Below are 71,161 nucleotides of genomic sequence, written 5' to 3'. Positions count from 1 at the left end.
TTCACAATCAACACACCCACATCTCTGCTACAAATGAACACTTAAAGTTTGTTTGTGGGACATATAATTACACCGAAAGTGACAGCAGTGCAAACATTTCAACTTACCCCATAGGTGGGGTTCATTGTAACAAACAGAGAGTTTGTTGTAACACCTGCTTTGTAAACAGAAATATTTCAATAAAATTCTGTCTGTATACTAAAGGTGGATATTGTTTATATATCTGCCTATAATAGATAGATATTCACACATCCATCCATCCATGATCCTTACCCTAACCATCCTTGTATTATGCATCAATGCATATAAATAGAAAGAGCTGCACAATTAAGACAAAAAATCATAATTGTCAGTTATTTCCCTTGATATTGTATTAACAGTTGTCATTTTAATGAATAGTATTTACATTGTTTTCATTTCATTATCTTGTATACTGTATTGTAATACAGTGTGACAACTAACCATGCTGTGTAAATTATGTTTTCAATCCCAGCTATCAGTTATTAAGAGTTGCTGACATGTTTTAAAAATGGTGTTATGTTTTAGGTAACAGTGATACAAATAATATAAGGTTGGATTTGGTGACTTGCACATCATACTTAGAAATAAAAAAATAAAAGATAAAGAAATTTACTTCCAAACACTCCATATCTTAACGAAAATACGTTTCACAAATTCACAGGAGATCATCTACTGACAGTAAGAGAAAAAGACCAAAAGCACAGATTGCTCAGCCCCGTATAAATATATAAGGGTGATTCTCACGAAACCATTGAAACACCACGGCACTAATGATTTTAGCTTTAAAATGTGTAATATAGTAACATTAAAAAGCATCAGAATTAACACAATACTGTGTTCTACCTTGCACAATGTGTGATTTCAACATAAGAATTTATAATTGTAAATTTTATCTCATTTTCTGCTGAAATTCTCATTACCGCAATTTGTCCGGCTGTGTTTAAACATGCGTTATGTTGTAATTTAATCAAATTAACACAAAAATATTAAGAAAAAAAATAAATGGATGTTTTGCCAGACTACTTTAGATGACAGAAAAATATTTACTGAATATTCATGTATAATAATAATGAAGAAAAATTAGGAAAATTATGTGTCCATGCCTGATGTTCTCATCCTCCGCAACACTTTTTGAGAACAGTTTAAGCACACATACAGAATTTTAATAAAGTTTGATTTTGATTGACCAAGCACATGGACCAGTTACTTCAAGATGGCTACCAGGTAAGATCATTTTTTTACAGTTAATTTGAAATATTGTCTTGTCAGAATGCTTACACGACATTTTGATTATCATTACCGCAACAGATGCTTATTAAATGTTAATTTAATTAATAGAAGCATAATACTTTGATTTTAAATGCATGTGCAGAATCTCCAAATTATGTTCTTTCAGGTTTGTCATGTCATTTTGAAAATATGTCAGTGTTGATGTTTTCTGACTGTTGCGGTAATGAGATTTTTTAGGACTAATTTTTTTAATTATGTTACAAAAAGTGTTAAATGATAAGTAAAAGTTTTTAAATTAATGTTCCCATTTACTCCAGACTTTGTTTTTCAATGTCTGGTTGGAAAAAAAGTAAATTTAAGCAATTTTTACATTTTCATGCTTGACATTTTTAAAACCAAGTTTTCGTGAGAATCACCCATAAAGTACCCGTGTTACAATTAACCCCACGTTAGCTTGTGCCCTGCTCACCCCTACTGTTTCTAAGATAATACAAATCTTCCAGTTAACTAGCATCAAGGATAAAGGCTTATCCTTTTCCCAGACTTAAATGCATATTTATGCTTTAATTAAAAAACACCAATTTTAACATATATCTGTGACAATATTTGTCTCAAGATGCACACCTGTGATGTTTTATGTAAGGTATGTTTGTAAAAACTTCTTAAATGACCTAATATAAATAAGGCCTAGTCTTGGATTAACCTAAACCCTGTGGATTAGACTAGTTCCAGGCTAAAATAAGAAAACAATTGCATTGACAAATCTTAAAATACATCACTGCCCTTTGTTTTGCCTCAAAATGCACACAGGTAATGTTTTTAGTAAGGCATGTTTGTTAAAACTAGTTATATTCCCTAATTAAACTAAAGCGTAGTCCTGTTTTAAAATAACCCCTGTCCGGGAAACCACCCCATTATGTATTAATTTAAGCAGAAATAAAAAAAACTTCTGGTCTCAAAGTTGATGCAATAAATACGTTCATTACAGTGGTCTGTTCAGATTACTATCCTATAAAAGCAACAGTAACAGTGCCGCTTGACTTTGCAAACCTCACCAGTCGAAAAACTACACACAGTATTACACACACAAACACACACACACACACACACACACACACAGTTCATTTCTACAACGACATGTTCGTTGGTCTATTTCCTCCCAGAGTGACTTCCTGTATAACACACACAGCGCTCGCTCGCGCACACACACACATACACACACTCACACAATATCTTCATGTCACTTTAGTGCACTGACTGCACAAAATTAACATAAAATTGCCAAAAAGCGTAAGCATCTTCAAACGCAAATCAAACACTACGCTAATTCTACACAATTCTACCCAAAAACAACAACTGCAGCTCTATTAAAGGTAACTTAAAAATCCTGTAGCTGTGTTTGTGTATCTCACTGGTGAAGCACTGCATTATCAGTGCAAAAGGTCATAGGTTTAAACTCGGGATAACACAAATACTTATAAAATGTAAACCTTGTAATGGAGTCACTTTGGGGCGCCTGCTAAATACATAAATGTAAAATATTTCAATAAATGTAACTCATAGTAAATATTTCTATTTGCTTTTATTGGTAAATGTCATTTTGTGATTAGATTTGATTGCTCTTTTATAGCTCAAGAGAAATTTTGGAGTTCTTATCACTTTTCTTTTCTTTATGGCTAATTGGTTTCTAATTATATTTTTGATATCCTGATGACATTGTTATACAATCCTCCTTTTTGCAGAGATACAGTAAAGATGACTGTACTATTACCCAGCATGCATTAATTGTCATTTCACTGTCCAGGCTATGAGTAACCCACTTCTAAACAAAATAAACTTGAATTTGGTTACATGTTGTTAGTGCCTAAATTGTTTTGTGAGATGTCTGATATTACATTATATAAACAAAGTAAACAGTGATTATAAGCTGTTTGCTTTCATTTATTCATTTATTTTATTTCATGTATCTTGGGCTATGTTAGATGTCTAAATTTTCACTACAGCCCAAATGTTGCCTTGTTTTAGCCTAGACATCTGGGTTGTGTTGGGACGTCTTATGAACGTCTTTTAAACACAAAATTGCTTGCTGAGTATCGTGGCATTAATCTGAATACTGCAGGTGCTCAACGCAAAACAAATCAGCACATTATTGTAAATGATAAAAGTGAAATCATGTAGGGCCCAGTGGCCGTATGATAGATCTGTCTCTGCCCACATCCTGAGATGTAGGAACCGAATCGAGCCACCAAAGGCGGGCCGCCAAGAGCATACATACAAATACACACAAACTCTTCAACAACACACACAGGTGCAACACACACAAAATGTGAAGTAACTCACCGACTCCATATCTTTCAGAGTTCGTTTTTGTCCAGGGTGACATGGTTGGACGAGGAAATGTCCTTTATGTGTGCAGCCCTATTTCTCTCTGAATATCTAAGTTCCTTTCTTTAGCTCAAGCACACTTCTTTTTAGTTTTTTTTTTTTTTTTTTTTGGGCGGGGATGTGAGAGTGAAACGCTCCTCCTCTCTGTCTATCTGTCTCTTCCTCTTCCTCTTTTTCAATCACGTTTGGCCACAACATTAATCATCAGACTACAAATTCAACATGCGCCATTCTGACTCGAGCACATTTTACTGATGAATATACAGAGGCCTTTGAGTAGCAGATCCTGCTCTGCTTTGCTCCGTTGAGTATTAGATGTGACGAATCACATAAATCATTGGGAGCTCATTTATACTTCATTTATTAATCTTTAAGACGAGAGGAAACATCTGGAGTGGGCTGAGACAGAAAAATAATTCCCCAACTGCTCCATTAATGCATGCAAAAGATTTAAAAGACGCAGGTGTATACAAACACACACCGCACACATACACACAAGCTGTTCATTAGGCATCAACAACAAATATACTACCATTTTTGAATGCAAAATCTTCAGCAGCCAATAGAGGGCAGTCACTGTACAGAGACTCTCAACAACAAGAAGTTTTGCTGGTTGTGATGGAACTAAAAAAGATAACATATGGTTACAAAGCTTAAAACCTTACCCCTTAAAGCAGTGGTTCTCAAACTTGGGGCCGTAGACCCCAGGGGGGGCGCGAGATGGTGCCACCGGCCCCAATTTTATGACATTTTATACATTAATTTATCATATAATCTGTGTAATTTAACCTAACCAACAGCACTACATTGTATAATTAATGTTTAAGAATGTTTAAAGGGACAATATGTAGTTTTTTAAGTATTTTATAAGTCAAAATCAATATAAATATGTCCTCATTGGTGTCCAAATTACCTCTGTCGATGATCTGACTTTTCTTTGTAAGCTTAGAATTTCTTCTCTTTATTTACATTGAACGGGTCCAAGTCCAATTCGGCTTCCATGTCGTTTCGCCATATTGAAAAACTACAATAGCAGAGAGGGACAAAAAGCACTAGCTTACGCAACGCGTTTTCGTTCAGAACACGTTAACCAGCTAAAACGGACAAGGCAATCAGTGATTACATAATGGCTACCGTAGTTGAGACACGCATTTGGAAAAGCGAGGCGCTAGAGAGCACTATTCGTTTGAATGCAAAATATAATTTCACCACTAGATGGGGGAAAATCCTACTTATTGTCCCTTTAAAGCAGTACTTCTCAAATTGTGGGGCGGGACCCCTAGGGGGGGCTCGAAGTGACACCAGGGGGGGCGCGCGAGACCCCGGGGGAAATACTTTTTCAGGAAGTGATTTTTTTTGCACTGTCACTTATAGACATTACACCCCAATCACGCTGATAAGCTGCTTGAGTTTTTATTATTATTTATTGATTATATTTAATTTAATTTTTCAGTATCAAATAGTCAAAAAATATTATAGGCTACTTTAAATAAGGATTGTTTTTTTCAGGCAAATTGATGCATTTTATGTATTTTTTGTTACAGACTAAAAAACAATGTTAATAAAGTTATTCTTTGTTGTAAGTTGATCGATATTTCTATTTTTTTTTTCTTTAATGTTAATAAGGATACAATGTTTTGCAGATGTGTCATTTTATAGACAAATTATACCATTTACAGTTGCGGCGGAGAGTTGGGGGGCGCGAAATGTTTACTTCTTCCTAGGGGGGGCGTGACAGAAAATAATTGAGAAGCACTGCTTTAAAGGGATAGTTCACTTTAAAATGAAATTTTTTGTCATCATTTACTCATCCTCATGTTGTTGTAAACCTGTATGAATTTCTTTTTTCTGATGAACACAAAAGAAGATATTTTGAGAAATGATGGTAAACACACAGCAGATAGTGACTATTGACTTCCATATTAGGATTTTTTTTTCAAAATTATTGTGATAAATGATGAAGAAAATATTTTGATAAATGATGGTAAGCACAAAGTTGACAGTACAGATTAATTCCATAATTTCTTATTCCTACTATGGAAGTCCATGGTCACTATCTGCTGTGTGTTTACCATAATTTCTCAAAATATCTTCTATTGTGTTGTTCATCAGAAAAAAGAAATTCATACAGGTTTAGAACAACATGAGGATGAGTAAATGATGACAGAATTTTCATTTTAAAGTGAACTATCCGTTTAATGTCATACATTTTCTTTGGGGGGGCCACAAAGGGATGTACCACAAAGGAATGTACCATACACAAGGGTGCCGCATGCAGAGAAAGTTTAAGAACCACTGCCTTAAAAAATGATGGCTTAAATATTGCACCAATAACAGCTGAGCCATAACAAGCTTTAGCCATGCAAAAAACAAAAAACATTAATCCTTGTGCAATTTACTAAACTGAAACAGGTTAATACCTGATTTTAACTTGAACTCAGATCAACTCGATTTTTAAGTTGTTTAGTCTCAACTTAATTTAAAATTTGTAAAAATTACATTTACTTAATCATTTTATGTTGGGACCACATTAATGACTTTTGTTGATATTACCAACTGGGCCGTGGATCTGTATTTTCCAGCAGGGCCTTAGACCGTCCCACTGTAGTTTACTACTATTAAAATAATATAATAAAATCCTCAGTAGTATATGTCGGCAGTAGTGCACTGTTCTCTGGAGCCTTGCAAATTCATTGTATTTTTCAAGTATATAATTTTCAATTTAGTGCAAATACAGTAGCCTAAACAATTATGATTTTTGCCATAATTGTGCAGCCCTTCCATAAGACATTTTGATATTATTCAAGTAAACTTATTCAAAAACTACTGAAAGATACAAATGTGTTTGTGTTTCCCCTATATTTCTAAAAAATGTGGGTCTTGAGATTACCTTTTGGGTTGATAAGTTTGGAAACCCCTTATATACAATAGCCTACACCAGTGGTTCTCAAACTGGGGGCCACGAAGGAATGCGCCGTACACAAGGGGGGCCACACGCTGAAAAAGTTTGAGAACCACTGAACCAAGTATGCGTTGGAAACAAATGGAAAAAATCTGTTTCTTAAGTTTTTAGTACTTAGATTATGTCTATGCCAATAACGTAGACTTAAATAATTATTTAAAGTGATGCAGATGGCATCTCCCATCAGATGTTTATAGTAACAACAAAAAAAAAATGATACTGAGCCAGGGTTATTATTATAATTTACAATAAATTAAATGTGCCTTATGAGTCTTTTTATAAATCTTGTTCTTTGTATATTTATAAATCCCACAGGCACAATATATACACAGCAGACAGCTTTAAAGTTGTTGGATGTAACGTAAAACATGGTAATAAGGCACATACCAGCAAATGACCATACTATTTTTCGTACGTTCTTACTTTCCATATTAGTGACAATATGCATAAGAAGATAAGTCCGCCCATCCACAAAATGGCACTTTTTAAGGAAAAAATGGGAAAAGATAAAAAGTAACACCCTGGCACTGTGACAGCAAATTTTACATGAGAAAAACAAGGTCATTTTTTCAGTAAATGTAATATCTAGGTCAATGTTTGTACTTTGCAAGAAAATCCATCACTATTCTGTCAGTCTTGTGGGGATTTATTGATGAATACCAACATTTAGACATATGAAACTGTCAATTGTGATATGGTCTAAAGAAACGACTGCAGTGTGATCTTTGCAGAAAACCTCACACAGGCTTTTATCAGATCTTAACATGCTCCAATGATTCAATTGGGTCTTTATTAACCAAGATCCAAGCAGCTTAACTGATTCTCTCAAGCAGATAATAATAATGATTGTTTATTATGGCACATGAACCTTTTGAACTAGATTAGTGCTAAGAATCCTTAATATGCCGATTTGATTAAAAATATATATATACATTTAAAGTAGCGTGCACTTTAAGAATCCAATACCAGAGAATTATTACTAAATGGGTAGTTTTGGTACCCCAGCTTCTGTCAAAAAGTGATTTATGACCCCCCCGTCAATCCTCTTTTGACAGGTAGTGCCCCACCCCATCAATTAAGTAAAAGTTTTTTAATTAAAATGTTGTACAGAGAGTTTTTTGATAAAAATGACAGCCGGGCAAAAACCCTCTGTACAACATTTCCGCCAAAAATTAAAAAAACTTTTGATTGACACAACAATAAATATGACAAACAATCGTGCGACAACAATCAGACACAAAAAGGAATGTAAGGTTTGACTGACAAAGTTATAAAATGATGCTAATTTGTACCACAGCCTGAAAACGCATAAAAACGTCACTCAAAACTGGACAGATCATACAGTTTTTGATTGATAGGGGTGGGGCACTACCTGTCAAAAGATGATTGACAGGGGGTCATAAATCACTTTTTAACAGAAGCTGGGTTACTATAAGTACTGATGCACCAATATATCGCTCTAATCCGTATCGGTAGATAAAAGCAATTTTTCTCTCTATCGGACATTTGCCGATTATTTAAAAAAAAACAGACGATCAGGGCAAATTATATCCTAAGAGGGCAGAAAAACTGTGCACTACAAGAATTTCATAACATAATAATTTAAAAAGAGTAAAAAGCAAAACTAATGAGTGCGTTTACATGCACAGAATAAGTGTATAACTATCAAAAATCTGTTTATAGAAACCTGAGTTTACATGCAAATCAATAAACCAGCTATGCAAAAAACTGTGTTTACACAGGATTTGGAGATTTGAAGGGTTTTTCGCATTCAGTGACGTCTAGTTTAATCTTTAAATTTCACACTTTCTCTACCAGTCGAGAGCAGACTTTTATGTGTTACTTTACGTTTACTTCCATTTGTGACATTTATCTTTTACAAAAGAAGAGATGCGCACATGAACAAAACTGCGAGAAAGCCGGTTACGGTGTTTACATGCAACATGAAATCAGGGTATTGAGCAAAAAATACATTTGCTTAAACCAATTATGGGCTTTCACTGCGAAAGAGAAGAAATGTGTTTACATGACCACACGTTATTAGTTTATGCCATAATTGGCATAAAAAAAACACACACTCAGTATCTAACTGCATGTAAACGCATACATTATCTACAGTATCAGTATCAGTAGATCATTCTAAGTCAACCCAGTCTCACCCCATGGCGTCAACACTTGACGACCCCTGGCCATGCGTCAATACGTTGACGCGGAGGGTATACCTTTCGCGTCATTTTTTGACGAACTGGGGACTTCAATACTATTAAGTCCGTTGCATTCTCTTTCCTATTTTCTTACCATTTTCTACCATTTTCGCGTCGGTTTAGGGTTAGATTTACATAATGACATCCTTACCCAAACCTTTCCCTAACCCCAATGCCAGGCGACAACTGTTTAATTTCGCGTACCTAATAGTATTGAAGTCCCCAGTTCGTCAAAAAATGACGCGAAAGGTATACCCTCCGCGTCAACATATTGACGCATGGTCAAGTGTCGTCAAATATTGACGCCATGGGTGTGAGACCGTGTTATCTAAGTAATCGAATATGGGTAAAAGCACAGAAATTTTGCTTCGGTTCATACTTAATTAATTATTAGTAATTATATATTTTTAGTCATAAGGTAATAAAGGCATGATTCTTGCATACATTTGCTTTATTGCAGTCTTGCAAAAGGCTGAACCCACATATTGATTTTTAACCTATTTAAGACTGTGAGATGTTTCTATAGTGGCAACTGTTTAATAATCCCCTGAGAATGTGCTCTGGTGGGTAAGTAATGGTTGAAGCCCTGGGCTAATTACACTAACACTGAACCCTTAAACAAACCATAGGTTTCTTAGACAACACTCACGCAATTGCAAGCAGTAAATTGTTTAAATTGTTAAGCATTAAATTAACCATTCAAATAAATAAAATAAATATAAAACCATAAAGCATAAAAAAAATTCCTTACAGTCAATGACAGTCTGGAAATAAAGCGTGAGGAGAATGTGTGAGACTCATCTGAATGTGATCACAGTAACACCTCAGCGCAGAGATTACTGACAGTCTCCAGACTTCAATCTGAAAGATATTACAATATTATAAACAACAAATTAAATAAAAAATGAAACAGAAAGCTCTTTAGATGTCCTTTATTAAACCATAATGCAAAAAAATGGTTCTTCTAGGGCAGTGGTTCTCAAACTTTTCCGGTGTGTGGCCCCCCTTGGATACGGTGCATCCCTTCGCGCCCCCCCCCCCAAAAGAAAATGTATGACATAAAACATTCTAAAACTTAAACATTTAAATTAAACAAAACATTAAGGGGCGGTTTCCCGGACCAGGATTAGCTTAATCCAGGACTAGGCCTTAGTTTAATTAGGAAATATAACTAGTTTTAAACAACATGCCTTACTAAAAACATTACCTGTGTGCATCTTGAAGTAAAACAAAGGGCCCTGATGTATTTTAAGATCTGTAAGTGAAAGTTGTTTTCAGTTTGGAGAGCTTTTAAAAGTGTTTAAGTCTAGGACTAGTCTAATCCCTGTCCGGGAAACCGCCCCTAAATTATACAACGTATTGCTGTTGGTTAGGAGCCTTATTTTTCTGAGGTTTCATTACATAGAATTTATGATAAATTAATGTATTTTATAAAATGTCATAATACTGGGGCCCCCCTGGCACCATCTCACGGCCCCCAGTTTGAGAACCACTGTTCTAGGGCATTGTAAGGCACCTTTTTTTTAAGAGTCACTTTTCTTTTCTTGAATTAAAATATTCCTTACTAGAAGAATCGCTTTTCACATTTACATGTAGACCAATAATCAGAGTCTTTATCTTTACAGAATATTAACAAGTTTTTATCTTTACAGTATAAAAGTAAAATAACTGCCTTGTTCATTCTGGGAACCAGTAATCCTCATCAACCTTTTCCTGTTTTTCCTGTAGATTTTGGTTCCCAGAATGTTTGCATGAGGCTGTTATTTAAGTTTTATTCTTTAAAGACAAGGACTTGTAAATGTTTAATGTTGATTTAACTTTGAAAAAACTGTTGCCAGTAAATAACATTCATTTAAATCTACAGTAAGTTATTGGCAAACAGCTGCATAACCACAGCTAATTTTTTACAGTGTATCTTAAAATCATGCTACTGGTTTTCTCTCAAGACCTTTAGACCTTTTTGCTCCAGAACATCTGCTGTGTCTTTTCCCCGATCTGACAGTCTATGAGTATTAGTATGAAAGCCCCTCTCAAGAACCTCCTGCTTTCAGACCAGCTTTCATCTGTATCTAAAAATATTCTCCAGACAAAAACACGCAAACATTTAATTCAATTTCATTGACATACTGTCAAAGGCAACATTAAGAAAATATGTGCACTGTAAAAAAATTCCGTAGAAATTACAATGTTATTGCAGCTGGGTTGCCGGTAATCCACCGCAGATTCAAACTGATGTTATCCACTGGCAAGAGTTTGTTCAAAGTTAAATAAACCCCAAATACCAACAAGTCTTTATCTTTACAGAATGAAACTATACAATAACAGCTTCATGCAAAGCATTCCGGGACCCAGAAATCATCATCAACCTTTTTCAGTTTTTTCCTTCAGATTTTGTTTCCCAGAATGTTTTGCTTGATGCTGTTTTTTTTTTAGTTTTACTCTGTAAAGACAAAGACTTGTAAATGTTAAATGTCCATTTAACTTGGAACAAAATGTTGCCAGTAAAAAACAAATTTAAATCTACGGTAAATTACCGGCAACCCAGCAATTTCTACGGAATTTTTTTACAGAGTGTCTTAATAGAGGTTTAAAGTCAGGATGCATTGAAAACGCAGCCGTCGAAAGAAAAAACTAAATAAAAGTTTTCTCCAGCCCTCGCGTTAGTGCTTAGCACTCATATTTCACTCTCGCTGCAGTAAAGTTATACATGAATATTTATTTCTCTCTCCCTATCTCTCTTATACTGTAGATGTCCAATCTGTAATAGCAAGTGACAATAACGTAACATAACTCAATCTAACTGTGTTTTATGTTTGATTTATGTTTAGAAAAAAAAAAACAGGGAAAACACGAATAGCAGATCTAGGCAGGTGGAGCTGGGGGAGGAGGTGGGATAAGAATAAGCATGGTGCACTGCATTGAGATGAACCAAGATAGAACAGAATTAAATAGGTCATGTTGATAGGACAGGAAGATCAATTGGCTGTGTTGCCAGGTTTATGAGAACCAATCAGCTGCATGGAAGAGTTTCATGACTAAACTTGGTATATTCTACCCAGTAAAAAATGCTGGGTAGTTTTAATCCATTACTCTTAAAAGGAATGTGTTAAAATAACACATCTTGTGTCTAGTTAAGGACAACACATCTAATGTGTTGTCCTTAACTTAACACATCTCTGTGTAATTTTTGGAACAACACAGATTGTGTTGATTTAACACATCTTGTGTTGTGCCTTTTATTTATATGAACACAAAATCAACACGAAATGACACATAATGTGTTAAATAGTTTAACACAAAACAATGTGAATATTAACACATCCATAGAGTGATGTTGTGGACGAAATCAATTGTTAGTTTTAAATGGTAAATGGACTGCATTTATATAGCGCTTTCATAAATCTATGGCCATCCAAAGCGTTTTACAATTTAACCACACATTCACTCAATCATTCATACTCTGACGCTGGTGTCAGCATCGGGAGCAGCTGGGGTTAGGTTTCTTGCTCAGGGACACCTCGACACTTGATGAGGTGGAGCCGGGGATTAAACCACCAACCTTTCGGTTTGTAGACAACCTACATGAACCACTAAGCCACTGCCGCCCTTAAATAGCCTAGAATTTCTTCCAGTGGTTGGATTTGTCCATGTCTGACCCAGTTGAAATGCAAATCAACCAGCACACCAGTGGCGGCCGGTGACTTCTCTTCCGAGGGGCACAAATTTAAAATATGCGTTCGGTGCCTCATGTAAGCCTATGTGCATCATGCGTCATATCAAAATACATGCCTGCTGCACACGCGTCGAAAGGGTTCATGATAAAAAAAATGACGCTCACTTACTGTAACACTAAACTCGGATTACACATGAGATTAAAGTATCTGGCAAACCTGAGCATCTCTTTTATCATAAACCCTTTCGAAACATCTGCAGCAGGCACATATTTTAACATGACGCATGATGCACATAGGTTCACATGACGCACCAAACACATATTTTGACATGACGAGCCACACACATGATGGGCTAATTACGTGTTTTGATGAGCTTCGCATTGTTCGACTTTGAAAAAGAAGTCACCGGCCGCCACTGCAACACACTGCTATTTTTGTTCGTGAAGTAGTTTGATAAATTCTCATACTTTCCTGCATTTACACTTACCAGACACTTGCTTTAGAGAAAATACCCGTTTATGGATAAAAAACGATTAGTATTTGATTTTAAAGGGAGAGCTTCAGCATGTTTCTGTCAAGTGATGAATGTTTGGATGTGCGCTCAATACTTTATATTCATACTAGACCCAACCATGGGCTGAAACAAGCATTTTGTTGAAGTGTATATTTTTTTAAACTACTGATATAAATCATAACCATAAACTATGATATGATATATGATAATAAAATTGAATGTTAAAATATGTTATTGTTAATATATGTTTGTTTGTTAATGCCATTCCAACATCTATGGCTATATTCATGGCAAAAAAACAGTTAATGTATACACACAAGTTCATCTACACAAAATGCATATAGTGATGAAATGAAGTTTAACAGAAGAAACTGAAAAGATACAGTATTGTGCAGGACCCTTACAAAAATTTCCGATGATTTTTGTGGTAAAAGTGTAAGTAACCATTTTTTTATGTATTGATTACTATTTAGCAAAACTTCTGGACATTCTGGTTGCACCTGATTAAATTAGGTTTTCTTAAAATGAAACTAACATTAATTAAAATAAATTTAATTTTAAAGGCGGAGTCCACGATGTTTGAAAAACGCTTTGGAAAAGGAGACGGGCCGACTACCAAAACACACTTATAGCCAATCAGCAGTAAGGAGTGTGTCTACTAACCGTCATCCTTGCCGGGTTGCGTATGTGTGGGGCGGGTCTATCAACAGAAGGTCCAGATTCTATTGGGGTAGGGGCGTGTTTGTTTAGGTGATTTCAAATATCAACATTGGCTTTCAAACATCGTGGACTCCGCCTTTAAGAAAACCTTTTTTAATCATGTGCAACCAAAATGTCCATATGTTTTTTTTAGTGCAGTAACCATGTATTTTTTACTGTAGTAAACCATGGTTAATTTTCGTAAGGGTTTAAGAGAGAAAGCGCAGGTGTATATTTGGGATAACCAGCCATACTGTGATTTAATGAGGTGTCTCCAGTCCAGACCGACGCAAGATTAAACGGTTTATGTTTGTGTGTCATTGCTCGAAGTCGAAGATAGGGGTGGTCATAATGTAATGGCTCATTTGTGTATATTACAACTAGTGACGCATTACGATTAATCGCGATTAATCTATTGCCGAATAAAAGTTTTTGTTCACATCATATATGTGTGTGTGAACTATGTATAACTTTGTATAGATAAATGCAAACACGTGCATGTATATATTTAAGAAATGTTTACATGCGTATATACATTTGTATATTTATGTATAATTTGTATATAGATACTTAATATATAAATATATATTTTTTCTTAAAATTATACATGCATGTGTGCATATTTAAGCAATATCGCTCGAGTAGGAGTGTGATATAGCTCTATATCATCACGGCTGTGATTAGGCCAGAGGCACGAGGCCGCAGGCCGAGTGCCGGAGGCAATCACAGCCGTGATGATATAGAGCTATATCACACGACTCCGAGAGCGATATTGCTTTTATACAACAGTTCGACGGCACACGTTTGAAAAACGAAAACTAGAAAACAACAACGGAGTTATTTTAAAAGCCTCTTTGTTTGAGAACTACTTCTTCCGCCACGGATTTGAGGGCGGCCAGAATGACAGGTAAAACTTTCGGCTGCTTTGAAGCTCATAACAACTCAATGGACGGAAAAGCCGTTACTTTATATTACCGTTTTTTGGTCACAAAGTGTAGTTTTAAGATTAGTTCAGTCGAGAATGTATATGTATTATATTTAAATCTGCAGTCGATTAGTAAAGATAGCGCCTGTTTGAACGTTTGCTTAGTGAGATTCGGTACGAATGAGAACCAAAGCATGAGCGGACATCAGTGTTCACTCGCCCCGCTGACCACCGCCCTCTCTGGGCTATATCTCTGAAAGATATACCCTGGCTCTCATGTTGGCCTTGTTTGTTTATGATCGTCAAAATGAGATCAAATCAGCAGTATTTGGTGTCATGATCAAACTATTACTTGTTTTTTAATTCATATTTAGTGTCTTTTGTGTTGTTATTGTTTTGGCGCGAGGTAAAAGTTAATAAAACTACTTGTATAACGTTACTATTGCTTTCTCATTTATTCTTAACGTGATACGAGCACTCGATTATTATTATTAAACTTTGTTCTGGTCAGTACTATATAAAACGGTGTTTTATAAGTGTCAGAGATATGTTTTTGCATGCTGCTTATAAATATACCAGTGGCGATATCTCATAACATGTTTTAATAGTCAGGTCACGATAAAGTAAATGATCAATGTCCACATTTAAAAGCTGCGGTGCTTACCTGCAGTTCCACAGTGTTTTCGCGTTCTGATAAGAAATATAGCTCCAGAAAAAAAACGAGTGTTTATATTCCTCTTTCCAAGTGTTAATAATCCACACGATGTGACAAGACATTTCTCCCATTAACTGTAACGTAACATCCAAGAGCGCTGATCTTTGACGGAATAACTTCCGATTGGGGATTCAGACTGATTTATGAGCTAGTAAACTAATGAGACACACGGAGAGTGATTCAAACAGCGCGTCTGTGTTTTTCCATTCAGAGATGAGCCTGCTTAGGACCTCCATTCACTAGGTGGCGGAATAATACGAAAGGTGAAGCGGTTACAGTGCTGTTATCAGCACAATATCGCACAGGTCTTAGCCAATCAGATTCGAGAACCAGAAAGAACTGTTGTATAATTATATATACATAATTATTAAACAAAGTTCACACACACATATATGATGTAAACAAACACTTTTATTCTGCTATAGATTAATCGAGATTAATCGCTATGCATCCTTTATATATTGAAACATTTTCTGGAATCAAACATGACTGAAGTAAAAAAGAGGAAGAGAAAAGAGGAAGAAGTTTTATGGTGTGTCTGGTTTCTATATTTAAGGTGGAGGCAAATAAAGCAGTACATATAATTTCTATCCATTGCAAACAAACAACGCCATCTAGAAATGAATCAATACGGAGAGTTCATTCACCATAAGAAGAGAGAGAGAGAGAGAGAGAGAGAGAGAGAGGGAGAGAGAGAGAGACTCATAGTTGGCCGTCTTCCTAACGCAATCTGATTGGCTGAGTTGAAGTAGTGTGCCAGCGAGTTTTTGAGGAAGAGAAAGAGGGAGAGGGGGAGAGATAGAGAGAGAGAGAGACACTGCGTGTGTGTTTATAGAAGGACAAGTGCAGCAAAAAGAAGAAGGTCGCTCAGGGTAAGTTACGCTATTAATAAATGTATTAAAAATCTGAATCTAATTTCAGGCACATTCTTGGCAGCATTAAAACGAAATATTACTGTGTGAAAAATATCAGAAATAGGAACAAAATTCAATTTGATCTCTACTGCTGAATGTTGTTTCAAGATCAAAGTTAAATGAATGAAGGAGGTTTAGACAGTGTGGGAATGTTTATGTTAACATGAGATGGATTGCATGTTGAGTTTAGAGCATGTTTTAAACTAACTTGAGATCTGAAATAGACTAATGTAGCACTGCCTTTCTCTTTCTGACTCTGATGTTGTGCGATGTGTGTGTGTGTGCGTGTGTGTGTGTGTGTGTGTGTGTGTGTGCGTGTGTGTGTGTATACTGGCTTAACCTATATATTCAGTAAGGACTCAATGTCCTTTAAGTGTGTATTCAGATTTCAGGTCGCTACCACTGCATTATGTGTGTGCATGCATGTGTACGTGTGTGTGTGTGTGTGTGTGTGTGTGTGTGTGTGTGTGTGTGTGTGTGTGTGTGTGTGTGTGTGTGTGTGTGTGTGTGTGTGTGTGTGTGTGTGTTTGTGTGCGTGTGTGTTAATGAATCATGCACTTTATGATCTGAGAGAGACTCTTAAGTTGAGGTTTTCTGTATGGAGAGCATTTATTTATGTGCGTCAAAAGAAGAAGCACGTGCGTTTTTGCATCATACCTCTTCCGCTTACTTCAAAAGTAATAAGCATATCAACTCGGCGTTTAAAAAGATGTGGTCTCCTAGCAACGCAACACCCATGACGACCATGCTTGTCAAAAGAAATCAAAAGATGGGCGACTTTATCCCCCACCAGACTCCCTGACAGGCACAAGAATGAAGACAAATGTCAATCAATGAACGCAACGGCCACATTAAAAAAATATGAGCACATAAATACCACCTGTCTCATCTAAACAAGATTGATCCAATAACAAAGAAACACGTCATTTTAAATATTTTAAACAACATTTGTTTACCAGGTTGGTACAAGATAAACCGTATGCTCTTACAAGCAACAGTATTAGTAGTAATGCTTTTGCTGAGGCATTAAACTTTAAATTTTGCACTTTGTAAAGAAAAGTTGTGCTGTGTGCTATTGTACTTGAGTGACTGGATATTAAATTTTCACTTGCTGAATGATAAAACAGATTAAATGTATGGGCAAGGATCAGAAAAGATGTTATAAGTAGGATGAGTAAGCAAAAACATTGAATCATTTTCTCAAGAAGGATAAATGTTTGTAATATGAAGACTGTTACAGTTGTCAAAAAACAAATCGGTTCTCACTTTGACAACCCGGTAATTGCTGGAGAGAAAGTTTTAATATTTTATAATCTGTTTAAAGTTTAAGGTCTTGTTGCAGATGGTTTCTGGTGTGGCTGATGAGAAGAGCTAATCTTATACAGACCTGCAGTGAATATACAGAGAGATAGGATGAGAGTGAGAGAGGTGCTCAACCTGAACTTAATTTTAAAGACAGACAGGCAAAGATCTAAATTGATTTTCTGGGATGTATTTATGTAAAAAATCTGATGTTTTTTTGCAGAGGTGGACAGTAGTCAAGTATTTTAACTTTCTACTTAAGTAAATTTTTTTAAGTATTCGTATTTTATCAGGTTTTTTTACATTCCAAAGTATATCATCATCATTTTTACTCAGCCACATTTTATAAATATATACGTTTTTGTTTACCATGTAGTATTTAAAGGAATAGTCTACTCATTTTCAATATTGAAGTATGTTGTTGCCTTGGCTGGGAGTTGTTGATGCATCCCTCTGTCGTCTGTGTGCGTGCGCGTGGGCGCTGGAGCGCGCTGCGACGCTTCGATGGCATTTGGCTTGGCCCCATTCATTCAATGGTGCCATTTAGAGATGGAGTTGGAAGTGACAGAACACATCAGCGTTTTTCCTGTTTGGGACGAGTGGTTGTGCGAGCAAGTTTGGTGGTACAAGGTAGAACGTAGCGCTTTTCTGGGCGGATTTAGGGGGGGAGCTATGTTTTATGGCGTAATAGCACTTTTGGGAGTACTTCGACTCGGCGCAGTAACACCCTCCCTCTCCCATTATGAGAGGGAGAAGGGGAGCGGACTTTTTAGGCGAGTCGAAGTACTCCCAAAAGTGCTATTACGCCAAACTTGCTCGTATAACTACTCGTCTTAAATAGGAAAAACCTTGATGTGTTTGGTCACTTCTAACTTTATCTCTAAATGGTACCATTGAATGAATGGGGCTAAGCTAAATGCTATCGAAGCGTCGCAGCGCGCTCCAGCGCTTACGTGCACGCACACAGATGTCAGAGGGATGTATCAACAATTCTTAGTTAAGGTAATAACATAGTTTAATATTGAAAATGAGTAGACTATTCCTTTAAGTACACTGTAAAAAATACTTTGCTGCCTTTAAAATTTTTTGTTAAATCAACCCAGATTTACAAGTCATGTCAACAGAGATGAGTTGTCACAACTCATAGGGGTTGTGTACACCAAAACTTTTAAACGCGGCTGAAAACGCCTGGACAACGCCAAATGCCAGCTGTTTTTCAGCTGAGTGCCAGCTTTCTTCAGCTAAGCGCTTTGGTTGCTCTGATACGTCAGCTGTGAGATGGTTGGTTGCTGTGATACTTGTCCCGCCCCACCTCCACTGTGATTGGACGGCCGCGTGAGAACTGACATTGACGAGCTGAGCTTTTCTTCCAAAGTTGAAAATTTTTCGACTCTCGGTTTTCAGCGTGAAAGAAAACCGCTAGCTGCTGGCTTATTTGAAAAGCGGCGAGCTTCCATTAGAAACTATTGAAAACATGCGCCGGCCGCGGGCGTAAAAGATTTGGTGTGTCCAGCCCCATATAGTTGAGAAAAGTCAACTTAATTTTATAAGTTATAACAACACGCCTGTAGTTATAACAACTCATCTCTAGTCAAGATCAATAATAGTAAGTTGAAATGACTTGTAATTCTGAGTTGATTCAACAAAAAATTTTAAGGCAGCAAAGTATTTTATACAGTGTACATAAAACATCTTTCTTACTTTTCCTTAACTCTTTCCCCGCCAGCGTTTTGAAAGGATTAGTCCATTTTCTTAAAAAAAATCCAGATCATTTACTCACCACCATATCATCCAAAATGTTGATGTCTTTCTTTGTTCAGTCGAGAAGAAATTATGTTTTTTGAGGAAAACATTACAGGATTTTTCTCAGTTTAAAGGACTTTAATGGACACCAACACGTAACACTTAACTCAACACTTAACAGTTTTTTCAATGGAGTTTCAAAGGACTCTAAACGATTTCAAACGAGGCATAAGGGTTTTATCTAGCCAAACGATTGTCATTTTTGACACGAAAAATAAAAAATATGCACTTGCCAGCCAGCACCAGCATTTTTTATAATTTTACAAAAGTTTAATGCCTTCCAGAAAAATTTCTTCCATAAATATATAAACATACAATATATCAAATAAAAAAGACCCTCTGCTTTCAAACAAACAAACAAAATGAAGAAAAAAAACATATCATATCCTATCCTATCTTTATTTGTTCTCTTTTAATAATCTCTCAAATATGGGTAGGTTTCTTCGAAAGTACAAATTTTTTTTAGCAAAAAGCTGAGATAATTGCATTTTTGTAAAGGACTTTTGTTAGAGATCAGATTCAGAGTGTTGATCAAAACATACACAGAGTTTTTACTGTTTTTGGATCAGTGAATGCTTCAGTGTTTTATAAGTTGGTTTAGGGCACCACCTAGTGGATAATAGCGGAAATATAGATTGACAAAAACTCGTCATTGGCAGGGAAGCATTTTCTCATAATTGTTGAGATAACTCGAGATAACTCTTTCTCCGCCATTGACGAGTTATATAAAAAGGGCATTTTACTTGAGTAAAAGTATGAAAGCATACAATGTAATTATGTATTAAATTTCATATAAGTAATATGAAGGAATAAGCTTTTTACCCGAACCTGACGTGCATAATTCTTTTTTTAAAAGAAAGACACGACCCGGGACAAACCCGAGAAAATTAGACCCGGGTCCAACCCGAACCCAACTGGACCTGAAGTCAACGGCACCGATGTGTGCATGTGCAGTCTGCAGCCCCGCATCCACCAGTCAAGACAGAAAGAAATCCCGGTGGCCTCGCAACCAATTTGGAGACCAGTTGGCAAACAGAGGGGGGACTGGAAAAGGACATTGACGCACACACGCGAGATAGTTTGGGTCGTCTCGGGTCCGTTTGGCAAAAAAGCACATTCATTTTAAATTACCCAAGACCCGATGCCGCTATTATTATACGCGACCTGTGTTTGAGGCACACATGAAACTTTTAGACCCGAACTCGCTTTGGTCTCGGGTTGGACTCAGGTTTTGGGATCTAAGTGGACCCGTGAAGACCACTACTGTCCACCTTTGCTTTATTATCTCTTTGGTCTCTCCTAGAGATTACGACTTTTGCAGATATCTCTGATATTTCTCTTAAAGAATAAACCCTAATAATATAACATTTAATTTCTCTAGAGATTAAGACAAAGTCTAATTAGGTTTTTAAATGATCTACTCTGAACTATGACATCCAAGTTTCAATTATCCCAATTAAGGTTTTAAAAGGAAACTGAAAAGCACACCAAAACTGTTCAAGATAAATGATTAAGGTAAATTATTATTTACCGAAAAGCTTATTTTTGTGCACAAACCATAAACATACTATGTACAGAAAGGTTATGGCATCATTGATGTGGACCCTGCAGGCATTTCATGAACATAAATCAGATGTCAGAGCTTCTGCAGAAGAGAAAATAAGTAAACAACTTCAGTTTGGTCTGTGTATGACATAAAACTTTTGCATACAGTACTCATACTTTAATGATCATTTAATAGTTATTTGTATTTTATTATATGGTGGGTCATTCTTGTCATGCAGAAAACCTAATGTTCTTGTGTAATATAAGGCCACATTTTTCTATAAAAGCAAGATCAGACTTTTAAAATGTTTAACTTTATTAACTTTATTATTTTAAAGTTATTAACAGAATGGAAACCAACAAGATGAAAATGAAGAAGAGCTTCAGTCCATCTGTGGTGAGATTCTCTGTGACTAAAAAACACAGGAAAAAATATGAACTTCTGCCCTCGCAAACCAAAAGTTATCAAAGCTAGATCAAGAATGTCTTTTCCAGTTTTGTGTGACATGCGGTAAGCGAATGGACCGTGGGCTGGAAACAAAGAGCTAAAGATAGCCATTGTTCAGTGATTGACAGGAGCAATGCCATGCAAATGTCAACTGTACCAAGTTTTACCAAAAGTTTTTAACCATACTCTGATCTCAGGTGTCAATATTTAGTGGTGTAAAGATCAACGTGAGGTCTCTAAATAAAAAAAAGTAAATTATTTTCTATAGTTTGATTAAGTGCAGCTTTTAGAATCCTTACATCCATAACGGAGAAATGTCACATCCATAATGTTGTCTCTTCCTCATAAATGCCCACATGAAAATTTAAATAAAAAATATTATTAGTTTTTTGAAGAGCCACCTCTTCTTCATTTTGGGTATTATTGCATCTGGTTTATACATTTTAATTAATTAAAATTAAATGTACAGTATATTTCTCTATGTAAAATATAGTAAAGACTGATAATAAATAGTAAACATGAGTATAGACTGCTTTTTTTCTGACGTCTGGACTCTAGTGGTTTAGGAAAAAATAAACAGATGGTTCAATAAATTGGTAATAAATGCATGAGAATTTATATTTAAATTTTTGACTGAAAGTGCCACATATAACGCAGGAGTTGCTCACAGTAGGGGTGAGCGACATTTGGGAAATTGGCATTGCTATATTTATTTTTTTTTTGCAATGCGTATTGCGATATGAGAAATACTGTATGCCTTGCATTTATTTTGCCAACTTGACGAAAATAGTTGCGTAATGGTTTTGCACACCTTACAACACGGTCAAGTGACCAGACCATGACCGTGTTATTAAAACCTTCTCTCAAACCGTATTAATTGCTAGCACCATGCCTTTTGCAAGATGAAATGTTATAGAATCTGTGATTTCTCTCTGCCGTTCAAAACTGTTCTTGTATGGTATAACACTGTCATCTGAAATAAATGATCAGCATCTGTATGTTCTGCGATGTGAATACTGAAGATTGTGCACATTGCAATGTATGTGCTGAAACAATATATTGTTTTGCACTCCTAAATGATGGGTAACACCAAGGGGTCAACTTGAGTTAATACCAGAAAACTACAAAGAACTTATCAAATCCATTGCCAATGCTAAATCCAAATTATGTCACTTCCTCGTAGGGCTGTCACGATTATGAAATTTGGCTGACGGTTAATTGCCAAATAAATTGTTGCGGTAATGACGATTAATTGCCTGTGTTAGGACTTTGACGATTATGACGATTAATTGTCTTTTTTTGCTTTGACATTTAATTCTCATAAAAAATTTTTGTTCATGGAATAATTTTCACACATTGATTTGATTATTTAAATTACATCTTTTGCCTTATGACTGTAGTGGCAGCAAAAAAATAAATTCCTTACAGAGCCTTAAGAATAGTATCCTTTACTTCCCTAAATTTAAAATTGCTGTTTTGAAAATGTATGTTTTACCAAAAGTTTTGCAGCATTTCTGAATGTTGATTTTTTACTGTATTGAATTGCTTTTCAATGTATCACGTTACACTGTCAGTTAAGGGGCGCCAACTGATACAGTCTCATTTATACAAACTCTGCAGGCCCCCCCTTGTGTTTTTAAAGAGAAGTGCAATTATTGCGGTGATCTGAAATCATCGCGATGAGGTCAAACAATCGCAATGTGACGATTATTTAATCATTGTGACAGCCCTCCTTCCTCGTTAATGATGTCATTACATGATACAACCTAAAATGGACAACATTTCCAAGACCACGTTTCGATTAAAAATAGCGCTTACCGTATTTTTCAGACTATAAGCCGCGTTTTTTTCATAACTTGGCTGGTGCTGCGTCCTATAGTCAGGTGCGCCTTGTAAGTCAGTATTAATTAATTTTGACATTTATGAGGCAAGAGACATCATTACCGTCTACAGCCGCAAGAATCCGCTATATGCTGCTCCTGTATTTATGTAATTCAATGAATTTAGTGATGCGGAATGACAAGTCTGCAAACTTCATGCTAGTTGGCTTGTTCGGTTAATTTACACTATTCAACCTTCCAGGTAAGTTCTGTATGCTATGGTTTATCGTTTTAAATAACTGATAATATTACTTTAACGTACAGATATCTATTCAGCGTGCTGTTCTGTCTGCTATTGTTTAGTTGAATAACTTGCCTTTCCAGATTAAATGTCTGCTCTTCGGCTTGGATTTTGTGAAATAATTTTCTAAATAAACCCGACATATATTCCACTGTGACTTATGTTATTTCATCATAATGATGCATTTTTGAAAAATGCGGCTTATACTCTGGTGTTGCTTATAGTCAGGAAAATACGGTATATATAAAAAGGAAGAACTTAAAATATGTGTCAGTGGAGAAATTACAAAAATCTCAACATTTAAAAGTACTACTGAAAAAGTAAAATACTTTAAAACATAGCCGTGATAATGTAAATAAAGAAAACTACCTAAAATCCTTTCGAACTTTAAAAAAGTTAAGGGGGGGGGGGGGGGTAATGCTATTTCATGCATTCTGACTTATTGACACAATTTAAAAGTTGTAATCCTCATGCTAAACAAACTAAAGGGTCAAAAAAGCAGTTGAGCGTGAGTGTTTCTGAGCTCCAACCGGGTGATGAGTCGCAGGCGGTAAGTAAATCTGCTTCAAATATCTGTGTTATGTTGGAAATTGGCGCATTAGTGCATAATGCAAATGACACAAACACGTAGTGAATCATAAGTTATCCAGAGAGTAGGATAATGTTTTGTATGTGTTGCTTGCTCATGATTCGCTCCTCCCGCTGTACGCCTCCAGAGGATCGTGTTATTCCGGAAACAATCACTAGATCTGATCTGTCTTTTATAAATCTGTTAAAACTGAAGACTCTACTCAGATATAAAGGATGTAATACTACTCTATAGGTACTCAAGATTAACATGAGATGAGCAGAAACCGCGTGCGTAATGGGAGCTTTAAGAGGGTGAAATATAGAAATCTTATTGAGAGAGGATATTAATAACTTTAAGTCACACAAACACACACAGAGCATGAGAACTGTTTAGACGAATGGGACAGAACAAGTAGCTATGCCCACATATGGACTGAGCTTTCTGGAGAAGGGCAACAGCTGAATTCGTGTGGGTTTGAAGGATGCATTTTTTCAAACAGAATATTAATGCCCGTCCAAGAACGTGCTTGTGAAGTCTTATGTCATTCTGAAAGGAAAGAGTGTGTTTTCTTTGAACACTGAACAAAGCTAATGTGTGTAGAAATGACATTATCACTGCCGGGGCTTTGATCATTATGTGCTGTGTGTGTACAAGACTGACATGAGCGTTAGACCATTGTTTCTCTTTCAACTTTCTGCCCAACACACCATCATAATCGTCTATGTGAGTGTCTGTGACAGCGTTCGGTTACTCTGCAATTATTTATCTTTAACAATATCAACTTGCAGCTAAACTTCCATTAAAACAGAACAAACAACCACAATCATGCAACCCACACTTTCTCGATTTCACAAAGACGCAAACGCTTTAAATGAAACCTGCACCATTTATCGACTTTACAACTTGCAGTCAGGCTACAAGCAACCCGTAATTTAAAATGCCTTAGTCAAGCTACTGTGTTGAAAAAAAAAATCAAGCCATATTTGATATTGCTATAAGAATCTGTACTACAGGTGCTACATATAAGAATGTAGATAATTTCTTCAAAATATTCTACATATCTAATTAAAATGTAAATAAACTTAATTTATGTTTAATTTAAAATAATGACTGATTTCAACCAGGTTTTACAAACAATCTAAGCATCTCTGTTCTTTTAAAACAGGAGGAAGTGGGCAGAACATGCAGCATCCCATTAGGACCAGAAGAGGGCGACAGACTTCTGTCTAACAGAGACCACACAGATACAGGCAGAAAAAAGAGGGTGAAAGGAGACACTTATGCTAAATTATGGAAGGCCATCGGGATTATAACCCTTTAAATGTCCTGATCTGTAAACAGTACACATTTGCTGGGCAATCTTACTTACAGTGCATCAGCGTGTGCTTTCCTTGGGAATCAAATCCATGATATTGACCTTTGAGCTACAGAAACATTCCCATCACCACCAAACCTGTGGACAGAGATAAACCCATAATTTGTGAGTTTTATACACAAGTACACACGCTTACAAAATGACATCACAAGTGGCATTAGCTGTGACGCTATCTGCTCTGATTCTCCTCACTGTCTGTGGCAATATATTGATTTGTCTGGCTGTGTATGTTACTAGACGTTTGCGTAACGTCACCAACTGCTTCATTGTGTCACTAGCAGTTACAGACTTTCTACTGGGCGCTCTCGTGCTCCCGTTCTCGACCCTCTACCAAGTCACAGGTGACTGGCCGCTGGGCGGGCACTTCTGCAACATTTACGTCTCTTTGGACGTCATGCTATGCACTGCGTCCATACTCAATCTCTTTGCCATTAGCTTGGACCGTTATTTTGCGGTGACCTCTCCTCTGCGCTACCCAATGCTGGTGCTTCCATGGCGTGTCGGTGCGATTTTAGCGACGATCTGGTTAGTTTCAGTGGGCGTGTCGTTCGTACCCATTCACCTGGGTTGGAATACTAGAGACTTGAGCGTGCAAAATATACGAGAAGGGGACTCTACACGAGATTGCCGTTTTGAGCTGAACCCGACGTATGCGGTGGTCGATGCCCTCGCTACGTTTTATCTCCCCCTAGTGGCCATGTGCTGGAGTTACTACAGAGTGTTCCGCATTGCGAGGGCGCAGGCGAAACGGATCATCTCAACCCACCGAGGGCTGAAAACGGGTGTGACGGTGTTAGCCCTACGCGAACACAAAGCCACGGTAACGCTGGCGGTGGTGCTTGGCGCTTTTGTGGTGTGCTGGTTCCCGTATTTTACCTTTTTCACCGTGATGGGGATTCGGAAAGAAGAGAACCCACCGCGGACGGCGCAGTCGGTGGTGCTTTGGCTCGGGTACGCAAACTCTGCGTTAAACCCCATACTTTATGCTACGCTCAACAGAGACTTTCGATCGGCATACTTCAAGCTGCTTTGCGGAGAACGAGGATGTAAAATTGGGACCAAAGCAATTGTAGTTACAATGGAGGAGGGGCTTATAAACAGACACGCCCCTTTGACAAACAGGGTGGGTCTTTTGCCTAGAACCTGTGTGCTGCTACAAGAGACCGAAAACAGACAGAGTACAGAAAACAGCACAAACGGCTCTACGGTCACCATCATAGCAAACAATGAAAGGTATAAGATAATACAACATGAAAACATTCACCACAGAAACTCTTGGGATAGTTCACACAAGAAAATCTGTCATTTACTCACCCTCAAAACTAATTTGTTGTTCTTCTTTCTGTGTGATATTAAAAGAAAAGGTATAGACGGTTTTATCAGTAACAAAATTAGCAAACTTAGAAAGCTTTCGTGGAACAAATATAACGTTCGGTAAACTCCACAAAGAATCAACTTTTAGAGAGCTTATTTCTGATAACAAAGCAAAATAAAAACAAATTATAGCTAAAGCACATCAAAAACTAAACTTTATGTTAACATTACGGTGTTAAATGTGTACTTAATATTGTATACAATGTTAACTACAGATCGGTTGCTAACCTCTTCACCTAGCGCCGGTGATCCATGATCGCAGTGACTCCCCCTCGTCTTTAGGAAACCAAAAAAATTGTTATTTTTGACGACTTATTTGTACGAGATTTCAGTTCAGCCACTAACCAAACCATTAAACAAAGGCCGGAAGTTAAATTACGTCCAGACGCGTCACCGCGACAACGTGAATGCGTGTGTCAGATGAAACCCCCTGAAGTTTAAATGATATAACATTAACTTGTGTTTTTATTTTATTTTTTTCAATGTTTTTTTTTTCTCCAAATAAATCAGTAATGTATGCGTTATAAAAATATTAAGCAAAATTAATTAATTTAAGACCATCTCTCCACCTGCCTTTGTAACCGCCCACTTCTATGATTGACAGCTTACATGCTGCTGGATAATCGCACCGCAGTTTCACTAGCGAACACAGCTTCTCAAGGGCTCTTTTTAATCACATCGTGTGTTTATTCATGTTAAAGACATCCAAATGATCAAAAAGGCACAATAATAAAAGTTTTAGCACTAATAGAAGCATATAATTGACGCACTGTCAAACTATTAGCACAGACTAACACATGCTCTCGTGTAGATCTCCCGATTTTGTCATGAGCAATGTAATTTAAAATTCATGGATGGTGTCATCATTAAGTTACCGGTTGCAAAATATGTTACTTACAGTTTGAGCGATTCTTGTTTGGTCCAAAACACATAACTGTCACACAAGCAGCGTTAATATGACAGGAAATTTGACGTCAAGAAACCTTGCAAAGACGCATGTTTTCCTCAGCCAAAAGTACAACATTTGTACGACATCGCAATCTTAATTTTTTATTAAAAACGTATCATTGTTGTACACAAAAAAAACACATATCAATTCACTCCTCAAACAAACGCCAGTGGGCGGGGCCAACAATACGATCATATCTGCGCGTATGACGTCACAGAACTAGTTCAGACTCCAATCTCAATCGAATTGAGATGGGTTTTATGTTCTTTTTTAAGTATGTTTTTTACTTTTGTTTGAGCTTGACAGATTTGTTCACTGTTAAATGTTCTGCATTACGAATTCTTAATTTTTTGTTGTTGTTGTTTAAGAGATCAAACACAGGATGCAGAAATATGATGGTGAGAAAATAACATGCATTTTTGGGTGAACGATCTTTTTAAACATATAGTTTGTTCTAAAGGACTTTCTCTCAAAGTATTTCAATTTTTTTCTTTTAGTAGGCCATGACTTTTGAAATTGGCACCATGTCTACCTCAATAATGCCATTAGCGACCCATCTTGAATGAATCAAGCTTTATACAGGTAAGATATGAGGCCAGTCTGATGAATCAGATCTGATATGCAAATGCAAAATTTAACAAAACAATCAATTTTTGTTGCAGGTGAAGATTCATGTAGCCTTTTTCTGTTAGATATTTTTCATCAAACTTTAAACCTACATGGACACTTGGCCATCCAAAATCATCTCAGTCTAGGCTGGATTCAGTGGTCATTTCTATGTGTTCCTCTGGGAAAAGCTTCTGGAAGAAAGAGAACAAAAACTTTATAATGCCCTATCAGTACACACAGCAGAACTCCATAAAAATGCAGATGCAAAAATCTTTTTGCAGCTAAAATGTCTTTTTGACGCCTTCTAGTGGTGATGGGTGGTAACACTAGATAATGTAGGAAAGAGTCCAATTACCTCAGATTTAAAGGCAAGTACACACAGAAGCACCTGAGGACTGCAGAATTCATTTCTTGCTATTACATTTTGTGCTTTTTTCCACGGTGGATTTACAAATTTATATATTATGCAGTCAGATTCCAGCAGGGGTCTCAAACTCAAATTACCTGGGGGCCACTAGCCAGTTGCTGTTTTTCAACAGGGCCCATTCAACAGCTGCAACAAATAAATGTTTTTACAAACATGAATTATAACTGGTATGATTATTGGCACAGTTAGTATAAAACTCAGAAAACACAAGTAACCAAACTTTTTTACTTTGTTGTCTTCAGCAAGGATACAACTGTGTGTTTATATTAATGTTTTAGGTCAGTGATGAGCTATTTGTAATAAACAGTACTGTGCAAAAGTCTTAGGCCACCATGCCATAATTAGATTGGTTGTTTTTGCAATGGTATAGTGATCATTTATAATTGTTTCTCAGTCTCTTTGATGGAATACATCCAGAAAATACAGGAAATGTGTAAATAGTATTAAAAACTGTATAAAAATGTAATCTGATGTGTCAAGTTTTTATGGTAAACTCCCACTTAAGCAATAGCAAGAAACTGCAGGATCTCTTAAACCTAAATAAAATTACAGTACATCCTAATTTTAAAGAAATTAGTCTTTAGGTCACACTAAACACAGATGATGCCTACAGAACATATTTCCTGTATTTTCTGTTTGTATCTTAATAAAATAGATTGAGAAATAAATATGGATGGACATTAGAACTTCTAAAACAACAAGTCTGGTGGTGGTGGCCTAAGACGTTTGCACAGTACATTAGATTAACACTCCATTAATAATATTACAGACCCAAACAAACTGAACATTGTTTTACAGGCTGGAATTCAAAATAAACTATTACCACATAATTCTGTCTGGGACTTCTGAATGCAACACTATAAAGAAAATTGCTGTAGTTATGCAGCTTTTTGCCAGTAACTTAGATTTATATTTATCTAGTTTATTGCCAACCGTTTGTCCAATGAAAAATGAATATCAAACATTAACAAGTCTTTATCTTTACAGAATAAATTATTAAAAAACAGCCTCATGCAAAGCATTCTGGGAATCAAAATGTAAAGATAAAGTCTTGTTAAACTGCAAACTGCTGCCAGTAATACGGTAATTTCTACTGAATTTACAGTGTAAAGATAATAAACACTGTGAGAAAACATCAAATGAGTCTGAAATGTAATGTACAAAAGAAAAAAATCTAAACAAAACCAATTCTATTCTAAATAAGAGAAAACAAACATTAAGTTATTCTTAGTAACTAATAAAAGAAAATGTGCAATACCTAAACTAAAAAATAAGTTTATTAAGCTACCTATTATTTTTTTCTGTATATTGGTGTTTTTTGACATTAGATTTTGGCATCAGATTTTTTCTTCTCATTCAGTCATCTGACCAACTATTCATTAAAAACATTCATCACTGCCTGTTTAACACTGTTATCAAGCAGCATTACATACATGAACACACACACACACACACACACACACACACATGCAGAGAGAGAGACTTCATAGGCTTTCAATGAGTTATCCATCATCCTGGTTTGTCATCAAAATATCAAGAAATAAATGGGCCAAAAGCAGGCGTGCACGCACACATACACACAGAGTAATTCAGTCGATTTCTGACCTCAGGAGATAAAAGAAGGAGGATGAGGAGGGGAATTATGGAAAGACATGAAGAGAAAACAGTGGATGGAGGTGATGAATATAATACTATAAAATATGAAAATAATAATAGTAATAAAAGAGATTAGAAAAAAGAGAGGGGATAAAAATATTCATAAAATAGAAAAAAATTAAAATAAAATATTTGAAGGACAAGTGAAATGATCTGATTGGCAAAACAAAATTCTTAATTTAATCAGAAATTGGTTAGTTATTGTAGAACACTGGACAGCTGAAGTCTGGTTCAATGAAATCAAATTTACAATTAACATACCAGAATATGTGTAATAGGTCCAAAAATACCAGAAAACTCTGCAGTACAAAAAAACGAATGAATGGCAAACATGAAGTCCTAATTATTTCTTATAATATAATTAATAATCAATATAATTATTATTTAAATGATTTTAAATGTCTCAAATAAAACTCTGACCATGTTTTAAGTATTTGATGTCACAAACTTCAGCAAAACTGTGATTATTTCCATAAAATCTCCAGATCTGACATCAGGAAGCTGCATTTCTAAAATATGTCCTTCACATTGAATAAAACAAAAGCACAAACTCAGTATCACATAATCAATGCAGACTAATTAAAAAGTTAATCAGCAATTAACTCTTATTAACCAGTTCATTTAAGACAACAATTATTATCATAAATACATTACTCATTAAAAATATAAAACAGCAATAATCTTTATTGAATATCAGAGCATCTTTTTTTCCATTACATTTGCATATTAATAACAGTTAATCAATACAATAGGCTTAACTAAGATAAACAATTAAGTAAAAGAAGTCACAAAGACAACATGTTGTTACGCAAAATATTGTGATCTGCTCCAAAGTAATTTCCTTAAATATCCGAGTATTTACAGACATTCAAACACGACCAAAACACAAAACACACACTCATTCTCTCTCTCTCTCTCTCTCTCTCTCTCTCTCTCTCTGTGCTGGTCCTTTATCCCACACTGGTTAGTGTGCTGGAATTTAATATGCGACTTTTGTTATTGGGAAAGTGGCGCATGTGTCTGGGTGCATGCTGGTCGCAATATCTCTGTTAGTGTAGCTAATGCAATAAAGAAGGCAGGAGGCTATTCATCACCTTGGCCGCTCCCAATGCGCTTTATTATTTTAATGCATTTCACAGCGATTAAAAATGATCTATCACCACGTGTATATGTGTGTGTGTGCGTGTGTATGGCTGAGGTGAAGAAGTGTTTGGGTTTCTGTGTGTGTGTGGTCACTTAAAAGGCCAATTACTGCTGCTGGTGTGTAAAGAGACAACACAGAAACTTCTGGGTCTCTATTTCCCTATCATGAAGTAAAAACCTCTCCCCTGTAGTTTTATTTTGCTCTTCATTCAAACGTTGTCTCCCTGAAGCTGTTGTAGTGTTAGTATGCTCTCTCCTGTACACGCACCTGCAGTCGTTACACTAGTCATGTTAATATCATCACTGCTAATGAGTGCACTTAATGAGCGATGTGTTAAAGCTGATGGTAATTAATCTGTGATTAGCCCAGATTAGTGCAGGGATTCATCAGCACACAGCTGCATATAAAAACCGGAGGCCAGAGATTTAATCCTGACTTCAGGCTGATCTGGAAACACATAGACATACATATATTGTAGATGCCACGTTGACTGCAAAATTGTTTGTCAATGCTGCTGCCATATTGGTCAGGTCAAGACTACCCTATAAATGTAAAGAAGTAAAGGGGGAGCTGCGGAACTGGTTCCCCAATGCTTCTATCAACCTAGAAAATGTGAAAAAGATCAACCCATTAACTTTGTTTTAGTAAACCATTTTCTGCAAGCATGTGAAAAAATAGCTCATTGAAATTTGGCTCCCCTTGTGATGTCAGAAAGGGATAATACCACCCCTTAATCTGCACTATCCAACCACGGTACTGCCATTTAGTGCAGAGATCAGCTCATTTGCATTTTGAAACATTTTTGCTCACACCTACAAAGTGGCATTTTTAACATGATGTAATAAATTATCTATATGGTATTTTGAGCTAAAACTTCACATATATACTCTAGAGACACCAAAGATTGATTAAGTCTTGTGAAATGTCCCCTTTATTATATAGTTATGGAGCACAAAACCCTTCTGTCCTCAGTTATCTAAAATCTCAATAAAGTATACAAGCTGTGTGAATGTATGTTTGTACATGCAGTTATATTACATTAGAGGCATCTCCAAGAAAATCAATTCTTGACTCGCTTGAATTTTCACAAATTTGTCTTAACTTCTGAGATTCAGTTATTGCACAAATGTTCTTGTACTTTACATAAAATGCAAATTATCAAAATCATTTTAGAAATGTAAACGTTATTGTTCTCCTTATTCAGAAAAATCGCAACTTCCCTGTTGACTTGTGTGTGTTTATAGGACAGGCTTAACATCTCCAATACGATGCATCACAGCAACAGAATCTAGCCTGTATTAGGCTACATTTACACAGAAACAAAACGAAAAGAAAACGCAAAAGTGGTGTTGCGTTATTACTTTTAATTCCAAGTTTATATGAGCATTTTGAGGGGGAAATCTGCATGCATATGGTGACGCAAACGTGTGTGATATTCAATGTAGTATGCACTCCAGGCAGCTAGGTGGCAATGTGAAGCACTGACACACAACAACACCAAGTCCGCGCGCCTGCGTACAACCTTCCTTGTTCTCCCAGGTCTCGTTCAAAGCCGTCTGGTTTGCCTCCGACGAATTGGCACATCAATGTTTGTTGCCATTTTCAGGAACGGCGTATGCCTGTGACGTAAACGCATACGTGACGAGAGCAGACATTTGCGTTTTTACCCTTTAGATGGGTAGATCGTTTTTAAGATTTCCACTCTGGAGGGTGGTTTAAATTTTTTGAGTTTTTAAGCTCTCGAGCGTTCTCGTGTAAACAGGCCCTAATCTCTCCCATTACATTTACAGGTTTTTGACAGATGTTTTTATCCAACGCGACTTGCAGTGCATTCAAGTAAATCCAAGTTCAAATCAAGTTTTAACGGTATGTTTTTCATGTGAATTGTACCTAATCAACCCATTGACCTCTACCAAATGAGCTACACACAACAAAACCATGATCACTGTAAGTATTATAAAGTGACCAATGCTACCATGACCCGGCCATATGACTAAAATAATCTCTTATGCCCGAACTTGTTGAAATTGAATTTTTGAATTTATAAATAGTGTGAAGAAAGTGTTTAAAAACAAAGATTCACCCCATGAAAATGCACTAACAAAAACTGATGAAGACACACACTCATGTGGAAAGCGGAAGCTGGCACAGACACACATACTGTACTGAGCAGATTGCTCTTCACACAGGCAGTCAGAGGGTATGAGGACGGGTGTGTGTTTGTTTGTGTGTGTATGTGTGTTTGCATGCGTCTGTGCATGTGTTTCAAGTCTGATCTACTGTTTGTATTTCTGCTTATATGCTGAATGCTAAGAAATACAGTAACATCACCTCTCCTCATCAAGCTGCACTATTTGTGGATCATTCTGTAATGAGGGCAGCTGCTGTCTGTCCCCGCCCCCAGGAGGCCTCTCACCAATCAACAGAACACCCCACGAATCAATTATCACCAGAGGAAGGGGGCGGAAAACACAGTCACCCTGTACTGAATACTGGTTTTGACAATAAACATCACACTCATACCCACACAAATACATACGGTGCACACAAATACATTCTGTACACACACAGAGACTAGACGTATGTAACAACATAAACAAACAGCCTTTGTGGCCCAAACTTAACTTACGGTCGACTTCTGCAAATGCCTAAAAAAAGATTCCCGAGTAGTTTATTTCTGATAACAAGTTAAAGCTAAGCTCGTCTTAAGGAAACCAGACAAGGTTTATCAGTTCCCGAGCTCAGTTTAGTCACTAGTCAGACTAATAAACAGTTAGTTAAAGGGATAGTTCACCCAAAAATGAAAATTGTGTCATTATTTACTCACTCTCATGTTGTTAGAAACCTGTATAAATTTCTTTGTTCTGATGAACACAAAGGAAGATATTTTGAGGCAGAATCCTGCAATATGTCGGGTACCCGCTGATACCCGCATAAAAATGTATAAAACGGGTGGATCCTATAAAATTCACGGGCGGGGATGCGGGCGGATAATTAACTTTGTGAGGGCGGGTAGTAGCGCGAATAAAAATGTGTGCAATATTATAAATCTACATTACCATTACACATGCAACATATGACATTTGACCCATCACGTCACCACCACTGTGACAGTGCGCAACCTTTGTTGATTCGAGCGTTGCGTGTAGGTAGGTTGTATAATTTCTTGAACTTTTTTCATTAAAGGTGCTCTAAGCAAATTCACGCATTTTAGACCATAAAACATTTTTTGTTACATACAGCAAACATCTCCTCACTATCTGCTTGCTGCCTGTCCGCTGATCAAACTGTAAAAAAAACGCGATCTCTGTAGACAGCCCAGGCTCCACAAACTGCAATAAAAACAAAGTGGCCAAACCTACCAACAGAAACCATAACAAAGTGTTCCAGCCAATAAACGACAAGAAGGATTTAAGGGTGGGGGTTGGGCGTGTTCATGAAAGCACGGAAGGGAGGGGGAGGAGTTAGCTCAAACATCAGTTCAAACATCAACAAAAAGTGACGTCACACAGATTCGCTTAGAGCACCTTTAATGGGTCTATTTGTGTAGTTATCAGGTTCCATTTGTGCCGATGGTAGGCTACTTGAATGGCCCAAAACAAAGCAAAGCACACTTTACCGTGTTTCATTAGCCCATTCATGACGCTGTTGGGATGTTGAGAGATACTAGATAAGAAATAAAGCACTTTAATTGGAATGATTTTAGCGTGTGTGATTTATGCGTGTGCGGGTACAGGTCAGGTAACGGGCCCAATATTAATGGGTCTAAGCGGGTGCGGATTTAATTTTTATATTATCACGGGTGACGGGTCGGATCTGTGGTGAACTTTGCGAGTACGGTCGGGGGCGGGTCTTCAAAAATGAACCCGTGCAGGAGGAATGTTTGTAACCAAATTGTTTAACTTAATTTTTTAAGTTGAAGTAATATAAAATATATTTGACAAAAATATATATTTTACAGTGTGTAAACATATATTTACATATACTTTAAGAGTAAGCGAGTATATATGAAGAGTTTCGTTGCAAAACGAGATAAATCCGTTTTTTAACGTTTTTTTCAAAACATGTTTATTATTATGTTCTCATGTTATTATTTTGTTTTATGGTGCTACTTAGCTGTATTTTTTAAGTTATGAAGGTTTAAATCAAAACAAACCAACTGCAGTTCAATTGATATTAGTTGGAATGCACAACCAAAAAACCAGATTTCTGAAAAATTAAAAAAACTGAGTTATCTCGTTTTGCAACGAAACTCTTCATATCTTGAAATGGGTTTGTTCTTCTTATCTTATTGGCGAATTGTGTTTTCTGGCTTAAAATAAATCAAACAAGTGATGCTTATATTTAAAACAAGATATACAAAATGCTATTGAGGTTGAAGATATAACATCTGAAAAAACTACTAATACACTTAAAAAATATCTGGGTTATTTTTAACCCATGCTGGGTAAATATTAGACACAAAAATACAGACACAAATATTTTTTTAAATGCTTTGAAAGGCATCGTTACTGCAATGCAACTTCCCAAAGCATTTGAACATATAAAATTTAATCTAGACATCTCATACTGACACTTACACATAGAATGAGAGAGGGAGAGAAATAGAAAGAGAAAAAGAGAGAGATAGAAAGAGAGAGAGAGAGATGCGTGTGTGTTTGTGCGTGTGACAGGTGGGTGTTCAGCAGGAGGGGCCGGTCAGGGTCACCCCCCATCTGGGGACAACCACAAAACCAAACACACCCATCTGAATGCAAGCAGCCTCTCCTGCTGAACAGCGAGCGAGAGATTCATAGTTAATAATGTTTTGTGAGATGGTCAAATTGAGTTGTGTGGGCCGAGCTGGAGGGCTTTATACAACAACAGTTTGAGCAAGATAAATGACCCTCATTCACACACAGACACACACACACACACACACATGCACACACACGCACATACACAGAGACACACACTCGCATATGAATGGCACATGGAAAGCAGCACAGCATCAACTTAAAAAGCTCAGGAATGTGTGTGTGTGATATTCAATAATAGCATTTGCATCATCTAATCATCAATGTTATATCCTCTGTGTATGTGATATTCCTCTCTTTCTGCTTTTCTTTATCTCTTTTCGCTCATTTCTAGGTTTAGTTGAGGAATAAAATCTAAGTTTTAAAGAAGACTTCATACTTGTAAATAATTATATTATATTATTATATTTCATTCACATTTAAAGCATTTGGCAGATGCTTATACAGTATTTAAAGCATTTAAACAATAAAAAAAAATATTTTTATAAGTATGTCTGTTCTTGGGAATCAAAACCTTGATCTTTATGTTTGCCAGCTCGGTGCTCTACCAATTGAGCTACATGAACACTGCCCAGCAAGTAAATGACCCCCCAAGTTATTGTTAGAATTACATTCCCCCCCCTAAATTATACCTTAATTGTTTTGTGTGTTTTCTTCATACTGACGCTTTTTAATAAACACACACACAATAGGAAGAGAACTGCTGTGCGTGTATCTGCCCCGGGGCAGGGCAGGTGGGAAGTGCTGCTTGACTGGTTGGCTGTTGTAAGGGGCAGACAGTCTCAGGTCCGAGGCCCAGCAGCCCGTGGGAAGCAGGGGGCTTGAGTAGGAACGATGCCAGGGCCGGGCACAACGAGCCTGGTGCCAGCTGCCGGCATCTCCCCCTCCCTCTCTCAAGACTGCCTGCGGTCAGGCCACAGGAGGGGTTAGGAGGTTAACAGCCAACAGTGGCACACACTGGATAATCGGCTTTTATTAAGTGACCTACGCTCCACACACACGGAGGCTGAACACACTCCATAACCAAAAATACAATATACACAACACACACACACAGGAAAGGAAAGATTGTTTAAATAATCAGTGACTACTAAAGAAACATTGCATGGGTTTAGAATAGACCTACTAGTGTATTCAAGCATACTTTCACTGCACAAAAAAATAAATGCAACATTTTAGGCAGTGTACAATGCTACAGGTTTAAAGTCGTAGTTCACATTCTGATCCGAAAACCACAAGAAGTGCCATTCAGATCACACCTAGGACATAAATGCTTATTTTTAATATTACCCATGGTTAGGTTTAAACAACTTTAGTTGTTTAAAAGCATTAAAGCAACACTAAAGAGTTTTTGCTCTTTGCTCCCCCTACAGGTTAGAAGCGTAATTGTCCATTACCACTGTCGTAAATACTGCAACATAGCTGGCTCTGATTGAATTGTAGGTCTGCCGTAAAGCAAGTTTTTGTAGTTTTCACTCGAACTACATGACCGCGACCCGACAGTTAGAAACTTCTTTTGTGTGGTTTTGGCCAATAGATGGTTGCAAAGCGAATGTGAAAGTGCCGTTCACCCTGTTTCGAGTGGATGAACGACTGAAACTTTTTTGGAAACTTTATTTTAAGGTAAAAAAAAAACTCTGGTGTTGCTTTAAGATGTTGTCTATTCTGTCAACATTTTTGTGTTTTATTGTGTATTTCATCTTTCCTGTGACCAAGATTAAAGGGACACTCCACTTTTTTTTAAAATAAGCTCATTTTCCAGCTTATCTAGAGTTAAACATGTGATTTTTAACTTTTTGGAATCCATTCAGCTGATCTGCGGGTCTGGTGCTACCACTTTTAGCATAGCTTAGCATAATTTATTGAATATGATTGGACCATTAGCATTGCGCTAAATTTATTTTTAATTGCTCAAAGAACCATACAAAAAAAACCCCAAACAATATTCAAGATACAAATCTTAATAGTTTACAAAGAAGTCCAAATAGCAGCATAAATATAAGTAAACATCATAAACCCAGGTAACACAAAGAAAATAAATACAAAATAAATAAATAATGATAATAAAAAAAATTTACACAAAGGGGTTATCATCAAAAAATACCTTAAGAAGATTATACAATTTAAGGGCTTTTTTGTTACACACAAGTCTTAACGACTTAAAGAAGATCATCAAGTCTTTATGGAAAAGTACGAAAGTGGAAGGATTCTTAAAGAATCTGCATTTGTGTATGAAGTAATTGGCCAACAGCACAACATTGTTCACCAAGAATTCAAGATCGTAATTTAAAGAAAAAGACAAATATTTGATAGTTTTAAAGTTAAAGTCAGGTATTACATATTTCAAACTTAACAAAATATAAAGGTATTACCAGAATTTCTTTGAAGATTTGCATAAATAAAATAAATTTTCCAAAGACTCACGCTGCGTCCGAAAACTCAAGGCAGTGACTCGTTGCCTTGCTGCCTCATGAGGAAATGACTTCGGAGGCATGAAGGCAGCTCAGAGAAAGACTTTCGGATGCACTTCAAAGGCAGCGTGTTTGAAATATAAACAGAGAGCGCCTTTGTGATAACTAATCACATATTTGAAAACTACAATACTAATTTCTCGATAGAAATGCAATTAAAAGGTGTAAAAAGTGAACATCTAACTTTATTTACACTTAATTGGTGGTCCAGTCGTGTCCTTGGCCGCCATTTTATTTTTTCGAACTCGACCGGGCTCGACCAATCACATTCTTATTGTACGCTTACGCATAGGTATCTCAGGAGACAGGAAGTAAACCTAACAATGAATTCGGACATGCCTTGATGCCTTCCTGCCTTGGAAAGCTGCCTCAGAAGGCAGGAATTTAGAGTTTTCGGACGCAGCCTCAATGTCTGCTTCACAAATTGCGCTAAAAAACAACCAAAGAGTTCGGATACCCCTCCTATTCAAAACCTGACCCCTCTCCAGTTACATCTCGTACCAAGAAGAAAAGGCAGAAAATGAAAAGTTGCAATTTTCCAGGCAGATATGGCTAGGAACTATACTCCCATTCTGGTGTAATAATCAAGGAGTTTGCTACTGTAACATGGCTGCAGGAGGCGTAGTGATATTACGCAGCAGCCGAAAACAGTCCCCTTAGCAACTTTCAATGGCTGTTTCTCAATTCCAAGAACGCAAAGAACGGACTTGCGTCCTCGTGGAGATCGGTCTTGCCAGGCGACCTTGGAAGAACGAACTCGGAAGTTTTGCCGCAATGACTTCTGGGGCGTAAAGCGATTTCAGCAAGTCTGCACTCGATGCATCCTCGATATCAAGAACACATCCGGGTATTTTCATGCGTCCTCTGTCCTTGCGTTCTTGAGAATTGGAATGAACTTCGACCGTTAATGATGACGTAGAGCGAGGACACGAGGACGCAAGATCGCTGAAGAACGCATATTGAGAAACAGCCAATAGCTGGGGACTATTTTCGGGCACTGGGTAATATCATTGCGCCTCCTGCAGCCATGTTACAGCAGCAAAGTTCTTGATTATTACGCTAGAATGGGAGTTCATAGCTATATCTACCTAGAAAATCGCAACTTTTAATTTTCTATCTGTCTTAGTACACGATGTAACTACAGAGGAGTCAATTTTAAATAGGAAAAATATTGAAACTCTTCGGTTATTTTTGAGCGCGATGCTAATGGTCTAATCAGATTCAATGGATTATGCTAAGCAGGCACGTGCACAGATAGGGCTCAACCTGTTCAGAACACATGCCCTTTTTGTCCTTACAATCCGAAGTGCCCTTTTTTTGGAGGTGTTTTATTATTTTTTTAATATATAAATTAATGCTGTTGTCAACCATTTACGTCTGTCTGTGTGTTTTACAAACATATTTATCAAATAAAATTATTAAAAAACGAAATCTTTTTGGATCCGCTCAAACTGTCTGTCAAACCTCTTTACTCCGCCCCCTGAGTGCAGCGAGCTGAAGTTCCACACAGCAGTCAGTCAGAGCAGCTGAACGTCTTGCAACGGTAAATAAGTTTCTTGTTGTTTGAGTACAATGCTGTCTCATTACGAAAGAAACACTAGTATGTTTATAACGGCGCATGTTTTATAAATTTGAGCATAGCCGAATTATCCATAGACGGGATTGGGCGAGTGGGCAATCAGGGGGCACCAAGGGCTCCAAACTGCGACCAAATGGAGTTTTTAAAAAGTGTTCACGCATGTGAAGGGCACCCGTGACAACAATACGGAATGCAAGGTCGGGTTTTTACCGCTTTTTTTGCATGACGCGTCTCAATCGTTTAACTAAAGTCAACACATCTCACGCGAGAAGACGAGCCCACGCGGGTAAATGTTTAGCCTACATAAACACCAAAAACATTACAGATTAGAAAGACATCAGAAGCCCAGTTAGGAAAACTGGATAGAGACGAGAAACGTGTAAAGGATCATACAAGTATGTACATTATATTGCCCTGTCACTCATTACAGTATGCTATCAGGATATAACTTATTGTATATGTATGTACCTTATGCCTTGAATTAGTCAAGGGAGTTGTATGATTATTTGGTTCATAACTTTTTATTCTGAAATCAACTGCATAGAGTTAAGTCTATTTAGTGTTTAGTAATGCAGTTATTTGCACCTTCAAAAGACCAAGGTTCCTGGTCCTCAGCACAGTTTTTGCCAGGTAGGCAGATACATGTTGAATATGCTAATGGTATGGCTATAGTGTAGTATAATCTCCTATTTTGATCTTTAATCTTCTATTTACCCCTCTTCTCAATCACATACATAAACATGTTAACCAAATAATAAAAATTAGCTTATAAAACCAAACAGAATACCTTTTTTTTCTTCAAACATATTTTATTTAACTTTATGTATGTAAGCAGAGGAAAAATTAAAATTAATATATTCTACAATTAATAAGAGCGAGTACACAAGAGCACTTCACAAACACATGACTACAAATAGGCCTAATACAGACAAACACCCAGGATGTAAATTGTTAAAGCCAACTTACAAGGCCAGATATCCTTTGCACTGCATAATGCCAAGCTATCATAAAATGTCATTTTTCATTCATTAATAGTGATTTCTTCAATCATTAATAGTGAATAAATATAAAGCTTTTAAGATGATTATTATGTGATATTTATTTGGAGTGGGTGCCCTTTTTCAGTTTCAGCACATGCCCCTCAAAAGGTCTGTGCACGGCCCTGATGCTAAGCTATGTTAAAAGTGGTAGCGCCAGACTCGAAGATAAGCTGAATGGATTCCAAAACGGTAAGAATCAAATGTTTAACTCTAGGGGAGCTGGAAAATAAGTATATTTTCATAAAAGGTGGAGTGTCTCTTTAAGTCATTCTGAAGAAACTTTCTCCTTTTCTCTAAACATTTCTTCTCTGATGATCTTCATTAGTCATGCATATTTTTTTCCTGGACAGATTGCAAATCCCTGCATCCAGTTTGTCTCGTCTTCTCTGTTAGTTATTCAGCAGTGCGGTTTCTTTCTGTTCAACGGCGCACAAACCAGCCGAGCGCTCAACCATCACGGCAGAGAGCCGCACATCCTCTCATTTCATCTCTATTCGCTCTGTCCTATTTCTCCGTTCAGTGCAAAGCCCTCAAGGTGTCTGAAGGCAACGTAAAGTGAGTTACTGTCTTTAAAACGTCATGTCTCATGTTACATCAAAATAACGTTTTCTTCATTTGCTGCTCAGTTCCTGATGTTACGTCTGTAAATTCTCTCTTAAGAAGAAACACCACAAAACCTTTCACTAAAGAGAACATAAATGATCATTTCTGATGCAACACAGAGAAACAGATGAAACATACCTGCAGATGAAATGGGAGGTGAAGACTGCAGGTAAAAACCTTCAAACTTCCCAAAATGTTGGAGAAACATAGGGGCATCAAGAAAAAGTCTCTGGTTAAATACAGAAAGATAACAATAATTTAAGTGAACATATGGAAGTAAAAAATGTGGTTCTTCTCAATACTGAATACTATACTGAATGGTATCTTCTGATAAAGGATGCTCATCTATTAGTCTCACACATATCAAGTTCCTTCAGACCTGCAGCAGATTCTTACCTCAGACGAAAAGTTCTGTGAGTTCATTTAAAGGGACACTCCAATTTGTTTGAAAATAGGCTCATTTTCCAGCTCCCCTAGAGTTAAACATTTGATTTTTACCGTTTTGAAATCCATTCAGCTGATCTCCAGGTCTGGCGCTAGCACTTTTAGCATAGCTTAGCACAATCCATTGAATCTGATTTGCCATTAGCATTGCGCTAAAAAATAACCAAAGACTTTCAATATTTTTCCTATTTAAAACTTGACTCTCCTGTAGTTACAGTGTGTACTAAGACCGACTGAAAATTAAAAGTTGCCATTTTCTAGGCAGATATGGCTAGGAACTATACTCTCAATCTGGCGTAATTATCAAGGACCTTGCTGCCGTAACATGACTGCAGGGGGCGTAATAATATTACGTAGTGCCCGAAAATATTTCCCTGCTATTGAAAGATTCTAAGGGGACTATTTTCGGCTGCTGCGTAATAAACTATTTGGTTATTTTTATGCTTATGATCTAATCATATTCAATTGATTGTGCTAAGCTATGCTAAAAGTGGTACCGCCAGACCCAGAAATCAGCTGAATGGATTCCAAAACGGTAAGAATCCAATGTTTCACCTCTAGGAGAACTGGAAATTAACATATTTTCAAACTTTGGAAGGGGAGGAAATGGGGTTTTCTAAAAAACTGCTTCAAAGATGATAGATCAAAGGTTACTGAGACAAAATACATATAAGTACAATGTACCATATCTACATAAAACCTTTTCTAATAGGGTACCTATTATGCACTTTTACAAGGTTTGGACACATGTGTGTTGGCAGTGTGTGAACACAACCAACTTACGATGAAAAAATCCACCCGCTCCTTGTTTTTTTATCCCAATTAAACAAAAGCAGTCTCATTAGACATGCCGTTTTGATTCTCTATCAATGTGAGGTCACATTGATAAAGCCCCACCCACTAACAGTCCTGCATTTCCCTCAGCAAGTTGAACTCTGTCCACTAGATATTATTTTGTAAGACTGTATTAATCAGATTTGAAATGAAAGCGCTCACTGACTGTTTGTAAGGAAGTGAGGAGCTGTAGCTCATTTGCAAATAAAGGTAAAGACATTAAAACGCATTATGCTCCACCCAAATAGGGGCATTTTGGTCATGCTGTAATAAATGTAAATGATCTGTGGGGTATTTTGAGCTGAAACTTCACAGACACATTCAGGGCACACCTGAGACTTATATTACATCTTGTAAAAAGGCCTTAACAGGTGCCCTTTAATTTGATGTTAAAAGTATTCATATTTCACCTGTTTAACAAACAAAAATTTAAAGGGGCGATTTCTCGTACAGGGTTTAGATTAATCATGGACTAGGCCTTAGATATATTGGGAAATTTATGTAGTTTTTAACAAACAAACCTTACAAAAAACAATACAGGTGTGCATCTTGAGACAAAACAATGATACAAGTTAAAAAAAATGTCAGTACAAGGTGTTTTTAAACAGTTTGGGACTATGATAAGCCCTTGGATAATGCACAATTAAACCACACATTGGACATAAGCACGTACATTATGTTGATCATAAAAAATAACCCCAATACAATCAGATTCAGACAGTTTCTAAAGTTACTAAAGGAAAGAAATCAAAACCTTTTCAGGTTCCACTGAGTGTCATGTGATGCCAGAATTTAGAGTTTATATTTTTACAATCCCAAATCTATCAAAAACATCAGTCATCCGAAGCTCAACAGCTGTGCGCAGACATATTAATACATTTTAAAAAGCCCTCCAGTGTTTCAATCAGCTGTCTGATCCATGCATCATAATTTCACCCTAATACAAATCTGAATGCTGGAAATAAATCCACATTTGGAAACGTTCATTTCAGAGAAATGGTGAGATATGTGAGAGATGAATATATCGAATGCTTATAAAGATTTACACAGCCTGAGGACGAATGCAGTACAGGGAAAAAACGCCCTCCTTACCGCCAACATTACTGTGGTACTTTTAGTTCTGTAGAGTTTTTGTGTTAATGATTCAGTGCCAACTGTCTTGAATCTCTAAAGAGCGAGCTTGTGACAAATAAACTTATATCAAATATATACACTCTGAAACACAATGAATATGATAAGATGCACGACAAAAGAACAGATGTGCTGTTTTAACTTAATAGTATTAGTTGTCAAACATTAGTGAATGTGAAGATCCACATCTGTACAGTAGGACACTGGTGGTGTGGACTTACATACAGTACAGTCCAGTGCATCCATCAGATAGCACTTCCAGAACTTGAGATGGTCATTTGCTAACAGATGACACTTGGTTTGATATTTTATCATCTAATGCAATCAGTGTAATTCATGTTTAAGTGAGTAAAGGGCCCAAATGCTTTGTGGGGTCACTGTAAGACCATCTGCTCTACTTTTTTTTATATTGCAGTGATGAATAATATTAAAGCAATCTGGTTGTAATAATTAATACTCGTATTTTCCTGTGTATGCGCAACAGAAATTCAACATCATCATCCGGCATAATGCTCTACATCACTATGATTTATTTAATATTCAATGGGGTGCCAAAATCTAAGAGCCCTGTATGTCCTGTATATAATGTGTGAGTTTGGCTTTAGGACAGTAAAGATTTCACTTCCTGGTCTTATAACGCACTCCAGTGCCTGCATAAGCAATCCCATACAGGCGCATCTTCATATTTCTCTGTCTGTGATGCGATGCTTTAGCACAGATCATAATAAAAAACATAGTAGGTGTTTTTAAATGCTCTATTACTTACCGGCGTCACTTCATATTCCGCCATCACTGGTTCTTTGGAGATAAAACACTCTTATTTATTATTCAAAAGCATACGACCCCTTATATCACTTAATTCAACTTTCCTCCTTTATATGTATCTTTTTGTCTCTCTGGATCCCACGCTCGTGACGGGTCTCGCTCTTTGCTGAAGTTGGGAAATTGATAACGCGGCGGAGACGCGCAATAAAAACGGCGCCCGCGGGCGCGACACCCGGATCCCCTATTATGCAAATCCGAGGGTAATTTTAAAGACAAATCGTTGGCTTTTATTCCCTTATATTTCGGTTTTATACGTCTCCGTTTCTCCGGAGAATGAAACATTTAATGTGTCGACCCCAATGATGGATCGGATTTTAAATAATTCCCAGCGAATGGAGGGGCTTTGACTATATCAGGGTATGAAAGGAAAAGCCAAGGATTTCTGGATCAATATTGATAAACTTTTCCGAACGCAAATTGTGAAAAATATCGGCAATAAAAGTCTAAGAGGGAAGCTGAGCGGAAAGCGGTTATTAATAGTGGAGCAATAAAAACAACATGGTGAATCTTCTTGTGTTTAATATTAAGAGTTCAGTGCATGTTTATCTGTGTGTGTTTTTCATTGGTCAGGGGCTAAATTCTTTAAAACGGATTTAATGTTTAAAATGGAGTTCGAATTAAGGGTTAGGAAACTGATTAAATTCAGTTTTATTTATAATTCCCAATGCGCAAAGCAGCTTTAAAGAAAACTGGCCTATTTAATAAAAGAAAATTATGCAAAAACAGATAAGTTTGGATAAGACATGAGTTAGGATGTTTCCATGAATTGTGCTAAAATCGTCCATGTTAAAGCTTTGTCTAACTTGCGCACGTGCACGCTATATTTTTGGATCGAAGAATTAGAAAATTGTATATCTACTATTAATTGTAGGTTACTTATAGCCATGTTAAGTTTGTAACTAATACACTTTCAGTCTTTTTTTCTCACAAATTCAAGTTTAATTTAATTAATCTTATTATTTATTAAACACATATAAATTAGGCAATACAAAAAATAATGAGACCAAATTAATTAAGGAAATCATATATTAATTTAAAATCATGTTAATATTAGCTAAACACTTGTATTCAACTAAAAAAGGAGCAGGTAAATGGTAAATCGTCACGCTTTCTGGTGCAGTAGTTTGGACGGAACCTCACGGGACATCCGGAACAACGAGATGACGAATGTGAGCGTTTATGAGCAGATTAAACTCGGCGCTCTCAATCAATCAGTGAGTGAATGAATGAGAGAGAGAGAATATGAGAAAGAAAGAGGGGGGGTGTTCATTACGCAGAAGACATGTTCATGATACAGGACAAAACAGCCACCAAAAAATAATTAAATCTGGGTGCATGGTATAGGACCTTACCAAATAACTAGGCCTATGGCCTCAATAAGGCTTTCTTTTCTATTAATGGGAATAAACATAAAGGCTACCAAAGAAGCAAATGTCAAACAATTATATGCCACTTATCACAAGTGTAACAATAAATAGGCCAAATTTCTCAGCAAGAGCGCACTCTCCGCGTGTACATATGGCACGGAAACAGGGCCAGAAGCACGTTTAGGGGAGTCAAGCGTTTCTGCCAGAAATGTCCGAATACATTCATGGGGTGGTTTTTAAAAAATCATTCATGTGTCAAGTATAAACTAACAGCCGTCAAAAGCTCCGTGGCGTTGTCACATTTTAGGGGTTTGTGTCCACTTCACTAGGAAGAGCGAAGATGAAAACAAACTAAAACAAAACACGAATATAGTCTGGGACCAAATTATACAAATAAATCTTTTGGTGCACCCTGGGTCACAATTTAACGAGCAGTTTTATTCTGCCTGGAGAAGTTTAAGTGTACATATTGTGTTTATTTAAATCATTTCAGCAGGTGTCAGATTAAACAAAACTTCAGAGTGCCCTTTAGGAAAACAATATAAACACATCTCTCCAGCTATCCATTTAAAAACCTAACTTAAATGAATTGTTAGAAGCAGGGCAGTGAAGAAAAATGGGAGTTTTTTAATCAGATTTAAACTTGCGTTAAAATAGACCTACAACTGTGTGTGCCTTTTGTGTGGGGTCTAATGAAAAACTGGTTCATATAGAAAGGAGAAGTAAACCTGGAAATCTACCTGTACTGTGTTAAGTCGGGGAGGGGGTTAACTAAAAAATAAAAAACAATATTAACTCAAGGTAACAAATAAACAATAAAGGACAGTATGCACCAGTTTGCTTTTTATATAAAGTCTACCTTGTGTTCTTTAGAGTGAAGATGATCCAGGCAATTATATCTGCGGGGCCCCGGGCCGCTCATGTCCATTTCACCTGCGCAGACGCTTAAACTATATTACCGAGTCAATCTTCACTGCTCTTTCATTGCGCCCGTCCTGCCAGAGGACTGCCCACGGCAAACACTCCATTTCCCGGTGTGAGGACAAGAATTTGGCCGTCAATTTAAAAGGGTTTGCGCGCACGCACACAACAAAAATGCCACGTTCCTCCCCAGATCTCATAATTTAACAAATGCTGATAGATATTGTGTGGGTAAAACGTGTGCAATAAAATATAACTGGTCTGTTGCGCAGTGTTGCAGGAGAGTTTTGCTAAATGAAATTACGCACAAACGCATGTGTGTTTCAAACATTTTTAAAGCCACGTGAGCAAATCGATGGATTGGATTTTAGCAGAAGAGCTCTTTAGAGATGACGGACACTGAGTTTGTGTTTAACAGAGATATTCTCCAATTTCTGTCGACAGCATGAATCCTTCGCAGTAATCGTAAATCACTTCTGTAATCAAACATTCACTTTAAACTAAAAATAAATTGTTGCAATTATTAAAATTTCCTACACACAAAAAGCATAATTTTATTAATAAAAGTAAATACAAAGTTTGTGCGTAAAATGTTAATCTAATTGTAAATAATGAGAAATGTTGAGATCCCTGTAAATAAATTATGTCGTGCTCTAATAAACAGCAATTAAGCATCTTTCAGCCACAACCAAAGCGCATTTCAGAAACTGATTGCTGGTTAATATTGGATAACTTGATGGGACTCAGTTCAGTTTTTTCTATGTCTAAATGTCAACCAATAGACAGCGATAATGACGATTGGATAGAGTCAACCAATGAAATCATGAGCAGATGACTTTGGCAAGAGACGCGGAGTGGAAACTCGACAGTTTGACGCTCGATTCAACTGTGCGCGGAACGGTGGCGAGACTTTAAACAGAAAGAGAAAAGCGCACGGCCATTTGAGACAATGGACAAAATAGCTGTTAAATTAAAACGATTTTCGCCACATTTAACGTGATTCCGTTTGTTGTAAGTGTTATAATTAGCTGCGCAACGGCGTTTGGTTTGTCAGAGAAGAAGAATGGAGCGCGGAGACCACAGTCCAGAGCTCAACGAACCAAAACCGCCATCCAAAGCCATTCAGGAACCCATACGATTTGGGATCGACCAGATTCTGGGCTCCTTTGATGCGGAAAGCAGTCGTGCGCACGGCGGAAACACTGTGGATAACGGTGGTCCTGATAACAGTCGCCTTGGAAGCCCAAATAAAGCGAGCGTTGCTCCTCATGCCGCTTTGCCCGTCTCTCTCTCAGGGATCACGGGCTCACTAGAGGATTCCGGGCGGATGTTTGGAATGAGCGGAACTTTTGTGCCCAACGGGGTCATTCGGGTTCCGGCGCACAGACCTCTGACTGCCTCTGTACCGCCGTCCATGGTGAGCGCAGTACCGACACTGGGAAGTCTGTGTTTCCCGTGGATGGACAATAATCGCAGGTTCTCCAAAGAGAGACTGCCAGGTAATAAACAAGATGGATATGAAAATCACTGATCGCGATACACAGATCAATGCCGGCTAATTGACCGTCACTGTTCTTCATTCGGTAAACACCTGGCACCAAAGAACATTTTCAGAAATAATTATTAATTTAAAATTATTTTTCGATACTAAACGAACAGTTTATCAGTAATGTAAACTTTTCATTACATTAAATAAAGAATACAAATTCTACTAACATTTAGATATACTTTTATTCATTTAGCGGACGCTTTTATCCATGAAAGTGACCTGAGAGAGCATTTAACATTGTGTCTAAAGAGGAAACATGTAATAAACAATTATTTTCATGCTATAAATTGCATATTCGTTAATTTTATCAACAAAAATCACATTAGCAAACTATTAAAAAATTATTTAATCTCTCAACAATACAAAACGTTTTTATTGAAGAACAAAAACAGGTTTGTTTGATTAATAATGGTGTCTTGCACATAAACAATTAAATTAAATATAAAGTCTAACAAATCTTTAATCGACTTTAATACACCGTTCTTGAGTTTTACAATAAATACATCATACCGTTTTTGAAGACGTGTGTTATATAAAAAAGCGTCAGAGTAAATTTATTGCAGTCATAAGAGTAAATTTATATCAGATGGGCTTAAATTTTCGTCAAAATTTAATAATATTTCGTTTAAAATGAATATATTCAACAAACTCTACAATCACACAATCCACGTTTTGATTATTTTAAAGACAACTTTTTGTTTCCTGCATAAAAACAGAACCTACATTATGCTGAACATGATCAGTGGCCGGTTGCATAAATTGCTTAGTCTTACAAGTTAGTAATTTATTATTTTCATCAAAACTGGTCAAAACTTTTTAAGTTAGTTACTTGCAAAGGTAGATGGGTCTAATTTGAATCTGAAAATACTAATTGTTTTACGCAACTGGCCACAGATTAGCATAATAGGTTGTAATGAACTAATAAAGTTAATCATTAATAACACTGTTCGAGATTGTTTATATATATATATATATAGTTATGCACAGTAAATTAAAGTCACTGACCTTATTTTTTGCTTTGTCTCAGCTCTTATTCCCTTTGCGGTGACCCGGCGGATTGGTCACCCGTATCAGAACCGAACTCCGCCGAAACGCAAAAAGCCCCGCACGTCGTTCTCTCGTGTTCAGATCTGTGAGTTGGAAAAACGCTTTCACCGACAGAAGTATCTTGCCAGTGCGGAGCGCGCATCCCTCGCCAAGAGCCTGAAGATGACGGACGCGCAGGTGAAAACCTGGTTCCAGAACCGCCGGACCAAGTGGAGGTGAGAGATCTTATCCTTTTATAATCTGAAGGGTTCACAGCATGTTAATGTTTCTTCATACAGCCTAACAAGGAACATTTAAGGAACCTTTACCTTTAGGCACTTTGCGTCTTTTTCAACCATGGTGTTGTGAAATCCATACTGTTAAACACTTAAATAACTTTAACCCAATGTATGCACTTTCTGGTAAATGCATCCAGTATAATTGTAATGGTGGGGGGGCTTTATAAGTGATCATGCATGCTAATTATCTGCTTTTAATAATTGTTTTTTTTCTTACCTTTCTTCAATTTTCAAAACCTCTAGAAGGCAAACAGCAGAGGAAAGAGAGGCAGGCCGCCAACAAGCCAATCGGATGCTGCTTCAGCTTCAGGCTGACGCCCTCCAGAAATCCATAAGTGAATCGGTGTCCTCGGATCCTCTGTGTGTGCACAACACTTCCCTCTTTGCCCTCCAGAACCTCCAGCCTTGGGCCCAGGAGAGACCTGGTAAAATGGTCCCGACAAGCACCACGCTGGCTTAAAGCAGCTCATAGATGGGTGCTGTATACAGGACACCCCTAGAAGACACATTCTCTAATTCAACAAGTCCAGAGGAGCACTTCCAGAATGTAAAGCAACTGCTATCTGCTTTTTGATAAATCATTTTATATGTAAATCCTGAACAATCCATGCACTTTTTTGTGGAAACAGTGAAGTGAAAGCGTTATTGACGTGAAAGCGTAAACTTCAGTGAACTAACTGGCAACAACACAGTCTTGTACATATCAGCTCAAGAAAGCATCTATGATAAACACAATGTACTGGTCATACAAAAACAAATATGAATCATTTTATGTTATTAAAGTAAATAACCGTCCAGCGTTTGTCCTTGTTGACATGCTTGTGGCTGGAAGGTGAGTAAATATACCACAAAACAATCAACATTAGGCACTGACATTTTTATTGTTAAATAGCAGTTTATACAACAAGAACAAGAGGATATTTAATCTCCCTGTCTGTCTGTTGGTCGGTCTGTCTGATGTCACATCAAAGTTTGCTTGTGTCCTGTTAGAAAAATCTCATTTAATCACAGGAACATATTTCTCAGTCTTTTAGTTTCTAACCGCTCGGCCCTGTTTAGTTATTTGCCCTTAACTATAGCATCCTGAATCGCACCATTATTAAAAAAACAACAGCATTCACTCTCAAATACACTAACACTTCGATTTTTCAGGCAAAGTATAAAATATATAGTGCATAAATCAAATATCATATAACGTATTTGAAACTTAACATGCTGTACTGGCACAGTGATCTTTCATAAGCATTATTATATGATCAAAAAATGATCAATAAAAGCAATAAAAAAGTTATACTATGGTTAACAGAGCATATTTAGGGTCTGCCGGGACTGTTTATGAATGTGATAAATCACAGCACAAGTTTTTTCAATTGTTTTTCACATTTTAAGGTGTTTTTGCAACCAGTTCAGTCAATAAGAAATCAAAACTGATTTACATTCTTCAAACAGTACATGTTCCCAATCTTATGTGAATGATTTATCTCTGCACAGTTTTCAAAATTAAACAAACTGTTTGTTTGTTTTTTATTTATTTTGTATCAAAATGTAACAATTTACTCTTTCTCTGTAACAATTTTCTTTTCTGGTCTGATATCAATGAGTCATTTAAATGTATCCCCTATTCTCCAATCACAGCACTTGTGTCTGTCCATCATCCAATCTATTTCTGATGGATGAAATTAAGTCCTGGGCCTTATGTTTTCCTCATTAAATATTCAATTTCAAATTAGAAATGACTCATGTCACAGTATTATAATGGGCTTCAAACATCATTTCAAACTGACTTCTTTATGTCTCATGTTAAATGATATCACAGTAAGGTGGCATTATGGCTGCATTAAACAGTACTAAGTTTGGCGATTCACAGCTTTGACACAGTAAAACACAGAGAAACAGGTTTTACACACACAGGCACGCACACAGGCACACACACACACACACACACACACACACACACACACAGTGATTGCTATGGTTTGATATGGCACCTGTCAATCAAAACGGTCAAGACTGCAGTTTCACAGGGAGTCACCAATCTTCACAGGAGTGAATCTCACAAGTCCTGTCAACAATTAAACATGACAAACTCTGCAAAAACGTAATAAAGTGCGGAAAAATATTTGTACATCATGTTGTTATTTTTGTTTTGCCTTCATACCAACTTGTTACAGAAAACCACTAACCATGGGTTCATTTCAGGGATAACCTCGCTTCTAAATTACAAGTGTAAAATGTTCCTTAACCTAGGGTTAAAAGCACAGTTAAGAACGAAGATAAACTAGGATTAAGCACAGTTTTTATACCATTGTGATGTATGGTGCTCAGTAAATGTTAGACAACTTACCCCACTCTACCCTAAGGGTCAATGAGAAGAATGAAAAAAAATCTTTAAAGAATTGATGTAATGCATATTTTTGAATCAGGAACAATGTGTTTAAAAAGTTTTGTTTATTTGTTTAGTTTTATTTCAATTGTTGTTTTACAATATTTTGAAATCCCCATTCAAATTAAATGTCAGGTGGTACAACCAATCATTGTCTATTTGCCAGAGAAGTTTTAATGCACTCCCTGTGTCATGCTGATTGTTTGTTTATTTGATAGTAGCATTTAAAATTACAATCCTGAAAATAGTTTGAAAGTGTAAAAAAGTTTACCATAAATCTAACATTTACTATAAATTTAAGAACAATAATTAAAAAAGTAAAATAACAATTATAGACAACTTTAGCTTGCATTTATTAAAACTAAAATTATTAGCTAAATTATAAGCTTATTAAAATTATTGACCTTAATGTATTTATTTCTAAGGGGCCTTCATTGCACCCTTTGACTTTATGGTTGCACCACCTGACGTCTGCAATGAATTTACATTTAATTGACTTCTGCCTGTGATATCAAATTCACAAAAATACTTTTTTAAAAGCAATTAAAATGTGTTTGATAAAATAGCATTTTTTCTAGTTTTACATTGTTTATACCAGCTGACACAGAGTGTACCGTTTTTCCGTATTTAAGGGGAATATACAGACTTTTCATTTAGCCATAAAGACCACCTGGGGTTCACTGGATGAAGTGATCATGTTTACTATTTTTACTTGTTCAATTCTTAATAAAACATCCATGATTGTAGTTGTACCCTGACATTTGAGAACATCCAAATTGTTGGGCAAAAGTTTTTAAATATCCTAACAACTACAGATATTGTAGAAATTTGTTTATAGGAAAGGTTTCAAACATAAAATAAGCCCAAAGTATCTTATTTAGAATTTTTTATAATTTAAAAAGTTTTTTTAATAATTATTAAATAATTATAATTATGTAATATTTTAAACAATTTTTAACAGTTGTCTTAAACTCCTTATTTGTAAGGACAGTTGCCATGCCTGCCATTTTACAAGTTTGAGATACCAATTATTTAAAAAAAATACTGAAAATGTATTTAAACTAAATAGGTTTTTTAAAATAAAGTGTCATAAATTTCATAAATGTATCAAGCAGTACATAATTCCCAGACTCAAAAATATGCATGTCATCGACCCATAAGAGGATATAAGATTAAAAAAAACTTACTTTGTTACTTATTCAGTATTTCAGTATCTATTAAAACTGCTGACCGTGACATGTTTATGTGAGATTCACCCATGAAAAATATTCCCCCTCTGATACTGACAGACAAACAGACCAATCAGGAAGCAGAGATTGGAGTAGGTGGAGCTAAAAGCAGTCACAAGCCAACAAGTGACAACCGACAAACTCACAATAATGGACAAAGACAAACATCCGATCAACAGCAGGCGCTGATCCTATCGACAGGACAGCACAAACACAATATTATAATACAACAGATAATACTGTAAAAAACCAAACACATCGTCATTAGAGACGAACACTTTAGTCTGCATAAAACTAAATGATGTGCAAATCCAGTCGAAGGACTGCTGATTGGTTGGTTCATATAAACCACTAAACCTACATCAAAACATTTCTATCTATAAAGCGGCCACTGAAAATAGTTAAGGAAAATTTGGGCTAATATTTGCAGTGCAGTTTGAAAAAAGTGTTTAGCATGAATGTCGCGCAAATCGGTTTTTGTTCAGCACAACATTTTTCATAAATCTCCCATAAAACACATGTAAATGCTTGGACACATTAAAGATTATGATATTTTAGGATTTATCACAGTAACTCAAGAGTAGGCTACCTTTTAAATCACATTAAAAAACATATTTGTATAGTACGGCATATAATGCAGTATGAGAGTACTAATTGTATTTATTGCATTTTTATTGTTTTTATCATTTTTTTATGCTTTTTAGTTCTACTGTTTATTTTATAATGTATGTACAGCACTTTGGTGAACACCTGCTGTTTTAAAAAGGTGCTCTTTAAATAAACTTTCATTTGACTTATGAACACACTGGGCATAAAATAACCCACCATGACTCCTTCAGATCTATCCGCTACATGTAACTGGCATGCTTTTCCTGTATGGTTATAGACAAGATTTTTCTGTAACAGAACCAGGTCAGATACGTTCAGGTAAGATCACAGACAAACTTGATTTCCAGCATGTTAAGCTAACGGTTGGCATATTGCTTCAGTAACCAAAAGAGAGGTCAAACCAAACAGTCACACCAAAGGGATAGGGACCAAAGTTTTCCTCCTGTTTTTCTTTTTTGTTAGGACACAGATCAGCTTTAAAGTTCATGTTTCATTCCCTTCATTTCTCCACTCACTCAGTCACATTTCTTCATCTTTTCTTCCTGCGGCTATATGACGTTCTCAAAGAGCTGCAACGATCTCATGATGTTTGCATCCTGAAGAGGAAATAAAAACAAAAAAGTCAAACACACAAGTGACATGAAGAAGAGTAAAAAAACCCTGAATTTGGAAAATGTGCTTGCTTATTTAAATGAAGCTTTACATTTAACGTATACTGCAATAGTCCCTATTTGCCACTAGATGGCACTGCATGCACTTAAGAGAGGATGACGTCACAGCCCACCCCATACTTTACTGTTCATACTACAGTATATTCCTACATAAACTATAGATAGGTATGCTATAAATATTATTGTTTGCATTCCATGCATCATACTGGAAATGCAAGTGTGCTGCATTGTGGTATACAGTATCTCACGGTGTGCTACGGTATGTTACTGCACATTTTGGCAAACACTGTATGTCATGCAGGTATTACACACACATACAGACATCACGCATACTGTGCACAGTACACAAACAATAAAAGTAGTACAAATAGTATGCATGTTTGGAAATGAAAATGTACCTCTTGACAGGAGAGAATAAACTCATCCAGCGTGACGACTCCATCTCTATTCTTGTCCATTTTCTATAAATAGTATAAATATAATTAATATATATATAAACAGTTCTGTTAATGACAGACACCATCTCACTGCAGATTTGTTAAACTGTATGTATCTGACCTGAAAGAAAGCATCCACGTGTTGTTTGGTTGTGTCGGTCTTCAGAGCAGGATATGTAAAACGTCCCATCATATCATATATGGCTTTTACTATATCGGTCATTTCCTAAAACAGACAGTTTTTATATTTTATCACCATTTTGCAAAAGAATGGCATAATAAGAGTATTTTTTTAAATGTCACGGGCCAACAGCTGGGCCCAAGGTGTTATAATATTTATTTGTAAATATCCTTTAAACCTAAATCTATTTATCATTGGAAAGCTCTTAGAATGTAGTTTTATATTTTAAAACCCTTTTGTATTAATAATAATAATAATAATGCAGTGACAGTAATTTGTTAATTTGTTACAGATTAAGCAGCTAACCGCTGACACCTAGTGGCCTTTGTGGGTTAAACCACTAAAAGTGTGACAGAAACCGAATTTTTATGATTTTAATTTGAAATTGGTTCAAAACTAGCCAAGATTTTTTTTTGCATTTTGGGTGTAAACCATTTACATTATATATGTTTTTTAAAGGATTAGTCCATTTTCTTAAAAAGCCAAGATAATTTACTCACCACCATGTCATCCAAAATGTTGATGTCTTTCTTTGTTCAGTCGAGAAGAAATTATGTTTTTTTTAGGAAAACATTCCAGGATTTTTCTTATTTTAATGGACTTTAATGGACCCCAACACTTAACAGTTTTAATGCAGTTTAAAATTGCAGTTTCAAAGGACCCTAATCGATCCCAAACGAGACATAAGGGTCTTATCTAGTGAAACGATTGTCATTTTTGGCAAGAAAAATAAAAATATGCATTTTTAAACCACAACTTCTCATCTTCCTCCGGTCCTGTGACGCGCCAGCGCGACCTCGCATAATACGTCATTACGTCAAGAGGTCACGGATGACGTATCGAAATTACGCCCCAGTGTTTACAAGTGTGGAGAAAGAGGAACGTTCCGACGTTGTTGTATGTCAAATGATACTAATTAATGTCTTTGTGTCAGTTTATTGTTCAAAATGGTCCGCAAATGTGCGTTTCATATATGTAACACGTGATCTTTCCATGGCATTACGCAATTACGTGAGGTCACACTGGCACATCACACAGCCGGAGGAAGAAGAGAAGTTGTGGGTTAAAAGTGAATATTTTTTATTTTTCCGGCCAAAAATAACAATCGTTTTGATAGATAAGACCCTTATACCTCATTTGGGATCGTTTAGAGTCCTTTGAAACTGCAATTTTAAACTGCATTAAAACTGTTAAGTGTTGGGGTCCATTAAAGTCCATTAAAATTAGAAAAATCCAGGAATGTTTTCCTCAAAAAACATAATTTCTTCTCGACTGAACAAAGAAAGACATCAACTTTTTGGATGACATGGCGGTGAGTAAATTATCTGGATTTTTTTTAAGAAAATGGACTAATCCTTTAAATATGACATACATACTTTATTGTATTATTTTTATTTATTTTTTTAAATCAATTTTAATATTCACAACTATAAGACCAAAGAATGGCAGAATTATATTAATTTGAAAGTGCATATCACATTTCACCCCCACACTCAAAGAGGGGGGATGACAGTTAAGGTGGGGTGCATGATTTTTGAAAAACACAAAAGGGAGTCACACTTGTAGCCAATCAGCTGCAAGGGGCATGTCTACTAACTGACATCGTATGTGTGGGGCAGGGCTATTAAAAGAAGGTCCAGATTCTATTGGGGTAGGGGCGTGTTTGTTTAGGTGATTTCAAATATCAACATTGGCTTTCAGAGATCATGCACCCCGTCTTTAAAGGGTTAATGCATAGTTTTGATGCGTAGAAAATATTGAGTGTGTGCGTCCAAATGTTGACTGGTAGTTTCTGCACACACCTCTTTATTAATGTAACCATCTCCGTTTATGTCATAGAGATTAAAGGTCCACTGTAACTTCTCTATAGTTGAGCCTCTTAGCAAGATGGAGAGAGCTGTCACAAAGTCCTGAGATGGAGAGAGAGAGAGAATGGCAAGAGTGATTTATATGTGATATAAAAATATACGTAAAGCAATAATAAACACAGTGTGAGCGATCACCTCAAATTTGATGGATCCATTATGGGTGGAGTCAAAAGAGTTGAACAGATAATGTGCGTATGTGCTGGAATCTGCAGTGAGAAAGTCAGATGTTACAGTATATACACATCCTACTTAAAGTGACATTAGATCTCATATTTGTCTTTTATTGTAAGACTAGGGCAAGTTTGAGCAGTTTTATCATCTGTCAGGTGAAAAAGATAAAACTCTGATACCATATAATCCTAAAATGTCACATTTGAGGAATCATTCATGAAAAAGTGAAGGGATTTTGTTTAAAGGGGTCATGGCATGAAAATCGGACTATTTCCATGTTTAAGTGCAATGATTGGGCCCCCAGTGCTTCTATCAACCTAGAAAATGTGAAAAAGATCAACCCAGTAACTTAGTTTAGGTAAACCATTCTCTACAAGCACATGAAAAAACAGGTCATTGAAATTTGGCTCTCCTTATGATGTCATAAGGAGCTCTTATTATAATAATACCACCCCTTAATCTGCACCATCCAATCACAGCACTGCCATTTAGTGCAGAGAAAAGCACAATTGAGTTTTAATTGCAACAAACCACCATCATTGTGATCAGTGTTTGAATTTCATCAGCTCATTTGCATTTTAAAGGACACACCCAAAACGGCACATTTTTGTACACACCTACAAAGTGGCAATTTTAACATGCTATAGTAAATTATCTATTTGGTATTTTGAGCTAAAACTTCACATATGTGCTCTGGGGACACCAAAGATTTATTTGATATCTTAAAAAAGTTTTGTGCCATGGCCCCTTTAAATATAATCCCAGCAGTAACGCACACACAACACACATACCTCCGTGGGGAAAAAACTGTGAGTAGATTTGTTTGAAGGTCTCCTCACTGACAACTCCACTGGGACATTCCTGTGAAATAGTAATAAAAACACAAACATGTAAATGTGTCACAAGCTGCTTAGTGTCCCTACTGAAAAAACAAGCTAAAACAAGACCAAGATGGTTGGCTGGTTTTAGCTGGTCACCCAGCCTGGTTCTGTCTGGTTAAGCAGGCTGGTTTTAAAGGGGGTTTTGGACACTTTTTAGCTGGGAGACCAGCTCAAACCAGCTAAGATCAGCCAACTAGCTTAGCCAAGGTGGCCAATCCTCAAAGCCTGGTGGAGCTAGTTAAAGCTGGTAGGTCAGCTGGTCATCCAGGCTAAAAAGTGTCCAAAACCTCTCTAAAACCAGCATGCTACACCAAGGTCTTTATATGTAACTGCATACATTTTTGAAGCCTCTGTAGAGCACTTGTAGTTCTTTCTTGTTGAAGTTTGTTTGGGCCTCTAGTTGCTCCAAAGCTTCTGGACGATGACAAACTACTGATGGCTCAAAATCATCATCTAATTTATCTACAGAGAGAAAGAGAGACACGGAAAAACACAAATTCAAAATCGACAGCATTAACAAATAGAAACCCTGTTTCATATTTCAGCATTATCTAAAAAGTGGTCCGGATGACATCAGCTGAAAATGTAGTTCATTTCAGAGGTGAAGCAAGTTTTTTAGATTTAGATTATGAAGACTAACAGTTTCTTTAGAAAAACACACAATGTAAGATGGGAATAAAATAATCTGTGATGTACACAATAAATAACACAAAACAATATTCTTCTTATGCAAATTAAGAAATACAACATGTAAAACAATACACAATATAACTTACAGACCTATCTAAAAACCTAATTCACCTTTGCACCATCTTTATAATCGTGACTGACGCAGGTATAAATGATTTCTTAAAGCAGGGTTCCCACATCTTGGTAAACTTCACATTTAAGGACCTTTCGAGGACTTTCCAGGTCCAATACCATCAAATCCAAGCACTTAATGTGGAGACACATTTCAAGTGACAGCAAGGTTACATTGTGTTACCTTGTAAGATAACATAGTTACAATTTTCATTTGTCAAACACAACTATGCAAAAAAGCATTTTGGTATGGATCAAAATTTGCTTACTGGAGATATACGCATTTATATCAGTTTAGGACGTTCCCTAAAAAAGTCTAAAGTATTTATGATGTCATCCTACACTACACAGGGAAATATATGAATGGATATTTCTTGCACAACATATATTAAAGCACTTTTAATGATCTATATCTATTTATGTTTCTTTTTAAAAACTTTCCAGGGCCTTGAATTTTCCCCCCAGATTCACAAACTTTCAAGGACCCATGGGAACCCTGTTAAAGGAAAACAACACCGTTTTTCAATATTTTAATATGTTCTTACCTCAACTTAGATTAATTAATACACACCTATCTTTTTCAATGCGTGCACTTTTAATCTTTGTACAGCACTTCTTAATGTGTTAGCATTTAGCTTAGCCCCATTCATTCCTATGGCTCCAAACAAAAGTTTTATTTTGTGCCACCATACTTACTCGTGTAACTACTCATGTAACAGTCTTAAAATAGGGAAAACATGAAAGTGTTTGGTGGCTTCTAAACTCATCCCTGTTTGGAGCCATAGGAATAAATGGGGCGAGGTTTGATGCTAACATATTCACGAGGGGCTGTACAAAGATTAAAAGTGCACGCATTGAAAAAATGTAGGTATGTAATTCGTCTAAGTTAAGGTAAGAACATAGTAAAATATTGAAAAATTGGTGTTTTCCTTTAATTATATACAAACACTGGCAACATACCGTAAAGCATCAAACACAAGGTAGCAGCTCATGGTCTGTACAGTATGTGTGGATCTGATGTAAAACACATTACTTTATCATTACAATCATTAAATAATGACCAAAAAAAGGGAATTTGTGGATTGTCATTAAAATGAAACAGACAATGAGATGCATGCTTTTCCTCTTGTCCTGAATACCACACAGTCAAAAACATTTTCCTAAATGTGAAGAATGGATTCATTACTCGTGAAAATTAAGCCAATAAGGCAGAGAGAGAGAGAGAGAGAGAGAGTGAGAGAGAGAGAGAGAGAGAGAGAGAAAGTGTGTGTGTGTGTGTGTGTGTGTAGGTTGATGAAAGTGATCGCACTGAAGGACACACGCGCAGGTGAGGTCAGAGGTCACATATGCCTGAGGCTCAACCCTACAATGTCCTTTAGCAGTGACGTAATACATCACTGCAAAGTTTCTAACAAACACACACACGCACGCATTCACAAATATACAAATGTACGTACAACAATACACACCTGCACATAAAAACATACACAAAAACATGAAAAAGCATCATGGCTTTAGTACGTGAGTCTGGTAATTCAGGGTTAGACAGAATATATTTCGACTAAAATCTGATAATATGATGATCTGTCAGGTAAGGTTCTTGATAAATCTGATTGATTAAATATGAAACGTAACCACTTTCAGTCATTACAAGTCTTACATCCAACTACAAAACTAAACACAATATCAGCTATATACACTTATGTACCATTATGCAAACTTACAAGCTTTACATTTTATTAGAAGCCATCAAACCAACTAACCACCTAACTGTCTGACCACTGAATCTAATCTAATCTAATCTCTTTGACACATGAAAGCTTTATCCCTTTATGATAAAATTCCTTTAGTTTTAGGAGTGATGTGTATGTGTTGTGTTTCTCACCCTCTGTGTTGATGAGTCCGAGCGTGTGCAGAAGTTTTAAAGCTCCACACAGCAGAAGAACTATAGCTAAAGTCTGAAGACCTTCTCCCTCACCTCTCTCCATCTCTCCTGACCGGGCTCTTTATCCGCGATACTGTTTCGTTTCTCAGCTGTCCTGTTCACTTCTCTGTATCTGGCTTTATAGACCCCCTCCAACCCCCAACATCTGCTCCCTTACTCACAGTTTGTCTTTTTTGTTCCTCACTCACTCACTAACTCACTCACTCACTCACAAGCCAAATTACATAATTAGAAATATTATAATCATAAAAGACAATGAAATAGGGTACATTTTCAAATTTTTATATGCAAAATATATTGTTTGCCTGTAAATGTTTTTTTAAGTATAATCAGCTCGGATTTACATTAATATTGTGCTAGAGAATAAAATGTGTGTGTGTGTCCTTCACAAATCTCTGGTGAGCCTGAAGCCCCAGGTGAGTTCAGCTCTAAGGTAGGCCATTAACAACAATGTCAATTCACCTTGCATGTGTGCGTGTACGTGTATGTGTGTCTGCACATTCTGATCATAACACAAAGCTCATTTCAGAATAACTCTCCATGTTCTCCATTAGAAACACAACTCTGCTATGACCAAGCATGAGTCATTACACACACACACACACACACACGTATGATTAATGAGCCTCAATTAGAAGTTCATGAGCAGACATTTTTTTCGGGGATCATTCGTGAATGTAAATTCTTTAGATATATTAAAGGTGCTGTAGAATGTAAAACTGTATTTATCTAGGCATAAAAGAATAATGAGAGTTCTGTACATGATAATGACATTGTGACGATTGTTTCCTCCTTGTTATGTAAACCTCATGAACGCTAAAGACCGCTGATAAACAGACACCAACTGTGACGTTACAGTCGAGATGTACGTCCCCAACATAAAATTACACATTCAATGAATTACAAGGTTGTTACAATGCTAAAAACAAAGTTGTTACTGCTGACTTAGCGCTATATGCTAGTTAATGCTATACGCTAGCGTTTTGCCTTAAGTTCTACTATTGACATTACAGTTACTTAAGGTAATAATAAGGTTACAATAAGTTAAATAAGGTAATAATAGACCATTTTAATCTAAAAGCAAATCCTAGGGTTGAAAATGGACATGTAAAACCATCTCCAGATAATTTTTGAACTTAAAGGCACGGTGCACGATTTTTGAAAAACGCTTTGGAAAAGGGAGTCGGGCAGAGTACCAAAACACACTTGTAGCCAATCAGCAGTAAGGGGCGTGTCTACTAAACGAAATCGTTGCCTGGGTTGCATATGTGTGTAGCGGGTCTATCAAAAGAAGGTCCAGATTCTATTGGGGTAGGGACGTGTTTGTTTAGTTGATTTCAAATGTCAACATTGGCTTTCAGAAATCATGCACCCCGCCTTTAATAAAGCCACATACCTTAGATATCAGAGAACAATTGAACATAATATAACAATGTATTCTTAAGCACCTTTAATAAACTAAAGATTATTAATATTTCTACTGGTTTTGTTTGGCAGATGTCTATCTGTGATGCTAAGCTGTCTGACACACTCTGAGGGTTTTTATTAATGTCACAGCCAACCTCTATGGATGAATTCATGATTACACATCATAAATACACATCAATTCTATATTCCTGTCATTTTTATTATGTTGTTATGTTCTTAATTTAAGACATGCTGACAAGAAACTGCTTATGGTTAAAATGACCACTAGATGGAGACAAATAATCACAGTAACAATCAGCCGAACCTGCGTCACAGTCACAAATCATAAACAATCAATGAATCACTAAATGCATCAATAATACATCACAACACTTTTCGTTAACAGTTGCTGCTTAAGTATCTTGTTGGTGTATTGATTTTAACTGCAAAATTGAAACACAATCTCTCTCTCTCTCTCGAATCCTCAGGTTTAAACTTCTGGAGTGCATAATCACAATAATCATCCCTTCTGAAAAATCTAGGTGGTTTAAGGTGGCAGTAGCTGGTTTAAGCTGGTCCTCCCAGCCACCAAAAGCAACCAAAACACAGCTAGACCAGCTTGCTACACCAGCAATACCAGCTAAAACCAAGCTGGGAGACCAGCTAAAACCAGTTTACCAGCTTATGCTGGTCGTAGATGGAATTTTCAATAGGGATAATCTCTGTATTACCAGAGAAAATAAGAAGAGCTCAGTTTTCATGAGAATTTCATGACACACGCGCACGCACATCACTTGAGCGTGTTAAAAATCATTTCAACGCTGTTCCACTTCAGCCATCTTATAAATGAACACAAACACACAGAACATCTTGTGAGTGTGCGTTGAAACAGTGCATGCGTGTGTGTGTGTGTGTGTGTGTGTGTGTGTGTGTGTGTGTGTGTGTGTGTGTGTGTGTGTGTGTGTGTGTGTGTGTGTGTGTGTGTGTGTGGAATTAAGCTGTAACTGCAGGCAGTGTAAGTGTGCTATTGAAGACATCTGAAATATTCACTAGAGAAAAACCACAACACACACACACACACACACACACACACACAAACCTGTGCTAACACATGACGTTTGCCAGCATGAGCTTGAATGTAAATAATCAGTCTAAGTCAAATAAAACTAAAACACATTGATGACAGCTGAAGTCTGATGTTTCTGTAGCAATGCTTTTAAGCTGAATTCCGAAAGGCACCTATTTCAGATTTTTTTTCACACATTTGGCAGACACTTTTATCTAAAGCAATTTATAATGAATTGTTTGCATACATTTCTGACCGTATGCGTGTTCCCTGAGATCGAACCCACAAGCTTTGCGTTGCTACTACAATGCTCTACCAACTGAGCTACACAAAAAAATTAAATGTACCCTAAACCAGTGGTTCTCAAACAGAGGGGCGGCATGGTGCCGGGAGGCAGCTTTTTATTTAAAAAAACATACATTTATCATAAATTCTGTAATTATATTAGACATCAGAAAAATAAGGCTATACCAACAGCACTACATTGTATCATTTATTCTGTTTAATTCAAATTCTAAGTTTGAGATTGTCATGAATTTTCTTTGGGGGGCACGAAGGGATGCACCATACACAAAAGTTTTGATACTATCAACTCTAATGCAAACAGTGTGTACATTGGTTACATTTAACTTTGCGACAAACAGCTCACAGTAGGGCTGGGTATCGATTCAGATGTTCCAGATTGATTGATTCGATTTCGGGGTTTTTTTCTTGGAACGATTTTTTGACTCGATTCTCGATTCAACTCAATGGATATAGATTTTATACAAATACTATATTTCTAAAAAAGAACAGTGAACATAAATTTACAAGAGTATTTAATAAAAAGAAATTAAAAGCCACAAACCTGTATATTATACTCTTTTATTTAAGGTACACTTGGGTACATTAGAACAGAATCTCTAATTTTCAAAATGCATACAATTATTTTAAATACAAACCATTTTGATGCAAGATGAAAAATGTAAGCTAAAAAAGTCAGAACAGTCTAGTGGAGAAGACTAACGTTAATCTTACGTTCAATGTTTGCGGAAATAAATATGAAAAAAAACGATTCATGGCCATTGAGAATCAATTTTAAATCGACCAAGTAAAAAAAAAGATTAATCAAAAAAAAATTTTTTTTGCCCAGCCCCAACATTATTGTATATCTTACATAAAACTTAAACTTAAAGGCGGGGTGCATGATTTTTAAGAAACACTTTGGAAAGGGGAGTCGGGCCGTGTACCAAAACACACTTGTAGCCAATCAGTAGTAAGGGGCGTGTCTAGTAACTGACATCGTTGCCTGGGTTGCGTATGTGTGAGGCAGGTCTATCAAAAGAAGATTCCAGATTCAATTAGGTAGGAGTGTGTTTGTTTAGGTGATTTCAAATGTCAACATTGGCTTTCAGAGATCACCCACCCCGCCTTTAATAGAGCTATGAATATAAAAATCTGTATATACTACAAAACAATGTAAATTTATGATTACATATATTATTATTATTGCTATATATGTATTAAATGTTTGTTTGTTTATTTCACCATGCATTTTTGTGCACCTGCTTTGCAACAACACAAAACCATAAATGGCACTATAAAAATAAACCTGACATTAACTGAACAATAAAAAAATCTATTAAAAAACTATTGTCTACACTACAGGACAAAGTCTGTCACATAAATATATCTCATGAATAAGATGATTTGCCTGCTTCCTGTCTGAACCAATGGCAGCATTGTTCAATCAAGTTCATTGATATGTAAAGATACACCCTGCGTCACAATTTATCTACTATCAGTTCCTAATAGTATATGAAAAAAGATGTAGTATGATGATCCACTGTTTCCGGCGAAAATTTAAATCTAACAGCTGATGTTACCTACAATTCATTGCAAAAGGGAGGAGTTTAGTGATGCTTCACTGATTTAATAAACTAAATGATATAGTAGTAAACATATAGTGAATAAACAAAATAATGCATGAAGAAAAGCTAAAATGAAGAGCGCGTGTTACTGTTAGTGAACAAAATGTCTCTGTATATCCCGTCATGTTGATTTTCACACATTGCTGTGTTTACACCCATAGACGAGCTCTCATCACCCAACACTAAAATCACAAGGCGAGTTTTACAATCCAGCAACAAATCAAAACTGTTCAAAACCTTGTATCGTCTTCTATAAATCTCACTAAAATGTCCTCTAGAGCTTATGACAGATAACATTATGGTTCACTGGATGCCTGCTTCTTTTTATACACAAAACTCTGCCTGTTAAGTGACCCAGAAGGTTTGATTTCACACAGAGCCAAAGGCAAAACTGTGACTGAAGAGCAGAACTAACAAAGCACCACTGGAGGTCTCATGCAAATCCAGAATAAGGATGACAAATCAACAGGTCCTATTACTCGACCACCCCTCTCTCTCGAATGTGTCTTCCAACTCACCGGACGCGAGCGATGGGTCAGAACCCTTCAGACGTACCCACACAAACACACTGAACCATCATCCTCTCGTTACCATGACAACAGTGCTTCCAAGGTAACAGACAGCGAGTGTGTGAGTGGAGTAATAAATAACATGAGCATGTGCAGTCAATACATATGAATTATGATGTATTATATAAATGTAAAATTATTTATTTTATATAAATATACATAAATCAATTCCAGTCAAAAAATAACAAACGCACACAAACTCCACATCAACTCCCTGCTAACTCTGCCTAACAAATACCAGTTTGATTGTATTGTTGTGTGCGTCAGTAGTGCATGACTTGATTATAGGCTGAAGCACGCAGCTGCTTGTGTTTGTCATCAGCTGAACTGCACTTGTTGCTCAGTATACTGTAGTGAGGATGTGTGTGAGTCATCTTATCACAGGACGCACGCATGCATGCAAGACAAGGCTGCGCATGCAAACGCATTCATCCATGTTAGTCCAGGTTACACACTACGTTGTACATGTGTATACTATAAGTGTGTGTGTGTTATTCATGTAGATACGCAGTTCTTGCGCTGCTATTCGTGTTTGTGTGTGTGTGAGATAGTGAGAGACAAGACGGAAAGAGTGAGTTTGTGTCTTACCTCTTGATGGTCGTCGCTGTCTCGACTGCATGGCCAATGTGCCAACAACCGCCCCCATGTTGTCACCGTGGAAACAAGCGTGTGAGTGTTTTTGCCTGTCACGTGTGTACTCACTCACTGTCTCTCTTTCTCTGTCTGTCCAACCTTCATCGTCTCTGACTAGAATCCTTTTGCCTCCAACTGTCGCCTGTTTCTCATTTTACCCCTCCCTTCACTTCTATGCCCCGTCTCTCTCTCTCTCGCTCTCTCTCCCTTTCTCTTGCTTTCTCTCACATGTTCTCGTTCGTTCCATCGGTTTGCACAGAATTTATTCCTAAACATCTATTTTTCCATCTGTGCAAGTGTTCCTGCAGCAAAAATGAATTACTGTACACGTTATTCAGTGGGTTTAAACTGGCAAAGCCATATTGTTGAACACTTTAAAGGGAAAACAATCAAAGCAAGTATGCTTTAGTGTGCATTAAGTTTTGTTCTAAATGACTGTACTATATCTCTGCACTCGACAAATCCACAAAGCTCATAAAGGGATCGATCAGCCAAAACGTTAACGTTTCCGGTTTTCGGTTCAACCCTGAAATTGATGTTAAGAGAAAAAAATCAAGTTCCCGTACCGGTTAATAACGTTCCATGTCAGCTGTGGGACATAAAAATAAGTAGACTGATCATTAGGACATTCAACTTAAATTATTAGTCTACATAATTTTCCTTAAGTCTCTATCTTGTCATCAAACATTAAAAAAAGGCTACATTATGTAAGCGGTATAACTGTAATTCTGACATGCCTACATTTGTTTCAGCATTATACATTAATTAAGACAAGAAAAATTTCTTGTGGTATTTCGAGATCATTTTGTTTGTATGTCTTCTTTCAAGAACAGAAAGATTGTTTGTTTGCCTTTTGAAACGCGTCTCTCTGTGTATGCACTTTGAGTGCACTTAAACACGTGCACACACACAGACGGAGGACTTAGTCCAAACGGTGCTTTGGGAAGAAGATGCAGCATAAACAGTCGCTCCACATAAAGTGAAAACTGCGTTGTTTTTCAGAGCTTTATTCGCCAAATGTATTTTAATGGACTACAGTATGAGACACAGTAGCGCAACTCTCAAGTTTATACATTAAGAATTCTGATCTGAAGGGCATAGGGATAATCACGTTTGATTGGAGTTGGACCGGACACATTCAACCGCATGTGCATCTGTGCGTACAGAAAATTGCTCACTTTATCGCATTTTGCGATTAAATTGTTTAAAATCACTTAAGTGTTAAGTTTTGCAAGGTGAGTATGTTACAATCGGGTTAAGTAGGTTACAATCGGGTTAAGTAGGTAAGTGTTTTACGATCCAGTGAGTAGGTGAGTATGTTACAATCCGGGTGAGTAGGTAAGTATGTTACGATCCGGATGAGTATGTTTCATCCTATTTAAATTTGTGTATTAAACTGCGAATTGCATGCGAGCCGAACCGTGGGTCGTGATGGAGTTAGGCCTTCTAAGGGTAATCAAAACGATTTTGTAAGAAAAATATTATATATTTAAAACTTTACAAACTAAAATAACTAGCTTCCGATAATGACCGACGCACATTTTAGAGAAAGTGTTATGTATGATGATGTCATTAAGTTAATGTATGATGATTTTTTTCTGACTGCCGTTTTGTTTTGCATCTCTGTGCTTCAGTGTTCGTCGCTATGCCACTACGTCTCGTACGCTACTTTTTGGGCTTTAAATCAAAAGCACCATTTACTACCATTATAACGCTTGGAACAGCCTGAACATTGTTTTTGTCTGAAAAAAGATAATCATAAACATTGAGGATGGCTTGAAGTTGAGTAAATCATGGGCCAATTTTCATTTTAGGCTAGACTATCTCTTTAGAGGCGGTGCACACCAAAGCTTTTACGCCCATGGCCGCCGCATGTTTTCAATTGTTTCCGATGGAGGCAAAGCATTTTTCAAATCAGCTGGTGGATTTTTTTTGCGCTGAAAGCCGGCACTCTGAGAGGTGAGAGAGATTCGACTTTGGATGAAAAGCTCCACTCGTCAATGTCAGTTCTTACACGGCTATCCAATCACAGTGGAGGAAGGGCGGGACAAATATCACAACAACCAACCAGGTCACAGCTCAAGTATCACAGCTACCAAAGTGCTCAGCTGAAGAAAGCTGGCGCTCAGCTGAAAAAACAGCTGGCTTTCATCGTCCTCCAGGCATTTTCAGTTGCATTGAAAAGTTTTGGTGTACACGCCCCCTTAAGAATAGTCTATTATAATCATTTTTAAATAGGACGCATCAATTACTATCTCCTTCCAATTGTTGATCTTTTTTACTTGTTACTCCTAACCTGTAAGATTCTTCTGTGGAAAACTTTTACGGCAATTAATGATATTTTATTAACGTCGTTTGTGAGGAACACGTCAAAGCTGTCTACAATCAGTAATCAACATATCTACCCAATCAGCACGAAGGCAAGCCCATTTATAATCACAGTCAAACTCACCTAAGGATTCTCTACAGTCTTCAGAATCCCTTCACCGCCCTGTCTCCTCTCACTCACCAGGTAACTTTTAAACCTGAGGGGGATACTCTGCATTCTAGCCAATTGTCCAGAGCCCTCTCCCTGGACAGCATGCCAAATGCGTTTACCAATTTAATCTATCCAACTTATTTGTAAGTGTGAACTCGTGAAACCATGGTTTTGATACAAAAAGTAAAAAAAAATATAATCATGAAAATCAGCAGACTGGAGCTTTATAAGCTCTTGTTTAACTTGTGCCATATAATTCAAGTCCTCTAAAGCCACATAATGCACATCATATGTTTTCAACAGTTGCACTGTACTGTATTTTTACGATACTTTTTTGTCCTTGTGAAACAGCTCAAGTCCCCATTTACCTTCATTATCTGTAAACCAGCCAGTAAGATAAAGGCAAACCTTTATATGTTTAGAATTTAATGAAGACATTACTTGCGCTCTTCATTAAGCCGTTTTCCCCATGGGCACTGTTTAATTTCTATAATGTCGGTCATTTTATGTTTTATGACCCTCAAGGGATGTTCGGTGCTACTAATGACATCTGAACTCGAAATAACGGACCACACAAATCACTTAAACATTTCAGCCACACAAACTGTCTTCCCTCATTCTCGGCAGTGGTTAGACAGGAGTAAAGAGAGATACAGACAGTTGCTTGCCCAGCTAACGGTCATTTGTTTGAGTATTTATGGTTTGCTAAAAGAACGCCTGCTAGGAACATCATCAATTTAAATGTCATGAAAGCATCATTTACTAGACTTTCCTGCTGATTCATTAACATCACAAGGACTTGAAACAACACTGTAATGAATTATTACCTGAACCTGTTCTTGAACCATAATGAGACCACACTAAAGATTTGATATTTAAAAGATTTCGATATTTTATCAGACAGGAAAATAATGCTCACATAAAAGAGCAGTGAGACATCTCATAACTTCCCTCTCTGTATCTTCTCTGTCTTACACTCACAAAGCAGAAAAAAATATAATTTCTCTCTAGACAGAGTCTGAACGTTTGATGTTTTACACCCAGCAGCAGTTTAATAAAGACTCTGGAATAGAAATGAAAGATGGGTTCAGAGAGAAACAGAAAGAAACGGAAAAAGAGAAATTCGGAGAGAGACGGGAATGGCTCAAATATCCCTGTGGAAATGATAGCAGTAGAGATGTATTTTGAGACGGATAACAGTCAGAGTCTCAGGTTTCAGTTTGTTTCTACTCAATGATGTTTGAGAAAATGAAAAATGGATTGAAGGAAACAAGCACCTGTGTCTCAGTGTGTGAGTCTAACTGATGCTCACATAGGGCTGGATGATATAGCTAAAATCATCTACACATAAAAAAAAACTTGAAATATGATCAAATCTGATCTGATCTTAACTTACTCGGATCGTAACATACTCACCCGGATCATAACATACACACTCTGACCATAAAACACACTCAACCCGGATCATA

At 36.7% G+C, this 71,161-nt stretch overlaps 4 protein-coding genes and 1 long non-coding RNA gene across 14 annotated transcripts in view; 2 read left to right on the top strand and 3 right to left on the bottom strand.

The window, feature by feature from the left end:
* dock2-like (dedicator of cytokinesis protein 2) overlaps positions 1-3,744 on the bottom strand; it is a 126,097-nt gene extending 122,353 nt beyond the window's left edge. For both annotated transcript variants that reach the window (XM_073854439.1, XM_073854440.1), the window contains exon 1: positions 3,592-3,744. In XM_073854439.1, the coding sequence (XP_073710540.1) occupies positions 3,592-3,634 (43 nt within the window). In that variant the 5' untranslated portion in view covers positions 3,635-3,744. The remainder of the gene's footprint in view (positions 1-3,591) is intronic.
* Positions 3,745-10,750: 7,006 nt separating this feature from the next.
* On the bottom strand, positions 10,751-27,809 carry LOC129422102 (uncharacterized). 3 transcript variants are annotated; one of them, XR_012358017.1, is made up of 4 exons: positions 27,011-27,131; positions 26,723-26,750; positions 25,403-25,486; positions 10,751-10,871 (listed from the first exon to the last, which is right to left on the bottom strand). It is a non-coding gene; the product is annotated as an uncharacterized lncRNA (long non-coding RNA). The 3 variants fall into 3 exon arrangements; XR_012358015.1 differs by lacking the exons at positions 26,723-26,750; positions 27,011-27,131 and adding an exon at positions 27,681-27,809; XR_012358016.1 differs by lacking the exons at positions 10,751-10,871; positions 26,723-26,750; positions 27,011-27,131 and adding exons at positions 16,765-17,041; positions 27,681-27,809.
* hrh2a (histamine receptor H2a) lies at positions 16,030-28,925 on the top strand. 5 transcript variants are annotated; one of them, XM_055177798.2, is made up of 5 exons: positions 16,037-16,201; positions 25,199-26,641; positions 28,100-28,129; positions 28,232-28,313; positions 28,394-28,925. In XM_055177798.2, exons 2-3 carry the CDS (start codon positions 25,548-25,550, stop codon positions 28,125-28,127), a joined length of 1,122 nt encoding a protein of 373 aa, XP_055033773.2. In that variant the 5' UTR covers positions 16,037-16,201; positions 25,199-25,547; the 3' UTR covers positions 28,128-28,129; positions 28,232-28,313; positions 28,394-28,925. The 5 variants fall into 5 exon arrangements, with proteins under 5 accessions (XP_073710543.1, XP_073710542.1, XP_055033773.2 ...); XM_055177797.2 differs by having other exon boundaries at positions 16,038-16,201; positions 28,229-28,313; XM_073854442.1 differs by having other exon boundaries at positions 16,030-16,201; positions 25,199-28,129.
* Positions 28,926-48,241: 19,316 nt separating this feature from the next.
* On the top strand, positions 48,242-51,997 carry tlx3a (T cell leukemia homeobox 3a). Its single transcript, XM_055178849.2, has 3 exons — positions 48,242-49,077; positions 50,155-50,389; positions 50,696-51,997. The coding sequence occupies exons 1-3, from the start codon at positions 48,642-48,644 to the stop codon at positions 50,910-50,912; spliced, it is 888 nt and encodes a 295-aa protein (XP_055034824.2). The 5' UTR covers positions 48,242-48,641; the 3' UTR covers positions 50,913-51,997.
* Positions 51,863-71,161, bottom strand: part of kcnip1a (Kv channel interacting protein 1 a) — a 37,093-nt gene continuing 17,794 nt past the window's right edge. Inside the window, exons 1-8 of one of the 3 annotated variants that reach the window (XM_055178454.2) lie at positions 67,169-67,393; positions 59,220-59,344; positions 58,793-58,862; positions 57,966-58,036; positions 57,765-57,872; positions 55,903-56,007; positions 55,743-55,805; positions 51,863-55,269 (exon numbers count right to left, since the gene is read on the bottom strand). In XM_055178454.2, coding sequence (XP_055034429.1) covers positions 55,222-55,269; positions 55,743-55,805; positions 55,903-56,007; positions 57,765-57,872; positions 57,966-58,036; positions 58,793-58,862; positions 59,220-59,344; positions 67,169-67,226 — 648 coding nt within the window. In that variant the 5' untranslated portion in view covers positions 67,227-67,393 and the 3' untranslated portion in view covers positions 51,863-55,221. Of the gene's footprint in view, positions 55,270-55,742; positions 55,806-55,902; positions 56,008-57,764; positions 57,873-57,965; positions 58,037-58,792; positions 58,863-59,219; positions 59,345-61,568; positions 61,707-67,168; positions 67,394-71,161 lie in introns of those variants that run through there. The other 2 variants (XM_055178451.2, XM_055178452.2) reach the window with 2 other exon arrangements.

The sequence above is a fragment of the Misgurnus anguillicaudatus genome, chromosome 16, assembly GCF_027580225.2.
Source record: "Misgurnus anguillicaudatus chromosome 16, ASM2758022v2, whole genome shotgun sequence".
NCBI lineage: Eukaryota > Metazoa > Chordata > Actinopteri > Cypriniformes > Cobitidae > Misgurnus > Misgurnus anguillicaudatus.
Note: the sequence above shows the minus strand (reverse complement) of the source record. Positions and strands in the feature narration are given on the sequence as shown.

Coding starts and splice junctions, on each gene's coding strand:
- hrh2a (XM_073854442.1), top strand. CDS start 25,548: ATGACATCACAAGTGGCATTAGCTGTGACGCTATCTGCTCTGATTCTC.
- tlx3a (XM_055178849.2), top strand. CDS start 48,642: ATGGAGCGCGGAGACCACAGTCCAGAGCTCAACGAACCAAAACCGCCA. Junction 49,078..50,154: donor CTCCAAAGAGAGACTGCCAG/GTAATAAACAAG, acceptor GCTTTGTCTCAG/CTCTTATTCCCTTTGCGGTG. Junction 50,390..50,695: donor AACCGCCGGACCAAGTGGAG/GTGAGAGATCTT, acceptor CAAAACCTCTAG/AAGGCAAACAGCAGAGGAAA.